We start from the raw sequence: 63,883 nt of genomic DNA, 5'->3' as shown, positions 1-63,883 counted from the left end.
GGGAGCCATGTCATCGGCTGGTGTTGGTCCACTGTGCTTTATTATGTCCAGAGTCAACACAGCCGTCTACCGGGACATTTTAGAGCACTTCATGATTCCTTCAGCAGACAAGCTTTATGGAGATGCTGACTTCATTTTCCAGCAGGACTTGGCACCTGCCCACACTGCCAAAAGTACCAAAACCTGGTTCAATGACCATGGTATTACTGTGCTTGATTGGCCAGCAAAATCGCCTGACCTGAACCCATAGAGTCTATGGTGCCAAGAGAAAGATGAGAGACATGAGACCAAACAATGCAGAAGAGCTGAAGGCCGCTATTGAAGCATCTTGGTCTTCCATAACACCTCAGCAGTGCCACAGGCTGATAGCATCCATGCCACGCCGCATTGAGGCAGTAATTAATGCAAAAGGGCCCAAACCAAGTACTGAGTACATATGCATGATTATACTTTTCAGAGGGCCGACATTTCTGTATTTAAAATCCTTTTTTTTATTGATTTCATGTAATATTCTAATTTTCTGAGATTCTGAATTTGGGGTTTTCATAAGCTGTAAGCCATAATCATCAATATTATATCAAATAAAGGCTTGAAATATCTTACTTTGCTTGTAATGAGTCTATATAATATATTAGTTTCACCTTTTAAGTTGAATTACTGAAATTAATGAACTTTTGCACGATATTCTAATTTTTCGAGTTTCACCTGTATATGATGATGTTGGCATTTACACTCGTTTATATTTACAGGAGAAAACATTATGGTAAAAACGTACTTCTTCAGCATGAAACTGATCTAATGCTGCACTTTCCTGTGTACGCCGCCCGGTGTCAAGTTTCAACATGTACAAAATATATAAAATATTAAAATTAATAAATGTCTATTTTTCCAGCATGTTGTATTAGTATTTATTTATGATCCCATAATTTTGGATACAGTTATTGAATATTGTTATTTACATAAGCTATATCATTAATGAAATCTTGTATCTTTTTGTCCTGACCTTTATGTAAATGTTCAGTAACTTTTTTTTTGTCAAGAATTTAGGTGTGTTTAAAGTCAGAAATTGACTGTCAAATATGAACCTACTCTAAGAAATAGACACTGGAGAAAAAACTCCCTGATCTCACCTATTAAAGTTTTCCAAAGCTTGGTACTCAATAGAACTGAGGTGACTACACTTGTAAACAAAAGGCATAATAAACCACTGTGAATCTCTTAGATTCACATGTTTAGATATGATGTGGCATCAAAAGAATTTGCCAAATAATTTGCATATTAGAGTGAAGACAGATGTGTCATGTGGATTGTGTTCTCCAACAGGAAGCATTTGTAGCATAATTCAACATTGCCCTAAAAAAAGAAAATCCTGATGGAACGGTGTTCAGTCCTTTAACACCTTGTCTGTACTGTTTCGCACCTCACTTGCTGGTGACTAAGATGTGGTCTACGTGCGGTGGGAAATGTATATAAAAGTTCTGCTAGAGCAGCTGTACCTGTGGCTTTCTATAGGGATGAGCCTGAATGTGCGTTACACTTGCACTGCCAGCACTCAAGGTATAACTGCCCTCACCAGCACACATCCTATGGGCACGATTGAGATCCACATTGGGAATCAAGCACATCTCTGATCATGAAGACACACAGTATATTTCATATACAGTAGTTATAGCATATAACACCATGACAGGCAGTAATTATTATAGCAGAGCTTAGAGTCATTAGGTCATTATGTCTAATAGTGGAGCTCAGTTTAGTTTTGTACAGACTGTTTTTATTGTAATGATCATCAACTCCACATTGTTTAGGTTCTCCTTACTCAAAATGACTTTGAGCTCTGTCAGAGAGACAGTGAGAAGATGGCCACGTGGTAGCGTGACTAAGATGTGGTAAGTTAACAGTGCTTTTAACCAGCTAGAATAATTCCATAAATTGATGTCAAGGCTTTAGACAATTAGCTTCTGATAGGAGGTTGTGGCAGGGCGGAGGGCGGGGCCAGGTCGTGATACTACACACCCGGTCTCGTATTAGGCTAATTATGCCTCCATGAGGTTTAAGGGCTGACTGCAGAGGGCCGTGCGGGAGAGAGAGATCGTTAGCGGACATGTCCGTCATGTGTGTTTGTGTCTTCTTTTAAGTTTACCATTAAACCATTATTTATATTGAAAAGCCGGTTCTCGCCTCCTCCTTTCCATTGATCCCTTTACACAGGTGTACTGAATTGGAGGTGTACCAGTGAATGTATTTTAAGGTCTAGCTTCAAACTCAGAGCCTCTTTACTTGACATCATGGGAAAATGAAAAGAAATCTGTCAAGACCTCAGAAATCTGTCAGACCTCATGGGGACAAAGATCTTACTTTTTGGAGAAATGTCCTCTGGTCTGAAGAAACAAAAATGTAACTGTTTGGCTGTAATTACCATCGTTATGTTTGGAGGAAAAAGGGTGAGGCTTGCAAGCCGAAGAACACAATCCCAACCGTGAAGCATGGGGGTGGCAGCATCATGTTGTGGGGATCTTTGCTGCAGGAGGGACTGGTGCACTTCACAAAATAGATGGCATCATGAAGAAGGAATATTATGTGGATATATTGAAGCAACATCTCAAGACATCAGCAAGGAAGTTAAAGCTCAGTCACAAATGGATCTTCCAAATGGACAATGACCCCAAGCATACCCCCAAAGTTGTGGCAAAATGGTTTAAGGATAACAAAGTCAAGGTATTGGAGTGGCCATCACAAAGCCCTGACCTCAAACCGATAGAAAATTTGTGGGCAGAACTGAAAAAGCATGTGAGCAAGGGCCAACAAACCTGACTCCGTTACACCACTGTCTGGAGGAATGGGTCAAAATTCCAGCAACTTATTGTGAGAAGCTTGTGGAAGGCTACCCATAATGTTTGATCCAAGTTAAACAATTTAAATGCAATGGTACCAAATACTAACAAAGTTTATGTAAACTTCTGACCCACTGAGAATGTGATGAAAGAAATAAAAGCTGAAGTAAATAATTCTCTCTACTATTCTACTACTCTGACATTTCACATTCTTAAAATCTTACCTCACATCTCAAGCAACACGGCAGCTGTTGAGGTGTGTGCATGATAAACAACATATAAAATGTCATGACCATCAAGTTCAGCCAAAAGTGAATACCATATTTTATGAATCCAGGTGCTGATTATATTTTTTTAAGTCATAAATCTGTCTCCCTCAACTAAACTGCAGAAACGTCACTCATCAAAAGTCAATATTTATGGATGTCAGCTATTTCCAATTATGAATCTGTTTTCCAGAGAAACACAGTTATTGGAAATCAGTGATAACTTACTGTATAATTATATGCTGCTTTAGTGCTTTTTTATCTTTCCTGTTTGTTGCTCACCATAAACATGTCCTGATTTTCTGCAGAGAAAAGATAATTTTCTTCTGTGTTGACTTTGCATGAGTTATGTCTATCTATCTCTATCTATCCATCCATCCATCCATCCATCCATCCATCCACAACAGATATAAATTACTGTAACTTCACACAGTAATATACGTAAATGTACCAGATCAAGCCAAAATTGCTAATTTTTAAAAGACCAAAGAAAAACAAAGAGAAACACCACATATCCATCATAACAATCTAAAACAAATCACACAGCAACTCAAATAAAAAAGCATCTAAAATGATGTTGCACAGCTAGCACAATTTGTATCCAGACAACATTTCCTTCACAATTCCTGCATTCATTCACTCTAATTGTGATTGCCTGACACGAAAGAGCCCCATACTGCCCTTTTTCAAACAGTATAGCATAAGCACTTTCTCAGTTCTTCTCTTTCGCCATCACATGTTTAGTCTAAACCTAAACCATCTCCCCTTCCCATTAGTGTATGATTTTTATACAGCAGCTCAGGAGGGCCATGGGTCTGCCTCCAAGGTTCACTAGTAGGACAGTAGGGGAAGTTTTCACCTGTATTGACATTTATTTTCCCCTCTCTCATTCTCTCTCTCTATAGATATGTCTCAGTAGTTTTTCTTGTCAGCAGTCAGTCACTATAAAAGCAGAGTGGCAACTCTGAGATGGAAAGAGAAAAATAGAGAGAGAGTGAGAGAGAGAGAGAGAGAGAGAGAGAGAGAGCACAATTATTTTGAGGAGATCTACAGCCAGTGTGCAGGCACTTGTTTGGAGTGTGAACCGTCTGTTTTAGATTTACAGCCTGGGCCTGGAAGCACCACACACAGTGGTAAGTGAGACTCTTTAACTTTATGTGATGGGAGGTGTGCCCTACAACTTCATCTGTGTGAACCATCTTTTCTCTCAATTCAGGACATAGTAGGATACTTTTCTGGCTCAACACTAATATGGTTTCAAACTAAAGGCAAAAACTAAAGTCTAGAAGAACTGTGCACTTTATTTCAAAGAAAGTGTATACAAATGAAATCATCCGTGGGCTTGCATTGCTCTCTATTACACAGCAACAATTGTGCCGTTGTATCCCGGTTGGCACCAATAAATAAGGATCACAACATGTCTCCATGCTCCCTGTCAGGCTTGTCTCCCCCTGAATGAAATCTCTGCTGAAATTCATCTGGAAAAGTCTAGAGAGGGATAGTGCACATGTAAGAATGAGAGAGAAAGGGTAGGGCAAGGCAGGTGTAATCAGCAGGATTGTCTCCCTCTGGGTGTTGAACTTCAGCAAAGAGCCTCTACGGCATATGATTATGGATGTGTCTTATGTAACGTTAAACATTTTTTTCTTATTACTTCTGAGAGAGGGTCCCAGCTGCCAGTGACTTCAGTAAGAAGTGTGTTTATGTGTGTTTGATTGCACACAGATGTGAATGCACGTGTGTATGTGTGCATGTATTGGAAAACCTGTTGCAGCAGGTTTTCCCCTTGGGGCGTGTGGCCTCACAAATTGGCTGAGAGCCAAAGGGACTGAGACCTTAAAAATTCCCATTTATAATCTCGGATCAAAATTCTTTTTATGACGCACGAGTTATTAAATTAATGCAATTCTTTATTTAATGAAATGTTACATTGATGTTATTACAGATATGTCTGTGCCAGGTACAGCAGCCTTGTCATACATAGTTTTATTTGCTAGTACTAGAATGAGTATGAATTGAGACACTGCTGATGATGTAACTTTAACAGCTGAACACTAATCATTTCATATTATCTGATTTCTGAATAACACAGCAGACAAAGAAGTCCTTGATGTTGTCCTTGAGGCTTAAATTTCTGTTAAGTGCGGGATTTGTCAAACATACATTACTATTCGTGCCCATGCTGTTGAGTGTAATGACATTTCTTGATTGCATTTGTTCGACATTTATAATAGACACTAATACCTCGTGAAACAGATTACCAGAAATATTCATAGGTGTTCCTTAAGCCAGTGTTTCACGGCACACTTTATACGACTAAACAATTCTACGGCACACAACCATCCCACATAGTCAAACCATCGTCAATATTTTTCCTTTTCAAGAACTTGTCCATGTTTTCTGTCCTTCTTAGGCCTTGTTCAGACTGCCACTTAAAATCAGATTTTTTGCATATAAACTTGGAATATAATGCACAAATCATATGGACTACTTTTATGATGGTTTCATGTTTCTTGACACGTTTAGTGCTTTGACAGCCCCAGGTCAACTTTCACTTTCATTGTGCAGAAAAAAAACATTGTCAACATCCTGCTAAATTTCTCCTTTTGTGTTCCACAGAAGAACAAAACAGCGTAGAGTTTTTGGATGACATGAAGGTGAGTAAATAATTTTGGGGGAAAAGTAGGAAGTGGTGCGGCTTTACAAATTACATGTTTGTTCCTGGTGAAGTGCAGTGCAGGTGAGGACATATGAGAAGAAATCCTACCGATTACTTGATGGATGACAGTGTAAAGGAAGTTGCACGGTCCATTTGAAATGTCACTCAAGTATGGTGAGAGTGGTTCCAGTGCATGGGGTGTGGCTGTATAGACGTGCAAGATACCAGATCAAAGTGAGATAAATGTGATCATCTTAAGGGGACGGAGTCTTGTGAGAAAGAAAGTAGTGTCTACTTTTAGAAATATAGAATTACACATTTTAGCTTACACAAAATGATCTGAACACATTTGGTCTTGCATTAGACTAGTGGATGAGTCAGCATCAGTAAGGTCAGTCCTTCCTCATTCAGCAATCTGACCTTTCCTTCCGAAAGGATTCATTTGATGTTGATGCAAAACTAAAAATGTTCTGCATTTTTTTCCCTAGATATCTTTTGACAGATTGTAATTATCTTCTTTTTCCCCCTTAAATATCAAACTTAAATGTAACCATTTATATTTTAAATTATTGCCTTGAACACATTTTTAGGTCACCTGAAATTCTTTTTTTACCGTGCGTGGCAGAATATCCTAGTCACTCCCTCCCCCATGCTCTCAATGTGTACTTGTCATATAACTGATGTCTTTCATCAGTTCTTCATTTGCAGGGACAGTGTCCACACCTAACAACTGCCTGGAGCAACTGGTGTTTAAGTGACACCGTGACATTGCAGACTAGCTTTAGTGTTCTCAGTAGTGCATTTCTCACTCCTGAAGTTTCCTCTGCCTGGGTTTAAAACTTCAACCATTGCAAAACCTAATACTCAGTTGCTAAGCCAAAAAATTGTAGCATTGCGTGCAGTGCTCTTAGTTGCAAATATATGTTTACACACAAATGCATGCATTCATGCTTGAATAAGTTATACACACATATTAAAGGGATAGTTCACCTGAAAATTTTAATTATCTCATCATTTACTCACCCGCATGCCATCTCAGATGTGTATGACTTTCTTTCTTTTGTAGAACACAAACACAATTTTTTAGAAGAATCTCAGCTCTTCAGGTCCATACAATGCAAGTTAATGGTAATGAGACATTTGTAGCTCCAAAAATCAAAAAGGAAATGTAGCAGTAATCCATAAGTCTCTAGTGGTTAAATCCATATCTTTATATCAATATAACAGGTGTGGGTGAGACACAGATCACAATCTAAGTACTTCACTTTTACATCTGAATGCAGCAGGTGGTGCCAGTTTAGTTTCACTCTCACATCTGAAATTGAAAGTTAAAGTGGAGATTTAGTGAACAAAAGGACTTAAATATTGTTCGGTGTCTTACCCACACCTATTATTATATTGCTTCAGAAGATATGGATTTAAACAATGGAGTCATATCTATTACTTTTATATTTCCTTTATGTGATTTTTGGAGTTACAAAAGGTCTGATCAACATACACTTGTAATGCATGGACCTACAGAGCTGAGATATTTTTCTAAAAATCTTCGTTTGTGTTGTCCTGATGAAAGAAAGTCATACACATCTGGGATGGCATGAGGGTAAGTAAATAATAAGATAATACATTTTTTTAGGTGAACTACCCCTTTAAGGATCACAAGTCCATCTGAGCAACACGTGGGTTCAGGGGCAAAAATTTCATCAAAATGTTGGGGGGGACAAAAAAATAACAATTCTCAAGAGCAATTTTTGAAGGGGACACCAAGGTTTTTTTTGTTGTTGCCCCATTTGCATTTGTATTATTTTATTTCTTAAACAATTATTTTAAGAATATATCATTATATTATTTACAATACAAATATTTTAATTATCCTCGTGGGGTCCTGACCCCCCACGATTTCTGCCTGTGCGTGGGTTCCTGTTTAGTAATACAGTTGAAGTTACACCTTATATAAATACATTTAAACTCAGTTTTTCACAATTCCTGACATTTATTCATAGAAAACATTACCTGTCTAAGGTCAGTTAGGATCATACTTTATTTTAAGAATGAGAGAATTATATATTTCAGCTTGTATTTCTTTCATCACATTTCCAGTGGGTTTACATACACTTTGTTAGTGTTTGTTAGCTCTGTCTTTAAATTGTTTAAATTGGGTCAAACTTTTTGTGTAGCCTTCCATGAGCTTCTCACAATAAGTTGCTGGAATTTTGGCCCATTCCTCCAGACAGTACTGGTGAAATGGAGTCAGGTTTGTAGGCCTCCTTGCTCGCACATGCTTTTTCAGTTCTGCCCACAAATATTCAGATTGAGGTCAGGGCTTTGTGACGGCCACTCCAATACCTTGACATTGTTGTCCTTAAGCCATTTTGCCACATCTTTGGAGGTATGCTTGGGGTCATTGTCCATCTTCACAAGGTCCTTTGCTGTTGTTCAGGGATTGATTTGCACTTTTTGCACCAAATTACTTCTATCTCTAGGAGGCGGAATGCGTCTCCTTCCACGATGGCTGCATGGTCCCATGGTGTTTATACTTGCATACTATTTGTACAGATAAACCTTCAGGCCTTTGGAAATTGCTCCCAAGGATGATCCAGGTGATCCACAATTTTTTTTTCGGAGGTATTGACTGATTGACTGTCAAGCAAAGAGGCTCCGAACCTACAATTCAGTACACCTATCAAAAGCTAATTGTCTAAAGGCTTGACATCAATTTATGGAATTTTCCAAGCTGCATAAAGGCACAGTTAACTTAGTGTATTTAAACTTCTGACCCACTGGAATTGTGATATAGTCAATTAAAAGTGAAACAATCTGTCTGTAAACAATTGATGGAAAAATTACTTGTATCATGCACAAAGTAAATGTCCTAAACAACTCGCCAAAACTATAGTTTGCAAGTACTAAATCTACCTGCCTAAAATAATTTGTTTTAATGACTTAAACCTAAGTGTATGTAAACATCTGACTTCAACTGTAAATTTTAATACAATTTTCCGTAGTCATATGCTAATTTAAATGCCCACATCATAGACTTTAGCATTACATTTAAAAAGACTGGTTGTCACACTGATTTGCTTGGCCTTTTTTTTTGTTCTCAGCTGTTTTTCCTTTCAGAAGTGGAAATGGTCTGTATCATGACCATATCAGGTCAAACGATCAGTTAAGTCACAGTGATGGACCATAAAGGCCAATTCAACAGTTCAAAGGCCATCTCTAATGCTGAATTACACTATGTTTCAGATGGAGCAAAATCCCCATTTTAATTTCATGTCACCAACACACTTCTGCTGTTGTTAGCTTCTCCTTCATGGTTTGTTGGTGATTTTAATGAGTTTTTGGCTCTAACAGCACGAAGCAACTGTCTGCTGACAGTAAGTGAGAGGGGCCAGAGTTTCCAGGAATACTTGATACTCTTGTGGTGCTGTGTTTTACTTGTTTATGATCAGATTGTAGGGCAGTGAAATACAGCTGATTGGGCCCCTTGCACTGCAACAGGGAGAATGGGCTGTCGCCTTTACATGAAAAATGCTAAGTAGACAGTTGAAAAAGTATTTGGCTACAAGTAGTTACACAATTCTGGCCCTTAAAAATTAAGGTTTGCCTAAAGGCCAGGGGTGGTGCCAGATAATTTTGATTGCTTGTGCTGAATAATTGAAAGGGGGAGCTGAGCTTTGATTATTAAATATGTGCAAAACCTAGCATGGCCTAACGATTTTAATAAGATCAGTTTGCACATGGTGTCAACAGAAGGGAACTCTGCAGCTTCAATAAAACAGGCAACACTTTCAGGGGGGGTTTCAGCTTTTTACAGCACTGTCTGAAGCACAGGTACAGCAAAACAGTGTACCCTTATGAGGCTTTTCCACTGCAAGGTACAACTCCAAGCCGATACTAAATGTGATATCAAAACCCTGCAGATTACTGATTGGTAAGAGAGAATCGTCACTACCAGCATAACTGGATTTTCGATACGGGACCTGCTAGTTATATAAAGTTAGCTACAGCGATAGCAGATATGTGACTTTCAAATTGTAAAAATAAATGGCTGTGTGCAATACCACACTGTGGTCAATAAACGAGGTGCAGATGTTCCTCTCGTTAGTGACGAACGAAACGAACAGCTGAGATACGGCTTCCACCGGACCTACCAACAGTGTAGGCAAAAGTTAAAAAAAAAACTTAAAAGTGGAAGTGGTTTGACCAAATGGACGCTGATTCAACCAGTGGGAGGGAGAGTGCCCTGGACACACGGCTGGAGTCCACGATGGAGGATGGCACTTTAACTCTATACTCTGCTTGAAAGCTTCTCTTTATTTAGTTGATCAGCTATGTAAATCTTGCTTCTAAAACAACCAGGCCAATTTAACTGTTACACTTGTGAAAAAATCACAACTGCTTTATGCAGCACAATGAGCTAGTAGCTAACAGCTAGCGGCCGTGTTATGGTTTTGTGTCATGTTTAAGATGATGTTACGTCAGAAGAGGCAGCGCAACTATGATTATCAGCCTATAATCCCACCCACGTTGAGGTGGCACTAAACAGCAGTGGAAAAGCAAGCTCAGAAAAGTAGTAAAGTAGAGTCGAGTCGAACCATAACATGCAATGGAAAAGTACCATTATTGGGGGTCTGGGGACATACTCCCCTGGGAGAAACTTTTTGCAAAAACTCTAGAAGAGAGAATTACTAATCATTTATTTTGAACAGGTTATAGTAATACATCCAAACAACCCAATTAAAGTAATAAAACAAACTCAAAGCTATCAATGGACCAAGCATAATAATATAAAGTTGCATTCCATTCAAATATTTACCAAACATAAGAAATTCAAATTGCTATTATCAGGTATAATAAAAACTACACACGTTTTCTGTGTGGAATCATCTGACTACAGAGACTCTGATTTCTTTTTCATTACACACAGCAACTGTGTGGGAGATCTGAATACAGATTCCTATATTAAAACTACACATATCAATTGTGTGGGATAATCTGATTACAGACTCTGTGAACAATGTGTCACACTTCCTTAAATACCCAAACCATAAACAAAGGGAATTTTGGAAGCGGTTAGGTTTGGAAGTCATACCTCATTAATCATACCTCATTAACATCCAGGCAAGGAGGGGACAGACATCCAGAATTATACAGCATTTGGCAAAGACCTTATAACTATATTACCATTGGTTTTATCAACATGGGAAATAAACCATTATACCAGTCGCACTGAGACTTTTTGAATTACACCAAACATGTATGACCAGAAAAACCCTTTACATTACAGAACAGGATAAGTCATAACTTTATGTCTTTAAAGGGAGGGGGTGAGAGAGAAAGCAGATGTGAGTGAGTTTTACTAGAACAGGCCTAAATTGGCCTGAGGTGAGATAGAGGTCAGGTGTGAGATTTGTGTTTTATGGTCCTTAATTGGTTCTCAGCAGGAAACCGATGGAGTGCGTACTCCAGGTAGGGAATGAGGTTTTGCCCCAAGTGAAGGAGTTCAAGTACCTCGGGGTCTTGTTCACGAGTGAGGGGACAATGTGAGCGGGAGGTTGGCCGGAGAGTCGGGGCAGCAGGGGCGGTATTGCACTCGCTCTATCGCACCGTTGTCACGAAAAGAGAGCTGAGCCGAAGGCAAAGCTCTCGATCTACCGGTCAATTTTTGTTCCTACCCTCACCTATGGTCATGAAGGTTGGGTCATGACCCGAAAGAACTAGGTCGCGAGTACAAGCGGCCGAAATGGGCTTCCTCAGAAGGGTGGCGGGCTTCTCCCTTAGAGATAGGGTGAGGAGCTCAGTCATCCGTGAGGAGCTTGGAGTAGAGCCGCTGCTCCTTGGCGTTGAAAGGAGTCAGTTGAGGTGGTTTGGGCATCTGGTAAGGATGCCCCTGGCCGCCTCCCTAGGGAGGTGTTTCAGGCACGTCCAGCTGGGAGGAGGCCTCGGGGAAGACCCAGGACTAGGTGGAGAGATTACATCTCCACACTGGCCTGGGAACGCCTCGGGGTCGCCCAGTCAGAGCTAGTTAATGTGGCTCGGGATAGGGAAGTTTGGGGCCCCCTGCTGGAGCAGCTGCCCCCGCGACCCGACTTCGGATAAGCGGTTGAAGATGGATGGATGGATGGATGGATGGATGGATGGTCCTTAATTGGCAGCATGTGTTGTCTCAGGTGGAGATGCTCATCTGTTTAAGAGTTTTATGATTATGTTTCTCGCAGAGAATCTTTGACTTTTACGACATCCTGGTGCCAGCCTTGCAAGCACTAAAGCATTTAATTCTGGTGATTTTCTTTAGGAGCAGCATTTTAATTTTTCACAAGTAGTCTATATATCTTGTGTAGCAATTAATGTAACTACAGGCTACAAAGGATTAACAGACTTAATCACAGCACATCTAGCCCTAGTTAAAGTTTCTTAAAATTAGCTTTCAAAAAGAAAAGAAAAAAAAAGCCTGCCATGGTAAATGTATTTGGGGTTCGATGTATTTTTCTTTTTTCACATAAATTTCATACGTCTATTACACATATGTGCTCTTGTTTCATGAATACAGCAAATACTTTTTTCGCAATCTACCTGGGGCATGTTGTAACAAGACCATATAACAGTTTAAAATCCCCCTCTAACAACTTCCTCTGATCAAATTAAAAAGCCTAGAAGATAAAAAATATTTTCATGTCAATAAAAGTAATATAGCAATCATTTTGACAGCTGACATTAAATTCATGGAATTGCATATAGTTTTTTGTAATTGGGGAACATTATAACGCAGTGTTACAATGTGCCCCGTTGGCGCAACTGGTATTTAAACATGGCTGGTAACTTCTGCTGGCTGTCTGAGAATTAAAAGACTAGCCTATGTAAAATACTTGCTAAAAGATTGGAGATTAAAATGATTCCAAGTTTACCTCATTTTAAATAAACAGTAAAATCAGAGATGAAAATGTACATTCATGTGAATTTTTACTTTTGCTACTTTAAAATGAACTTTTATCTTACAAAGTTTTAAAAATTACTGCATTTTTGAAAATCTACACAGTGTTGATACGGCAACAAGTAAACAAATGACGTTTCGTCATACCAGCGTGTGTGGAAACGTTTAAAGAACTTGTGTTACAACTAGCCCCGGATTAGTGTGTGTCCCACTCTCCCCATACATGTAAAAAAACAAAATCAAACATTAAATGATCCTTTTTGATACCTGTTTGGTTGGAAAAATGGCTTTACCTTGAGTTGTTCAAAAGCTGCACACGCATTATTTATTGCTGTCAAACGAAGTTCAATTTCTGAACTTTTAGATAATTTTAGAGGACTTTATTCCATGCAAAGTGCATGATTAGCATGTGATTAGCAGTATTACAGTAACAAATCAATCTGTAATTTTCAGCAACTTTATTCCAACTGACCTATAAAATGCACCTGTGATCCTTGAAAAAATTTTTTTTAATTAATTGGTAGGGAACTGCAGACCTATATTATTTTATTATTTTCTGGTTTCAAAGAATAATTTGACTGAATTGACTGAAAACAGTTTTTTATGTTTTCTTCAACAACAAAAACCTTCCTTTTTTATTTCCAGTAACATTTGGCATTTCATAAGTATTTTAAAATGACTTTTTTTTAAAAAATCTTGAAATCCCATTTATTGTTTTGTTTTAGGAACAGTGTAAAATACATAGGTTTATAGGTGTAACTTAAAAATACTTCTATAAAACAATTGTATAAAAAGATTTTAGGTTTTTTTATTCCTATTTTTTTAATTTGCATTTGTGTTTGTTAATGTGTTTCTGACAAAGCAATTATTTTTGTTGTTGTTATTATATATGTATTTAACACCAAATTAACCATACAGCAATGTTGCAGGAATAAATAAATCAGAATGACAGATACACAAATTGCTGTTACCAATTGTAATGGCAAAATTCTTTGAGATGTTGTGAAATAAAAAAGGGCTAAAACCTAACATATAATGTGCTATTTTGAAGAGGTAGGTTGCAAGGAGAATGTCCTCTGAGCCCGAGGGCCAGTCTTTCCCATCCACAAGCAACAGTAGCTCACCAGTACATTCTCCAGGACAACTACACTCCTTTGACCATCTAGGGACACCCTGCTTTCAGATGCCAGAATCACAGGTATTTTAAATGTGTTTTTAAGATTTTTTGGTATTAATTGTACAGTTTTTAAGACAACTTGTGTAACAGATAGCTATATAGATATATTCTAACTTGTATACCATCTGTTCAGACTGTTCTGTAGTTGCCGCTTCTTAGAAACTGCCACCCACCAGCTGTTCTCATAACTGTACATTGTCACAATTATTACCATTTGATGAGGACATGAACCTCTGCATAAGGCACCATTCAAGAACATAAGACCCTGGGGCAGAAATAGATGTATTTAAACCGGCCTTTACATCAAACCCTTTTGATTTAATATTTATTAATTATGGCCTCTAGGGAAAGCTGTATATAAATTTAAATGTCTCAATAGATTCTTTAGCAGATCAAAGCTCTTTACATGCTACTGCATTTCCACTTGGAAAACCTGATTTATTTTAGTGCATAAATTAGAAGTAAAAATGCAACCTTTCTTTGCATTGAATATGTTTTTTACAATTCACTTTAAAACAAGGGTCCATTTGTTAACATTAGTTAATGCATTAGGTAACATGAACAAACAATTAACAACATATATGTTACATCATTTATTAATCTTTGTTAATGTTAATAAAAACACAATTGTTCATTGTTAGTTCATAGTGCGTAAACTAATGTTAACACAATCTTTCATTTTAAATATGTATTAATATTTGTTGAAAGTAACATTAACTAAGATTAATAAATACTTAAGTATTGTTCAGGTCAAAATCACAGTGGTCTGCTAATATGTACGGTATATTTATTATTTTTAATTATATTAGTTTTGTTTTTGCAATAAATTATTTTGCTCCACTTTTAGTGTAAACAAAGCAACATTGGGGAGGGATTTGCACCGTACTCCGAAAGCGTCCCCTACAGGCAGAAGAGTGCTATTGCGGAGCGCTTTCGTAGACACAGTGTAAACGGGAGTCCTGTTGGACAGGAACCTGGCCTGGTAGAGAACAGGCACTTTCATCCATACAGCCGCCAGTGCAGTGAAAGGGCCGTCCCAGAAGTTCATGCCTTTAGTTTTCTCAGGGGGGCTGGATTGTCTGGAAAACTGACCACAGGTGATGGATCAGAGGAACAATCCTCTTGGACTTCATTAAGTAACAGTGTGGAGACCACCAGTTTCATGGTAAGACTGAGGAACTGTGAAGGTGTCCTTAGAGGTTTAGACAGAAATTGGAAGTTTGTCACAGTTGCATATGAAAAAAATATGATAAAAGGCCCCAATGATAAAATAGGAATTTGTCCCTATTTGTGCTTTGAAGGGGTGGGTGAGTTTTATCAAATCTCTTAAAATAATTAAATGTCTAAATATTCTAAACATATAATTAGAAGAAGTGAAAAAAAGAGAAGAAGAAAAATACAATTGAAACTGAAAAAGTAAAAATTGATAATGAAAAAATAATGTAATATATTTTTTTAAAGATGTAAAAAATGTAACTAATTAAAATCAAGATAAAATTTACCCCATGAAGACTCTTTAAATTCTTAACAGCAGTCAGGGCCAAAAGACATGGAAACAAGACTTGCCAGGCAGATGTGCCTACAGATGTCTTTATTACACTGTCTAAAGAAGCATAAACTTGTGATATGTCAGAACTAAGTAACTCATGGTCTGCTCTGGGGCAGGGAACTCAACAGCCCTACAATGAGCCACAGATGAGCTCTGAGGAACCTCCCAGTTACACATCGGTTACCCATCAGACATACAGCCCCATCAGCCCTCTACAACATCAGGTGAGATAGACAGAGGGTAAGAGAAAAAGAATGCTTACATTGTTTATTTATTTTTGATGGCACACAATTATGTGTAAAAAGTCAAAATTATGTATTTTATGTGTAAGAACGTCAGTATGACTCATGCATGTTAACCTTGGCATGTGTTAGAAGGTAAAAAAAGAGATCAATAGATGTTTTATTTCCATGTTACAGTATGCTCATTGTCAAAACATTGGCAGGCAATTCTGATACATGATCCCCAGACTGACAAAGAACAAAGCCACACTGTTGTTGAACATGGGCATTTATGACATTATTAAAAAAAATTATAACAAGCAAAAATATTAGGCTTATTGTAAGAAACATTTCACGTTATCTAACAATCAAATTAATGAACATACTCTTTTTAAATTAAAGGCAACTATTTTAATTTGGCTTGGGCTTTAATGTGCATGTGTTTGTGTGTTTTTATGTACCATCTTCAGTTTTCTGGTGTGTGCTCTTCAAGAGGAATATACAGCATCTCTAATTACCTTGACCACAACCTCTCTTCACAAACATCTCAGGACAGTGCACAGCCACTCTACCCTAAACCTGTCTACTCTTATAGGTAAGTGTATGTACTTTCCACTTGTCCTAAGTGAAAAAATATTAATTATGATTATAACTATGAAAAACCCATCCGGTCTACATGTGTTTTGTGGATCTGGAGAAGCGTATGACCGGGTCCCCGGGAGAGACTGTGGGAGGTGCTGCTGGGAGATGCAGGGGTGGGGGGTCCCTTCTTAGGGCGATCCAATCCTGTGCGTCCAAAGCGAGGGCTGTGTCTGGGTCCTCGGCACAAAGTCGAGTTCATTCCATGTGGGGGTTGGTCTCCGCCAAGGATAAGCTTTGTCACCAATCCTGTTTGTGATATTCATGGACAGGATATCGGCGTGGTCGAGGTGGGGAAGGTGTGCTTGATTAGGTGGGCTGGGGATCTCATCACTGCTTTTGCAGATGATGTTGTCTTCATGTCATCATCGGTCCGTGACCTTCAGCTCTCACTGGATAAGCGGCGGTCGAGTGTGAAGCAGCTGGGATGAGGATTAGCACCTCTAAATCTGAGGCCATGGTTCTCAGCAGGAAACCGATGGAGTGCGTACTCCAGGTAGGGAATGAGGTTTTGCCCCAAGTGAAGGAGTTCAAGTACCTCGGGGTCTTGTTCACGAGTGAGGGACAATGGAGGCGGGAGGTTGGCGGAGAGTCGGGGCAGCAGGGGGTATTGCACTCAGCTCTATCGCACCGTTGTCCGCGAAAAGAGAGCTGAGCCGAAGGCAAAGCTCTCGATCTACCGATCAATTTTTGTTCCTACCCTCACCTATGGTCATGAAGGTTGGGTCATGACCCGAAAGAACTAGGTCGCGAGTACAAGCGGCCGAAATGGGCTTCCTCAGAAGGGTGGCGGGCTTCTCCCTTAGAGATAGGGTGAGGAGCTCAGTCATCCGTGAGGAGCTTGGAGTAGAGCAGCTGCTCCTTTGCGTTGAAAGGAGTCAGTTGAGGTGGTTTGGGCATCTGGTAAGGATGCCCCTGGCCGCCTCCCTAGGGAGGTGTTTCAGGCATGTCCAGCTGGGAGGAGGCCTCGGGGAAGACCCAGGACTAGGTGGAGAGATTACATCTCCACACTGGCCTGGGAGCATCTCGAGGTCAGCCCAGTCAGAGCTGGTTAATGTGGCTCGGGATAGGGAAGTTTGGGGCCCCCTGCTGGAGCAGCTGCCCCCGCGACCCGACTTCGGATAAGCGGTTGAAGATGGATGGATGGATGGACTATGAAAAAGCAAATATTAAACAATATTTAATATATACAATATATTTGGGCGGCACGGCGGCTCAGTGAGTAGCACTGGTGCCTCACAGGAAGAAGGTCACTGGTTTGAGTCCGTGCTAATGGGGGTTTCCTCTGGGTGCTCTGGTTTCCCCCACAATCCAAAGACATGCAGGTCAAGTGATTTGGAGACCCTAAATTGTCTGTAAGTGTGAGTGAGAGTGTGAATGTGTTTGTCTGTGTCTATTAATCCTGTGATGGACTGGCCACATGTGTTTCCCTGAGACAGCTAGAATATGGTCCAACCCTACCCACGAGCCTGCATAGGATAAGAGGCTATTGAAAATGGATGGAATATGATATTTATTATTTCATGAATAATAAATACTTAAATGTAAAAAATACAAATAAACAAATTAGAAAATACCACCACGAGGACTTAGAGCACGCACGCACGCGCACACACATCAAACATACATTTTAACCAAAACAAAGTGGAAATTAAACCAAACCACCATAACACAATGTCTTGTTTCATTTGGATGTTGACTGTTTCTTTGTAGTATTCTCATTTTCCTGGCACTGAGGAACAGCAAGACAGGCAGTCTGCCAGTAAGTGAGATCTACAGCTTCGTGACAAAACATTTCCCCTATTTTAAGGTGAGCTTCATTATCACATCTCAGGATAGCTTCTACATCTAATGTACATTGATCTGCAATGAATTTCTAACATCTTGGAGGAGGATCCTGGCAAAGGGCAGCATGTGCATGATTAATGTTACAAATACAGTATACAAAAAGAGTTGTTTTCCAGAGCAGCATTTCAGCAGACATATTGTCACGATCCCCTGTTGTTTGCCCTGTGTTTATCCCTTGTCATCTGTTCTGGACTACACTTCCCATAATTCCCTGCCCTCATCACTGCCAATGCTATTGTTCTCACCTGTGTGTCATTATCCTTTGTGTATTTAAGCCCTGTTGTTTGTTCAGTCTTTGTTGGTTGTTAAATGTTCAGGTAATGTCTGTTCCTGTATGTGTTCCTGCCCGTACCCTTCGTGGATGTTCCTCTTGTTTACATTTTGTTGCTCTTGTTTACATTTTGTTGCTCTTGTTTACATTTTGTTGCTCTTGTTTATATTTTGGTTTCCCATCGTGGATGTTTTGTTTGTTCCTGTGTTTACCAGTCGTTTGTCTTTGTTAATTTTTTCAAATAAACTGCGTGTAGATCCTCACTCCTCGTCTGCCATCGTCTGAGTCATAACAGAACAACCGACCACGCTTATGGATCTAGCAGTTCAACAGGCAAACTACAGACTTCTCTGCCTCAAGCAAGAGGACCGTCCAGTGGAGAATCACATTCGTGAGTTTCTAGAGCTGGAAAATGTAGCGGACTTCCCAGAATATTCCTTGGTGGTGTTCTTCAGGGCAAGTCTCCATAGTTCGCTAAGGGAGCTGTTGCCACCGGCAACTCCTCGCTGGACACTCCTCGACTTTGTGGAAGAGACTCTGCAAGTTTGCGGCTCGCCGTTCACTGTGGGCATAGAAGAAGAGGGCTTTACCTCTCCTCCCACAGTGGTCACCCCCCAGCCTTCCATGGCTCGTCCTTCATGCCTGCCACGCCAGCGAGCCACGCTTGCCACGCCACAGCCATGCCCACTGCCACGCCAGCGAGCGCCTGCCACGGACGACGCGCTGGAAGCCTTGTCAGTCCCAGAGCCAGCGCTGCCAGCCTCGTCCATCCCAGAGCCAGCGTTCACAGCCTCATCCGCCAGGAGGAGGAGGAGGAGGAGAGAGGAAAGGCCTCACGCTATCCAGTCTCCGCCTTCCACGGCTCCGTCCTCCGAACCTTCCAGAGCTGCGCCTTCCACATTCCGCGAACCAGAGCTCACGCATGCCGCGGTCAGCGAGCCAGCGCCTGCAGCCTCGACCATCCCAGAGCCAGCACCTGCAGCCTCGACCGTCCTAGAGCCAGAGCCAGCACCTGTAGCCTCGACTGTCACCAGGACAATGCTCCCTGCTGGCCAAAGAAGAAAGGGAAGGAAGAGGGCACCTTCTTCCCAGTCTCTGCTAGTGCTCAAGTCCTCTGAGGTCATCCTCGAGCCTTCCAGGGCTCCGCTTCTCAAGCCTTCCATGGCTCCACCTCTCGAGCCCCCCCCAGGGCTCCACCTCTCGAGCCTTCCACGGCTCCGCCTCCGTCAAGTTTGTGGCTCACCATTCACTGTGGGCATAGAAGAAGAGGGCTTTACCTCTCCTCCCACAGTGGTCACCCCCCCAGCCTTCCATGGCTCGTCCCTTCATGCCTGCCATGGCCAATGAGCCAACAAGCCCACACCTGCCACGGCCAACGAGCCCACGCCTGCCACGGCCGACGCGCTGGAAGCCTCGTCCGTCCCAGAGCCAGCGTTGCCAGCCTCGTCCGTCCCAGAGCCGGAGGAGGAGGAGGAGAAGAAAGGCCTCCGCTCTCCAGTCTCCGCCTTCCACGGCTCCGTCCTCAGAACCTTCCAGAGCCAGCGCCTTCCACGTTCCGCGAACCAGAGCTCATGCATGCCTGAGCGCCAGAGCCAGCGCCTGAAGCTTCGACCGTGCCAGAGCCAGCACCTGTAGCCTCGACTGTCACCAGGACCACGCTCCCTGCTGGCTAAAGAAGAAAGGGAAGGAAGAGGGCAACTTCTTACCAGTCTCTGCTTGTGCTAGTATTTAAGCCCTGTTGTTTGTTCAGTCTTTGTCGGTTGTTAAATGTTCAGGTAATATCTGTTCCTGCATGTGTTCCTGCCCGTACCCTTCGTGGATGTCCCTCTTGTTTATATTTTGGTTTCCCATCGTGGATGTTTTTTGTTCCTGTGTTTAACAGTCGTTTGTCTTTGTTAATTTTTTCAAAAACTGCGTGTAGATCCTCACTCCTCGTCTGCACTCTTCTGAGTCGTAACACATATAACGTATGATCTCATATGCCTCATGATTTGGATCATCATCCTCCTGCTGGGGCTTTGTTAGTAAAGGGATTTATTATATGACTGTTTTGGCTCATCAGGTAATCATAAAGACCTGTAGTCATCATCATAACTTCTGATGATTTTACTGAAGAAATTGTTGTTAGGAAGCAATTTGTTTTAAGAACAGTATTAGGCTGCTTAATAAAACTGAAGGTGTTTGTGTTAAAGTGATGGAATGGGTCCTGTTTCACTTTATGCATCACGTTTTTTTTTGCTGTTGAATCTGGTTGTAGTGACCAACACTTACAGGTTCTGTTCTAAATTTAAGTTGATTAAAGTTAACCAGTGGATGTTCTTCAGAAGGTACGCTTTGAACACTTAAAGAAATGATTGAATTCAAAATGTAAATACTGTCATTCACTCCACACTCATGATGTTTCACACCATTACCTTTTTTTTTTTTTTTGTGGAACACAAAAAGAGAGGATAAAATATAAGTACTGTAAAAGTAGTCACTACAACGTGTGCACTATATTCTAAGAAATGATTTTACTAAAAATATTTTACTAAAAATATTTTTTGACAGCCATGAACACCAACAGTAGCTTAGACATTATGATAGATAGATAGATAGATGGATGGCTGGATCAAAGGGTGGATGGACTGTTTTGCTTCATGTTATTCTTTGAGCCTCAGATTCCATTTTTGGTTTCTCAGACAGCACCCGATGGCTGGAAGAACTCTGTTCGACACAACCTCTCACTGAACAAATGCTTTGAGAAAGTGGAGAATAAGAAAGGGAACTCCTTTCGAAAGGGCTGTCTGTGGGGCCTGAACCCAGCAAAGGTAGAGAAGATGCAGGAGGATCTATACAAGTGGAGACTTAAAGACCCTCTTACTGTACAAAGGAGCATGGCACGACCAGGTGGGCAGAGGATGCAACTGCCACTTGCCATGAATAAAGCAGCTTGCAAATAATAGTAGTATGAATATGGGTAATTTGGGACACCTAAACCCTGATGTGTACATCCATCACAAACAAGTCTATGTTAAAACACATTTTTTTTATTTTTATTGCATGTTCCTGTTAATGTATTGGAAACTTACAATATATGCTCCGTTGCATTGCTCCAAACTGTTATGTTGGTCTAATTGCATGGAACTAGATTGTATTCATTCAAAGAAATGGTAGAACGTCTGCCTGACTTTAAAAAATATATAATTTTAGAATTATACATTACCCTATTTCAATAAAGAGGAAGGGACAAAACATTATGAAATATTAAATTATGCTTTTTATTTCAGAGGAGTTGGAACGTCTGCTTGGGGAGATACCCGAGAAGCAGAAGACTCTTGGTGCTTACTTCAGTTTATCAAGCAGTCACATACACTCGCAGCCAGAAAGAGTTGGCATGCATACATCCTATAGGCAGCCATCTGTCCATGAGACCATTGTCCTGCATCAGAAGCCTCTCTACAGCCACTTACACTCTCAAACTGTCCCACCACCTCCCCCATACATATCCCCAGACTCTTTAGGTTCCTCATACTACTCTCCTGTCACCCAGCTGCCCAGCATTGGGCATCCCTCCAGAACTGGCAACCTGGACTCTAATTTACCAGCACACACCTCACCAAACTACAGCACTGCCCTGCAGGGCAGTCACAGTGCTGCAGGGGGCATTCATGAACTTCTACTGGAGGGAGAATTCAATGATGTTGATGCATTAAATCCCAGCCTCACAGACCTACAATTACATGGTATGTGTAACTAATTAATTATATTTAAATAAAATGTATTAATGATGATTATTATTATTATTCAATAAAATATTTAATTGCAAAATATAATTTTTGGTGACACTAGTGGCAGAAAAATTACACACTTTAGATTTAAACTCTGTACATTCCATCACATACGCATATTCCTGCCTCAAACTCACACCACAGATTGAGCCATTGTGTTTGTGTGTGTTGCTTTGGATAAAATTGTGGCTCATGCAGTATTTTTCATCTTTGTGTTAAGGATATCTTTGGGAAGAGCTAAGGAATGACAGCCTTGCTCCAGATTCACTGGTAGTCATGGACACATACCCCTCCCTCAGTCCAACTCCAGACAACAGCGTGGGGATCTATGGCCAGTCTGCTGTGGAGGTGGGGACAGTGGGGACTGAAGGTGGGGTTCAGGGCAGTGTTTCTAAGCTATACCTCAATGGGCTCCACACAACTGCTTTCGCAGTCACAGACGGCATGCCAGGCCTCCACTCTTACTCAGGAAACACTCCCATCCCTCTGCTATGAGGATAAGCAAAACATGTATTGGCTTATTAACTTTCAAAAGAAAACCATGAAAAACACAGACTACATTAAATACTGGTTCACTTGAGGAGAAAGTGTCTACGTCAAACCACAATGCGTTTTGTCTGCTGAATTACTGGCTTAATAAATAATTATAATAATAATAATAATACAAGGAAAACCAGTTAAGAACCACTGGAATAATTTCTTTTTTCATATATTTGAAATTTTGAAAAGTGTTACTTTTAAAGTGCTTGGGTAAAACATTTTTACCTAAAATCTATCATCACAATATATTATCACTTTATATAAATTCTTTTTGGAATTTTGGTAATTCCAAAACGTTCTGTAAACATTTACTATTCTCTAAATCACTTCAAAGTGAGTCACTTCAATGTGGACTAAATTGATAATGCACAATGTCTTCATTGGTAACAGTGTTTGCTTTTCTGCAAGTATTATTGTTTAAACCCATGATCTTTCCAATGTTTCAGCTGGTAAGATTTCAATTAGATTCAATTAGTAATTTTGGAATTGCTGTGATGAATGTGTTTCTTTGTCAGTATTGATTTCTGTGTTTGCATTTGCCATCTAAACAATAAATATTGAAAAGCACTATAGCAAGATAAAACAGCACTCCTGATTTTTACTGGGCTCTCTGTAAGCAGATGCCACAATATGTCAATATATCAATGTAATTTCTATCCATGTACATCAAATAATGCTTTAAGTGTGTCAGAATTTTCAACTCCAAAATGGAGCTTGTGCAGAACCAATCCTCAAAAGGGATAGTTAAAAATAAACAATGTATGTAAATATAAATAACAGGATGATAATACACAGTAAATAACACAAATTGACATGATCATAGATTCAAATCTGAAAGTGATAGAAGTGCGTTCTCCTTCCTAAAGGCAAAAGGGAAGTGATTCTGAATGAGTTATTCCTGTGCACAGTTCATTCAGCTCCAGTCTGAACCTTTTAAAAATTCCAACACACTGAACAGTGCCCTGTATCTCCTTCTTACTCTTTTATGCATTTAACTCCTGGGTGTCACACTGGAAAATTATTTGGCTTTGGGTGTTCAAATAAAATACACACACACACACACACACAAAAAAAAGATTTTAGCTTATGTCATGCATAAGAAAGATATGAAATAAGTGGATTATTAAATATTTGTAAGATTATTTTGACTTCAAATAATCAGTGCACAAAATCTGTGCACATAGTACATACCCTTTGTGAGATTAACATTCTCTCTTTAAAACACACACACACCCTTTTTTTTTTTTTTTTTTTTACCAAATGCACCATCACATTAAAGATTAGAGGCCTAGAAGCCACTTTCAGTAGGTGTTACTGCACCAGTCCATTGTAACTCCATACAAGTCCATAAGTCTTCTTACGGTCCACCGTTGTAGGAATATTCTGCCTTATTGTGCTTGTTATCCAGGAAGTAAAAGCTGTCAGACTGAGTCTCATAGGGGTGAAGGATCATTTCAACCACTATGGAGAGAAACACAATATCATATATACTGTAGGTGTATATCAAAACAACGTAATCTCTCATATCCCTGGGATTAGGAAATGTTAGGAATTTTTTTGTTTGTTCCATTAATTATTCAATTGTTTTTAGGAAGAAATCTTTGGAAATAAGAAATGCAATTTTTATTGCATTTACTGTCCTGAGCAATCTGTTACCAAATAAAAGAGCTGTTTTAACAAATGCTATTCTTGCAAAAGGCTTGTTTACACAGACTTTTAAATGACATTTCAAAAAGAGACATAAATGCAATCCAATAATTTGTCCTATTGTTACTTTACAGTATATTAGTCTAAACCAGAGGTGGGGACAAGTCACACATGGTCAAGTCCAAGCAAGTCTCAAGTCTTAACCATCAAGTCTCGAGTCAAGTCTCAAGTCGCAGTTCAGATAAATCAAGCAAGTCAAGTCAAGTCAAGGGTTCACCCTAAGCAAGTCAAGTCAAGTCCTGATAAGTTTCAAGTAAAGTCAAGTCACACTACTATAGAGGTAAATTTTTTCGATACATATTTATTTTTGCACAGAAAAGATGAACTTGTATACATATATTATGTATCTTATTTATTATACATTTGCTACATATTAATCATATGCATATCTGTGCTACATTAATATCTAAAAAATTGTGTTGTTTACACAAAACGTTCAGACATTAACATTACCTGTAAACATTAAAACAAATTTATTTTCGTATGCACAAACATTCTTTACATTTTTAAAAAATAATGTATTTTAAGGAAAATCAATTTGCAAAACCACATTTATCAATGAAATCAAATCAAATCACTTTATTGTCACACTACCATGTACACAAGTGCAACAGTAGGTGAAATTCTTGTGTGCAGTTCCGAGCAACATAGCAGTCATGACAGTGACGAGACATATACCAATTACAATAAACAACATACTTACACAAAACAATTTACAAATCAAATGTACACATACTTACACAACACAATAATTATATACAATGTACAGTAAACAATACACACAATATACAATACACAATATACAATAAGTGGGAGTATATGAATATATATATATATATATATATATATATATATATATATATATATATATATGAAGTAGTATATTGAGGAGAATATGTTGACAGTCCAGTGTGAAATTATAGATGAATAAAGTGCAGTGCTAATTATTGATCGTGATAGATCAAGTGTTCAACAGTCTGACTGCTTGGGGAAAGAAGCTGTCATGTAGTCGGCTGGTGCGGGTCCTTCATGTGACCAAGTGTAAATGGAATCGTTTTGATAAATCAGAATCAGCTATCCGATCTGAGAAAACGCATGAAGTGGCCAGGTGTAACGTTAAACATAGGGTTGCCAACCACAACAGTTTTCTGTAGCCTTGTGCGAACTTATTCAATAGAATTAGACTTCTAGAATGTTCTTTCAAGTGCAAAAAAATATATTTTTTTAATTTAGTAGTTTTTCTTATCATAGCCAACAAATGTCTTCGGAAACTCCTTTTCCTCGATTTACTGAAGCCTATATGTAAAACGCATTTGCAGCTGCACAGCCGTGTATATATCTATGCTGCATATATCTATGCCGTCTGGCTCGCTCATAGGCTGTGCTGCGGCAACTGCACAGCCAATGGCGCGAGCGCGGGTCAGAGCCCGCCAAGGGGGCGCCAAGTCCCCGAATTTTGCATTAAAGCAGGTCTTCGTTCATTCATAGTCTGTCTGACATATATATTAGAATAGAAGCTATGTGTCTGTCATGGATTTGCACTGAATTGATACTCAAAAATACGGAACAAAGTGCGTTCCGTATCAGTTCAATACGGAACAAGACTTTATATTATACTATATATTATAAGTATTATACGGAACGGTTGGCAACCCTAGTTAAACAGCCCCTTAGAAATGTTTAGGCGCGTGCTAGTGATCACATCGGCGCCTCCATGTTAGCCTGTCATGCAGTAACGTTATGTGCAATGCTTTATAGTTTCCACACGCAGTCCACAAACTTGAAAATGCGCACATTTAATACACATTATAACCTAAATGTAATATTGAGCTGCCCGCTCATTTTAAGATGCCAATCAACATTAAAAAACTCAGGCTACGCCACTGTTATAGTCAAATTCCCCAATAAGTTACATCTATTTACGAGACGTAACAGTATGATAATGCCATGGTCACATTTCTAATAAGAAAAAACATAATATGCCATCAAGGCCAAATTATGACAAACTGAAAAGATTAATTCATTACATTAGTAATCGTTATAACGTAGATCTTAGTGAAACTGACTATAAAGAGATTACTTTCTTACCTTTCCTTGTGGTTCTTCTTGATATGTCGAACGAAATTTGACGTTGTGGTTGTCGTGTCGGATATTCGTGCCTTGCATATTTTGCAACTGGCAAATCTTTTTTTATAGGCACGGTCCAGTTCAAAGTCTGTATAGCCAAACGAGGCCATTTGTGGAGCTCGACTACTGTCTGCCATGTTTGGCGCGGTTTGAATTGAGCAGCACAGATGCCAATAGTGATGCTGACGTCACAATATATATATTTTTTAATTAATTGTATTGCTGTTTGTTTATTATAAGTTCAAGTCATTGTCGAGTCTTCCACTTCAAGTCAAGTCAAGTCTCAAGTAACTTGTTCTCAAGTCAAAGTCAAGTCAAGTCATTTTCGTACTTTAATCAAGCAAGTCACAAGTCCTGAAAATTGTGACTGGAGTCAGACTCGAGTCAAGTCATGTGACTCGAGTCCCCCACCTCTGGTCTAAACAAACAAAAAAATGTGCTAACATATTTAATTCAGTCATTCTTTATTTATGTATATTTATTTATTAATAAAATTTCACTGACAATTTCAATCAAAAAAAAAAGGGAGGGGAGCACCGGGCGATCCCACCAAGTCACGGCATTTTCTGGACACAGGTGGATCGCAGCCGATCTGTCCACCTGGCGGACCTCCGAGTACCCGTGGGCCGCCCCGCCGTTGAGGGTAGTGACAGCGGACGAGCGAGGAAGTCTGTTGCAGGCAGTGAAAGGTGCCCTCCATGACCTCGTCAGCTCACGAAAAAAGAAGTCAAAGTGAAAAGAAGATCGCAGTGTATGTAATTGTAACAATATCAGATATTATTAATAAAAAACAGGAACGCCTCCATATTTTGAAATTCGGGGATATTTTTGTTCATTTCTGTGGCATTTTTGCCCCGAGTCCCCATTAAATTACGACACTATTGGCATTGTATCTTTCTAAGGTATTTAAAAAATTGTTTTAGACATATATTACACAGCACGTTTTAGGTTATAAACAGATTTAGCTCTTATAACTTTCTTCTTCCCAAAAATTCTGAAATATTTTGTGTAATTTGTAATTGTACAAAATTGTAGCTAAGTTGAATACTTCATTTTTAATCAACTCAAGTAAAAGTACAATTATTTATTCATATTTTTAAAAGTTGAAAAATTTACTCAAGTACTGTAATGAGAGTAGTCGTAATTCCTTACTTTCCACCTCTGGTTTTTAAAACGCAGAAGCGAAATGAAAAAGTTAATTTTGTAATAAAATACTCAAGCTGCCTCCTGACTCCTCCATTTGCCCATAAAATATGAATTCTGTTACACTGGTGCCGAAACACGAGATTTGGAGATTAACGTCATCATGGACCCTTCACCACTGGGTGAAGTAATCAAGTCCCTCACCAGCATCCACTGAACCACCATCAGGCCCTCATGGATTTAGGCCTGGAGCAGGAACAGCATTTACAACTCCTGCTCCAGGCCCAAGTGGAGGCTCGGCAGGCATTCCAGAAACTGATTGCCAGAGAGGGGGCTGCAGCTGCGACCCCGGAGCCCACAACACTGTTATCTTCATCAAGATGGGGCCGAGTGATGATTGGGGCCCAATGTTCTCGCCGGTCAACTTAAAGTTGCGATGCTTTTGGGAAATGCAGCCCAGACTGGTTCAAGCTGAAAGAAGGACTACAATAACTCAGATAACCCCTCTGTGCAATTGTACTGAGCAGAAATGCATCTCAGACTGCACAGCACATTGAACTGTTGTGTGTGAAAATCCCCTGAGATCAGCAGTTACAGAAACACTCAAACTAGCCCATCTGGCACCAACAATCATGCCATGATCTAAGTAGGTGTACAGGTGTACCTAATAAAGTGGTCGGTAAGTGTAAATAAGGGGCAATTATGAGAAATGTATGTTCAACTATGGAACATTCAGTACACTGTGCCCTCAATCACAGTGCAAGCAGTCACAAGCAGCCCAGTGATAGATAACTATGTAATAATCAGTCAAGCATGGAAATGTCCGCTGTGATAATTTACACATTGAAGTGACAACATTGAGGCATATTCACACTAGGCCTGGTTGCCTTGTACCATGCCCAAGCATGATTGTCCCCCCTCCCCACTCCCCTGCTGGCCTGCTCTTACACGCCACTTAACGTTCGGGGCCTGAGCACGCTTATGTCATTACGAAGCAACTTTTTGTTTTGAAGAAAACAGGAAGAAATGCTATTAAGAAATTAACAAATCGTTAATTTGTGGCTTATTTGGAGTCGTTTGGGGCACGATGACACACAGCCCTTTCACATGCCTAATTGTCAACAGCATCGTACCACTAGAATGTATCCTTTTCGTTCGATGAGCTGCCAGATTTACTTTCAGATTTTCAGACTCAATGGTTCTTTGATATCCACAAGCACGAAGATAGTCGCAAAGTTCTTGTGTGTTGTATCCAGTTGTTCCCATATGCCTGAATTTCCAAGACCGAAGTGATCCTTTTGCCTCCACGTTTGTTAAATGGAAAATGTTGCATCATTGATGTCATGTTTCGGGTTCCATGCTCGGACACAGTTAGGATCACATGTGTGCCTCAGCCAACTGAACCGTGCCCGAGCCCACCTCTTCAAGCAGGTCAAGCCACGATTCAGCGTACCCTTTCTTCGCTTTCATCTCTTCTTCTTCTTCTTCTGTTGTTTTATGGCGGTTGGCAATCCAACTTAAATGGTGCATTCCCGCCACCTACAGGATTGGAGTGTGGAGCGCTAAATGGTTGTAAAGTTGGAGGGAGGAAAAAAAAAAACTATCTTATATTCTATTGATAAATCTTGTATCTTTTAAGAAATGAAATAATTCTTGATAAAGTCTTGATTGCTTTGGGCCATTTTTCTAACAAAACCTGAAGTGACACCTCATTTACTCCCAGAGATCTTAAAGCTCGAGTTAGATGGAATCTTGCTCTTTCATATGCATCATATTTTATAATTACATGTTCTACTGATTCTTCTGGACCACATTTATCACATTTACCATGTCATGTTTCCCTATTCTGTACAAACACTTATTTAATGCCTCCTTGTTTCCTTTAACACCCACATGTGATGGTACCCACAAAAAGTTTACAATAAGTCCAGATTGTTTTATTCTAAATAGACTCTGCATCACTTAATATATCAAATATTGTCTTGCTACCGATATTGCACTTGACAAGCTATTGATAGCTGAAAGTGAATCTGTGCATATCATTGATCATGTAGGTTATATTTTTCTAGCCATGGAAATGCTAGGAATATTGCTATTAATTCTGAAGTAAATACACAAATATGATCAGAGATTCTCTTTGAAATTTTAACTTTAAAAAGAGGTTTGTAAGCTGCTGCTGCTGTAAATCCAGAATGTTGTTCCTTTGATCCATCTGTATAAATTTGCACTGCGTTATAATATTTTCGATCAATATATTGTTGAACTGCTAAACTTTCCAACACATTTCTTTCCTTGTTATGCTTATCTTCATACAACTGTTCGTCCACTTGAGGCATAGGGAAAAGCCAAGGAGACATTGCTGACATAGCCACCGAAGGGGCAATGTTGATATCACTTATTCCTATGTTTTGTGCCTCCTTATTGGCTGTCCATCCAAAGCGTGTTGATTTTTTATACTCGTATTCACAGCAATCATTCAAGACTTTCTTAACTGGATGACTGTCCGAATTAACTTTTATATTAGTCCAATATCTCATCTTTAATTTGAGCCTTCTAATTTCTAGAGGCATTTCGTCCATCTACTGCTGTTACTGGAGATGACCTTATTGCTCCACAACATATTCTCAATGCTTGTGATTGCAATGCCTCAACTTTTAAAAGTAGTGTTTTAGATGCAGAACTGTACACCATACATCCATAATCAATAGCAGCCCTTATTAATGCACAATATATACTTTTAAGAGACTGACGACATGCTCCCCATTCAGTTCCTGCCAAGCACCTCATTATATTTATTGCTTTTTTTCATTTGTCTATTATTTTCTGAATATGCACTTTAAAATTCAATTTTGAATCCATCCACATTCCCAGGAATCTAACTACGGATGTTTGCTCCAATTGTTGTTCATACATATTAATATTTATTGTTGGGTTAATTTTTCTTTTTGTAAAACAGATCACCTGAGTTTTTGCCACTGAAATATGAAAACCCCATTCAAAAGTCCAATTCTCTACCTTTCTTACAGCAGTTTGAATACACCTCTCCCCATGCCCAACATTGCGTCCTCTCTTCCACAGTGTCCCGTCATCTGCATATAAAGACCTCCCTATCCCCCGAATCTATCTGTGAAAAAACGTCATTGATCATTATGTTTAACAGAATTGGACTGCTAACACTTCGCTGTTCCGTTCTCTACTTGATATACCTGAGAAAAAGCAGAACCCACTCTCACTTGTATTGTTCATTTAAACAAAAAAATCATAATCCAGTTATACATTCTACCTTTTAATTCCATTCTATCCAGTTTTATTATAAGTCCCTCTTTCCACATCATATTGTAAGCTTTTTCAACGTCAAAACTCCTACTAACACTTCCTTGTTTACTTGGGCCTTTCTAATTTCAGCTTCCAGGCATAAAACAGAGTCCATTGTGTTTCTCCCTTTTCTGAAAGCACTTTGGAATGCAGAGAAAAGGTTTTCCTTTTCAATAACATATATCAATATGTTCATGACCATACGCTCCATTAGTTTGCATAAATTCAACGTAATGCTTTGGGCCTGTAGTTAGTGGGCTGCGAATGTGCCTTCCCTGGCTTCGCCTCCAGTCATCTGGTAATTTCCCTGATTCCCACACCTTATTAAAAAGACTCAAAATAATATTTAGAGATGTTTCTGATAGGTGTTTTACCATCTCATAACAGATGTCATCTCTACCTTGAGAAGTTTGTTTTACCCCATCAAGCGCTTTCTTCAGTTCAATCAGGGTAAACTCTAAATCTAATGTACATCCTGATGGCCCTTTTTCCTCCAGAATTTGTTCTTACTCAAGCTCAGATCCCTATATCTCCTCATTTATTCTGTTATATTTGAATTACTATGTACATTAGCAAATGTTTCTGCCAACACCTCTGCTTTTTCACTGTCTAATATTACTGATCTATTGTTATATACTAAGACAGGAATGTTACTGTTTCTTTGTTTCCCACCCATCTTTCCATCTTTCTTCTCCAATATTATTACAAAATTCCCTCCAAAATGTTTTCTTAGATGTCCATATTACTCTTCTCACTATAGCCTGTGCTCTTTTATAATTAATAAAATCATTATAATTGAATGATCTTCTTACTCTCTTAAGTGCTTTATTTCTTTTTTTTAATTGCCTCATTGCATTCCTCATTCCACCATGGGACAGCTTTCTCCTGCTTCCTGTCCTCTTCTTACCAATTACTTCTTCAGCTGTACTCCGAAGAATTTCACTTACCTTATAATTAAAAACTTCTACATCCTCTATAGAACTACTAATTTCTGCCATTTTGTTTTGACATAATTTCTTATATTTATCCCAGTCGACTGTTTTAAATTTCCACCTTGGTAATCTTTCCACTACTGCTTGAGCTATGTCCACACCGATTTTACCATTGATAGGAAAATGATCACTACCTATTGTACTTTGATTTAAAACTTTCCAATCACATTTTCCTGCTAAAATTTTAGAAACAAGTGTCAAGTCTAACAGTGAATATTTTCCCTGTGCCATATCAATTCTTGTATAGCTTCCATCATTAATGAATACTATCCCGCTCCATTCTAGCATGTCTTCTATTATCTGTCCGTTATGATGTTTTATTCTACTACCCCATAATGTACTGTGTGCATTAAAGTCACCACACCACACCACACTACTTTATAATTTCCATTCCCTCCAATATTTTCTAATGTATCCTTACTTAACCTGTCACATGGATTATAAAAATTAATTATTCTAACACTCCGTGATCCTTCCCAAATTTCCACCACCACTGTACCTCTTGTTCCCCATTTACCTCAACTATTCTACACCCAATACCTTGTTTAATAAATGTTGCTACCCCACCACCATTTCCTTTATGTCTATCTCTTCTAATTGTATTGAATCCATGCTTTAAAAAATGTAATTGTGGTTTTAGCCATGTTTCTTGCACACAAATAAAGTCAGGATCATTTTCTTGGTTTGTTATGAATTTCTTGAATTCTTGTCCATTAGCAATTCAACTTCTTGCGTTCCATTGCAAGATAATCTAATCACCATTATGAACAACCACATGCTGTCTAACTATTTACTGTCTGACTGTTTGCTGTTTGCATCTTAAGCCTTTCGTTTATCATATTTACATTAACATCTTCTAATTCCAAGTACTTTTCAGCAGCTCTGATAATGATTTTAATTCTTTCTGTCCTACTTTCAGTTTGGGCAGAACAATTCACCACTTCTGCTATGAATGCTATGAATGACACTTTATCTACAATCACTTCTTTCTCTTTACTTTGTTCTTGCAGCTTAACTTTTTGTTGTGGAATTGTTGCCTTAGCATTTATAACTTTGGTTGTCCGTTTTACCTTCTTGAGAGCTTCAGCGTATGATATTCCTTCTTCCACTCTGACATTTTTAACTTTCACTGCATTTTTCCTCACTAAACAACCTCCATATCCTGCACTATGATCACCTCCGCAATTACAGCACTTAGGGTTTAACCATTTTTACTAAGGGGTTGGACGTAGAATGCGTTTGCAACCAGTAGTAAGAATGTTCACACATATTATAGTATTATGCTTGCAATGTTTTCATCACAATAGACAGTTTATGTTCTGATTATCTCAGCTGATGATCTCCTTATGGTGAGAGATGATTTTACATTCCATTGAGTTTCCACCCTGCTGTGTCCACCTGTCTGTGTTGTGTCATCGCCTATGCCATAATCTCAAAGCAGCCTCTGTGATGCGTCTGCATGTCCCTCACTCTACGCACAGACTGGATCTGGGGGTGGTTGGCACCCCATTCGTTCCAGTGCTTATATGGTCCACACTCAAACAGGTACTGGTATCCACGATAGCCAGGGTACTGATATCCAACCCACCTGGATTTGGAAGTAACATACATTAAAATTTTAGAGAAAATTAAATGGCTAGATGTAGATTATCATCTTCAAAATGGACACTTTGTGGTGATGTGTAATAAAAGGAATGCTGAATCGCTTACGTTCCACCATTAACTTGGATGCTGGCGACTCTGTCCTGAAAGCCATGACACCACAAACTTGGAATGTCCTCATCGCAAACCTCCATCTTACGGCCATCAAAGTTTATGCACTCATACAGACAGATCGTATGGTCCTGAGGATCCTACAAGGCGAAAGCACATAGAATTACTGTCTTTCATGGTTTCCATGGACCTCCTTTAAAGCATTAATCAAAGTCCTTGATGTGACTTGTCATAATTAGTGGTAAAATGTTAACCCACCATTTGAACTGGCCGTACAGACATGAGACGATCACAACGATAGCTGTTGGACCAAGTGTCCCAACGAGGGTATTCACCTCTCTCCAGCACGAACATCTCACCACTCATGTTTTGTTGCTCATAACCAACCCATCTGCAAGGTAGATAAAAAATACACAATGGCCTGTTTATTTTTTTTATTAACTGCATGTACTTTATTATTAAGCAACAGACATAGAAGAAAATGTATATTTTAAACTTTTCACTTTTTATGATTAACATAAACAACTTGAAACTACTCATATTGCCACAAATGACATGATAAGAGTTAGTCCTCTACTTTAGTTACACTTACATGGCCGGGTCTAAGAGGGGGCTAGGTTTACCTTGTGCCCCCCTCTCACATCCCCCCTTCCTCAGTCAGATGTGGAAACAACCAAGGGGGACCCACCCAGTCAGACCCCACCCCCAAATTGTTTTGGTTGGTCTGCTACACTAAAATATATTTTTTGGGATATTTAGGATTTTAAATGAACTACTACTTCAGATGTCCCTCTCACCTCTACATTTTAAAATTAAATGACTTAACATAATTTCACCATTTTTTGTCTTATCTTAGTTATAAATATTACTATTGCTTGTGATTTGTTAAATCATTCCATACTTACGGCCCACACACCACTCTGATAGAGCCCACACGATTCAGCCCCTTCTCACAGACGTTACGACACTTTCCACTTAGCTCCATCATTCGCCCTTGGAAATTCTCGTACTCAAACAGATATATCTAATCATACAGAGATAACATTATGGTCAGGATTTACACATGAAGACATTTAATCAAACAAGTGCGTCAAGAGAATGATGGAATAGAGTTGCCTTACTTTGTGTGAACTCTTTCCCGTGGCAAAGCAACTCCCCATGCTTCCCTGTACAGCAGTATGTGACATGGCTAAAGCTGTTACCAAACAGACAGGTGTAGAAAGAGAACTGAAGTTTCAAAAAAAGATTCAATCAAGATTCAATAAAGTTCTGAGTAAAAACAAATTAAACAAAACCTTGGAAAAGCTATACCTTTCACATGGAACATATATTCAGTGAACAACTAAACATTTAGTACCTGACAATGTTACAGTTCGGAAAGACCTCAATAGCATTCTAAATAACCCCTCGCTACACATTTCATGGAACACATTTCTAGAGAAACCATTATTTACGATTATTTTAACATCTGTGTCAGTAATAGACTTTTCATTCATAAAAAAAAATCTACTTTACTCAAATCAGCAAAGTCATAAGCAGACTCAATCGATGTATACTCCAATCATTTAAAATCTATTAAAAAAATCTATGTCTACTCTATATCTACATTATATACACTCCAAACAATCAAACAACCAGCATGTTTAAAGAATTGGACTACTTAATAAGGGCCATCCTTTATGCTCCATTTTAATTTGATCGCTTGCCAACCTAGAAACCCCTTTCCCCAAGCAGAGCTCACCAAAACTTTGCAGTCAGACACAAAACAATGGAATGTAAGAGGAGTGCTGGCAGAGGAGAGGATGCCAAGGCCTGAATGTACTAGGGTTCGGGCTTTGGATGGGTTATATATACATATATATCCCCATCTGTACTTCTAGGGCAGAATGAGGCCATGCTATTGGATAAAAGTGATGGGCATTTGGAGGGGTTTGGAGTGCAGGCTTATCTATGTGACCATGCTGACGTTGCTCATTGCTTTGTTGCAAGCTTTGGATGGATGTCTGATGTCAACCTCCATCAGCAGATAGCATGGAACTTTACGGCCTCTATCTCTTTAACTCTCTCCCTGTCTCTCATACTCATTCACACACTGTAGCACAGCTAGTATGCTGACCTCAGTATACTTGCCATAGATCTCTCTATTGAGAGAAGGAGGGAGACTTATTGTATTTGCTCTGTATAAAAAAGCCTCCAATTTGAGTTTAATTGCTGCCTGGAATTTGTAAGTAAAATCAACATGGTGGCAAAGTTGCAACCTGTAATGATGATTTCATTGCACTCTTTCGACCAATTTCGATGAATTTCTGATGGAGACAACTCATAAAATCAAGTCGAAATTAGAGAAAGGAAACAAAGATGTTTTTATAATGATTACATTTCTTTACAGTGTGCTTTTCTGTTACACTTATATCATGTCAAGTGCTCACTTAAACTGGAATCAAATTTAGAGCAACTTTCCTAGAGCAATATTTAACATGGCCTAACCGTAAGTACTACAGCTAAAAAGAATACAGACGAAACAAACATAACACTTAAAGTGATTCATTTAAGAATTCACACAGTCCTAAACAAATGCCATGTTGTCACTTAACTGAGCTCAATTCAAACCCGTGGCCCAACTAGTTGCTTTCAGCTTGCTTACTGGGTTTATTAATACAATTATTATTTAATTACTTATTTTTAAACACGATAAACAATAGTATTTTATCTAATTACACAATGATGATTCATCGACATTATAGACATTACAGTTTTATTGTTTGTTAATGCCTGATCTTATGTAAAGCTGCTTTGTAACGATGTGTGCTGTGAAAGGTGCTATACAAATACAATTGACTTGACTTGACTCTCTCAGACTGAGGATGTTGATTATTTACTTATTTATTACTGATTATACAATTTACATTATCATTTCACTTAGTCATGCTCTTCCTATAGCTACAAAGGGCCCCAGCCATGTAGCCTGCTTTGCATAAAGTCAAAGGAGTGGGCAGGACATTGATGTTGAATGGATGTGCTTGTAAAGTGTTGCGTGTGAATGGATACATGCAGGACAGCATCTGTATGTGAGTATGAAAAGGCAGGTAGAAATGGGTGGTTGAAACGCTTTGTGCCTGGCACTACAGTGAGAGCTGAAGAGTCTCAGCGCAACCATGGATTTTTAACTAAAGATGTTTGTCGGAGTGGACTTATTAAAAACTATAGTGTACTTGGGGATACATTTTAAGATGTTTTAGTAGTTGCAATAAGCTGTTATCAAACATTATAGAGTAGAAATGTTGAGCTAAGTATTGCACTTGAGGAAGTCAAGGCTTATGGAATGATCTCATTTTGAAACAACTCTCTTGTGTCTGTTCAAGCATGTGTGTTTTGTAGTAAATTCTAATCTTATGTAAAAGCATGCATGGAATCAATGTGCCAGGCATCTACTCTGGTAGCAATTGCCAGTAGGCACAATGCCTCCCTGGCTAGGGCAGATGGCATTGAGTGTTGGGGTAAAGCCAAAGGCTCAGTCCAAAACAATGAGGCCTGGGGCAAAATGCTGACTCCTGCCTGCCCTGTGGCCAGTCATCCCATTCTGCCATACTACATAAATAGAGCCCTTAGTCAGAGGTCTGGAGACCGTTGTGTGGAGCCCCTGAGCGCCTAAAGCTATTTGTTGGGTTGGTCAGGTAAGCCCTCAATGTTAGTCCTTTCATTCACCATAGACATTTTCATTTTAGTGTGCTTTGCTGATCTGTAAAACTCTAGGGGAGAGGCACACGATCACATGAACATCACTGAAAACAAAACAAAACAAAACAAAACAAAACAAAACAAAACAAAACTAACATAGCAAACATATGTGTAGTCATTGACATTTCAGGACACTAAATATTCAACCAAATAACACACATATTACACTCATTAGAATGCTTTGGATAACAATTGACATCAGTTCCCTTTAATGCTTTGAACAAGAGTTCTGTATAATGTTACCAATACTTCTGGGCTAAATCTGATATTTTATGCAGCTGCTGATATAATTTGATTTGAAAGTTTTCATCGTTGCAATGTGTAAATCTTTTAGATCCATTGTGTTTTAGCCATAAATCAGTTTTTTTTTCTTTCTACAACTAAGTAGGTGTTTTTCTGTTTGACTTTACTCTGTAATGTTTGGATGATGTACTCTGAATCATCAGGAGAATCAGTGTGATTTTTTTATTTTTTTATTAATGCCATGACATTTGGCAGGACATTTTGCAACTACTTTGCTCCTCAGCTGCAGGCTGTTTATGCAGTATTCATAAATGACAGAGAACTCTTTTTCATTTGCATATTTGCGTTCTTCAGGTCTAACAGAATTGAGATATCTTCAAGGATGTCTCTGACTAATCCCATACCAATGGGGCCATGGAAGGCAAGTACAAACTTGATGGCTAGTGATAATGTCAACTGCTATAGAAAGTGTTGAATTATTCTTGCATGAATAAGAATGCTTTCAAGTACCTCAAAGCCAACTGTTGTCTCTGTGAACATGTAGCTCACAGTCTACGACCAAGAGAACTTTCAAGGTAAGCGCATGGAGTTCACCGCAGCCTGTCAGAACATCATGGAATGTGGCATGAACAATGTCCGCTCTGTGAAGGTGGAGTGTGGCGCGTAAGTTACAGAAATAAACATATAAACATATAGACGTACAGATTCCTACAACTCACATAATCTTAAAGGCCACCCATGTCTAAAATTCTAAAAGTCTAAAATTTAGTTTTGTGGCTTTTAATCTATGTCTGTCAGCTTTGAAGTCATGCACATGGTAGTGCACTCCTAAAAGTTAAATAAAATATCCTTAACAGATATATAGTACACTTGTCTCTTTTCCAGGAAAAAAAACTAAAATGATCAATGACTCATCTTGCACTACACCAATTTTTGTCTGATCAAATGCTCTCTAAAATGAGAGTCCATCTCCCTTATACCACCTGCAATGGACTAGCAAGTAGCACTTGATTTATGGCTGAGTAAACTAAATGTACACTTAAGCATATTGGGCTCTAAAAAAAAGAAAGAAAGAAAGAAAAAAGGTGGAGCTGTTTGATATGTCCCACCCGAACTTCTGGTTTCAATTACAAAAACTGTGCTTGTCAAGCAATTTCATGGGGTCTGTAAAGGGACACTTTACCCAAAACTGAAAATTCTGTTGTTATTTACTCATGTAAATGAACGCATTTACCATCAGTTCATTCCAAACCCACATAACCTTTTTCTGTGAAACACAGAAGAAGATCTCATGCAAAATGACACCATTCTCTTTCACTGTATACAAAACAATTCAATGAAAGTGAATGGTGACTGAGGCTGTGAGTCCCTAACTTTCTGCTTAAGATCTCCAAGAGTTCCATGGATTAAAAAAAAAAGTCATACAAGTCATCCATTTGAACAGCTGGGTGGGCTACGAACACTCCAGCTTCTGTGGGCAGCAATTCATCTTGGAGAGAGGAGACTACCCTCGCTGGGAGTCTTGGAGTGGCAGCAATGCCTACCACATCGAGAGGCTAATGTCCTTCCGCCCAATCTGCTCTGCTGTGAGTATAAAAAGGTGTCAATTTACAACAGTGTGGCAACTGTTTAACATTCTATCCAAATTAATATTGTCTCTCCAAATGTTATGATCTGTGCAGAACCAAAAGGAGTCAAAGTTGACTGTTTTTGAGCGGGAGAACTTTATCGGACACCAGTGGGAGATCACTGATGACTACCCCTCTCTGCAGTCCATGGGTTGGCTCTCCAATGAGATTGGATCAATGCAGGTGCAAAGTGGGGCGTGAGTACCATACTTGTCTCTCTCTTTACACCATAGCTTCTGGTGCTACAGCAATTCAGTGGTACTTGTATGTGAGTTAGAGGATACTGGAAAAATTAATTTGGGAATCCATTTGTTTCTTAGTTTCCATTTGTCATGTTTTTTTCTCACTGCCTGTAGCTGGGTTTGTTACCAGTACCCCGGCTACCATGGTTACCAGTACATCCTGGAGTGTGACCACCATGGTGGCAAGTACAAACACTACAGGGAGTGGGGCTCCCACGCTCAGACCTTCCAGGTGCAGTCCCTCCGCCGGGTTGAGCAGTGAGGGCAGCCTGCCTAAACCACTTCCTCCTTCCCCCACATCCTCCTCCTCTTCCTCCATCTCCTCCTCACCTCCACCCCATCACTCTGACACCGTCAAGTCCAGCTAGACCTGACGGACCACAGGCAGAACGCCTGGTGCATTCGGCAAATATTCACTGCACTTTCTTCTTTCTCAATACCATCAATTGAAAGAAAAGAGTGAGAGGAAGAATGCAAGCAGGCTGATTCTGTGGGTGGCAGAGTGATGTGACTTAAGTTTTGCTCCTCATCGCTGTCATGATGCAGTCTGTGCAAAAGAGATCAATAAAGGGCTCAAGTATGAAAACAACCCACTGTGAGAGTTTGCTTGATATTGTAGCTGTGAACCAAATGTAATGTCACAAAATAGTACTTAGATGTAGAAAACTTAAAAATGTTTACCATGATTCCACAGCTATTGTTAACACTGTAACATTCTAATAAATTAATATGGGATCTTCTTCAAACAGTGTAAGAAGCTTTTGGGATTTTTGTCATTTTTTTGTTTTGTTTTAATAACAACGTTGGCAAATACTAAGCTAGTTTTGCAGCAGTGTGTTTTATTATAATCTACCATAGTTCTGTACACTCCAAAAAATATTTAGCCTATTTTAAGATTTAAGAATTTCAATTTCATAAAAAAATTCTACCAGGTTCAATTGTGCAACTTAATATATATATATTTTTTTTATTTTGTTTTGTTTATGATTACTCAATTTGATTCAATTTGAGGGCTGTCAGTCAATTTAAATTTGTAATCAAATTGTCGATTATTTGCTGAGACCCATTAATAAAGATAATTCATTAAAAAAAATATTTTTTGAAATATAATATGTATGGCCTATAATAAACATATCATATGGATTGGAATTCAGTTTGAAATAAATTGCATTATTGTGGCAAATCAATAAGCCCCATTCACAATGTCAGTGATTTTGTCACAGCATGCAACAGTAGACCTTTCTTTCTTTCTTTCTTTCTTTCTTTCTTTCTTTCTTTCTTTCTTTCTTTCTTTCTTTCTTTCTTTCTTTCTTTCTTTCTTTCTTTCTTTCTTTCTTTCTTTCTTTCTTTCTTTCTTTCTTTCTTTCTTTCTACACAAAAGGACGTGTATGTACACGAGCTCACCTTGGAAACAGTTACATTATTAGAGTAACTGCGCCATCTAGTGCTTTGCTGCAGTACACAATGTAAGCCCGGAAGTTGCTGCTGGCAGTTACGAAAACGTAAACAAGTTGTCATATGGTACTAAGGAACAGTCCACATGTGCTCTCTTAAATTTTAAAAAGTTCTAATATCACCTGTAGATACATAGAGGAGAAATATTCTATGTTTGTTAAGATATATACAGATGCATCAAAAACAGAAGATAATAGAGTAGGAGCTGCGTTCATTATACCAGAAGTGAATGTTATGTTAAATAAGAGAGTAAATGATAAAATGTCAGTGTATACAGGAGAAATGCTGGCCATTCTCTTAGCCCTTGAGTGGGTTGAAAATAGTAGGTCAAGGGAAGTGTTAATAGGGTCAGATTCAAGTAGTGCGTTAACCAGTATTAAGAACACGGAATCAGAAGCAAGACAGGATATTTTGTTGGAAATAGCCCAAGCTGTTTATAGAATCAATAGAGTAGGAGTAGTAGTAAAATTAATCTGGATTCCAGCCCATATAGGAGTAGAAGGAAATTAAATGGCAGATAAATATGCCAATAATGCAACAAAAAAAAAAAAAAAAACAGAGATAGATATGGTAATAAGTTATAGTAAGGCGGAAGTTAAAAGCATAATCAAAGAAGAAATGAGAAAGAAGTGGCAAGTGGAGTGGGATATAGAAACAAAAGCAAGAATGTACTACAGTATCCAGAAGAGGGTAGGAGGTATGAGAGAAAATAGTAGGAATAAAAGGGAAGAGGACATTATTTCAAGAATGAGATTTGGGCATACTGGATTGAATAGTACGCTTAAATTAATAGGGAAGCATGAAAATGGGATGTGTGAGGTCTGTAATATTAACGAAACAGTAGAACATGTAATTATTAATTGTCATAAGTATAAGGAGGAAAGGATGAGGCTGAAAGACTGGTTTAGAAAAGAAAAAAATAGATTTTAAATGAAGGAACTATTACAAATGAATTCAGGGCATGTAGGGTATATAGAGCGATATTTGTGTTTTTGAGTAATAGGCCTACGGGGCTTAGTAGAAGGATATGAGTTTAGTTTCCTTAGAAAATTGTATTTATTAATAATGAAAATGTATGAATATTAATAATGTTATTAGATATTTATGAAGTTATTTATTGGTTTTATTATGGATGTATGTAGGTATTTATATATTTATTTTAAGGGTAGTGAGGAAAGGCTATTGTGATCCACACTCCATATCAGAAGGTGGCGGTAATGCGCACTTAAAAGATGTTTGCCGACCGCCATTAAAGAGAGAAGAAGAAGAAGAAGAAGAAGAAGAAGAAGAATATCACCTGTTTGACTCTTTCAAGCGAGATGTCTCTGCTGTTGTCAGTGCTGGCCGCTGGGCTCGCTGCTTATTTACTTATTTATTACTGTTTGTTCAAAGGAGCCCGATTTAAGAGCAACACGACGTTGAAGGGGAAGACAGCAATTGTTACAGGTTTGATTATATTATATAATACTTTAGTATGCTTGCTTTTATGCAAATAAGAACTCAACTGTTAATTAGATCACGATATGCTCGTTCTCTATTGTTAAGTGATGGATGAATGTGAAAACAGTAGCTACCAGTCAAAAGTTTGGGAACACCTGACTCACTGAATGCTTATGCTAAATTCTTGAAATTAGTTTTGTTGACAAAAATGCATCTTACCTTTTGTATGAATTTATTTACTAAACTTTAAAGCTAAAATATTTATTCTAGTCTAGTTTAATATTTAGCCCTTTCAGATGGAAAACATTTATACATGTAAATGATGTGATACAAAGTGCATTTGAACAGCGGTGAAACACTTTCTTATGATGTGTTACATTCATACGAGCAGACAGAGAAGTAAATCTGAAGTAAGAAGTAAACCTTGTGTAAATTGTGAAAATTCACGTTATATAATATTTTTTTTTATATTAGTGCAAAAATCATATTCTTGATAATAATTTTTGTGTTGTTGTCCTGTAAAAATATCTAAAAATCCTTAAAACAAGATCAAATTTATTAATCTTGTTTTAGAAAAAACACAGCATAAGATATTTAGGTTTTTCAGAGAATGTATTTTAACACGTGTTAAGTTTTTATAGTAAAACAAGTGAAAAAAATCTACCAGTGATGAAGTAATCCAAAGTATTTAGAATGTTACTGATCTTGAGTAATTTAACAGATTACGTTACAAATTACATTTTACAGCATGTATTCTGTAATCTGTAGTGACCCTCCCAACCCTGTGTGTGTATATATGTGTATATGTGTATATATATATATATATATATATATATATATATATATATATACACACACACACACTCACCTAAAGGATTATTAGGAACACCTGTTCAATTTCTCATTAATGCAATTATCTAATCAACCAATCACATGGCAGTTGCTTCAATGCATTTAGGGGTGTGGTCCTGGTCAAGACAATCTCCTGAACTCCAAACTGAATGTCAGAATGGGAAAGAAAGGTGATTTAAGCAATTTTGAGCGTGGCATGGTTGTTGGTGCCAGACGGGCCGGTCTGAGTATTTCACAATCTGCTCAGTTACTGGGATTTTCACGCACAACCATTTCTAGGGTTTACAAAGAATGGTGTGAAAAGGGAAAAACATCTAGTATTTGGCAGTCCTGTGGGCGAAAATGCCTTGTTGATGCTAGAGGTCAGAGGAGAATGGGCCGACTGATTCAAGCTGATAGAAGAGCAACTTTGCCTGAAATAACCACTCGTTACATCCGAGGTATGCAGCAAAGCATTTGTGAAGCCACAACACGCACAACCTTGAGGCGGATGGGCTACAACAGCCGAAGACCCCACCGGGTACCACTCATCTCCACTACAAATAGGAAAAAGAGGCTACAATTTGCAAGAGCTCACCAAAATTGGACAGTTGAAGACTGGAAAAATGTTGCCTGGTCTGATGAGTCTCGATTTCTGTTGAGACATTCAGATGGTAGAGTCAGAATTTGGCGTAAACAGAATGAGAACATGGATCCATCATGCCTTGTTACCACTGTGCAGGCTGGTGGTGGTGGTGTAATGGTGTGGGGATGTTTTCTTGGCACACTTTAGGCCCCTTAGTGCCAATTGGGCATCGTTTAAATGCCACGGCCTACCTGAGCATTGTTTCTGACCATGTCCATCCCTTTATGGCCACCATGTACCCATCCTCTGATGGCTACTTCCAGCAGGATAATGCACCATGTCACAAAGCTCGAATCATTTCAAATTGGTTTCTTGAACATGACAATGAGTTCACTGTACTAAAATGGCCCCCACAGTCACCAGATCTCAACCCAATAGAGCATCTTTGGGATGTGGTGGAACGGGAGCTTCGTGCCCTGGATGTGCATCCCACAAATCTCCATCAACTGCAAGATGCTATCCTATCAATATGGGCCAACATTTCCAAAGAATGCTTTCAGCACCTTGTTGAATCAATGCCACGTAGAATTAAGGCAGTTCTGAAGGCGAAAGGGGGTCAAACACATTATTAATATGGTGTTCCTAATAATCCTTTAGGTGAGTGTGTGTATATATATATATATATATATATATATAATTGGGCTGTCAATCGATTACAAATGTTAATTCGCATATACAAATATTTGCTGAGAAAGCCTATCATATAACAATAATTCAGTATATAATGATTATGCATATTTATATCAATATATAATTCTACATAGTTATCTTTAAATATTATGAAATTATATATATATTACACGTTACATATATATAAAATAAAAAATATTCAGATTATTATAATACATTACATTCCTGTAGCAGAAGAGTTAATCATTGATAAGACAATACAAAAAGCGGCTTTAGAATACAATGTATTGTTTACTACCATATTATTTAACATAAGTCAATCATTGGCACACAGTTCACAGCAATCCATTTCACAAGTGAATTTGTCATTCAGTTTGAGATTTATTATGCGGGCAATTTAGAGTCAATATACATCTACGTCAGACATGCTTGTGTAGCGTCTCGGGTGCGTTGTGTTATAAACGTAAAATGTTTAGGTCACTGTGTCAAGTTAAATATAGTTTAATACTCAATTTTAAACACATCTTGAGATCCCTTAGTTTGGATTTGCGCTGCAAGTGTTTTGAAACCAAGAACGTAATGCATGTTTGTATAAACTGTGCGTTGCTCATACAGCTGAAATTTCACTCGCTGCCCTCTGGAGTAAACAGGTGATACTACAAGCTTGCATTTCTCAGGAATCTTCCTTATTATGGTCCGGTGATTAATTGCGTACATTTTTTTAACAGGTTATTTTTTGTAAATTTGATCGCACTGAATTAACGTGTTAAATAGACAGCCCTAATATACACACACATATATATATATATATATCCTATAAATATCATAGTTATCATTTATTTTATATTTTGATTTGTAATATATTTATATACACACACACACACACAGACACAGACACTTTACCCATTAACATTATGTTGGTGTTGGTCAGTTATACAGGTTCAGTAAATCTCTGTTATATGTAATGAATGCAGGAAGTAACACTGGCATTGGCAAAACCACAGCTATGGATCTGGCTAAAAGAGGGGCGAGAGTAATCCTCGCCTGTCGAAACCACCAAAAAGCTGAAGCTGCAGTGTATGACATTCGAAGGGTAAATTCATGCATTGACCTCACTTCCTTTAATTCCTCTCATATAATTGACATCCAATAGAAGTCTAATAGAAGATCTACTCTGCCCTGATTCTCACAGGAGAGTGGAAACTCAGAGGTGCTGTACATGCATTTGGATTTGGCCAGTTTTAAGTCTGTGCGCAATTTTGCAGAGACTTTTCTGAAGAGTGAACCAAGGCTTGACTTGCTGATCAACAATGCTGGTAACTGTATCTTTAAAATAGTAGACATGTACAAGGGCGTAGATTAGGGCCAAAGGAGCGCAAAAGGAGATGTTAGGCAGAATGTTTTCCTCAGTCATCATTTAAACCCTTTAAGGAAATGTATTGTATGGGGCCAAGAAAATGTAAGTGATATTGACTGTTTTATTACTAGGTCTTATCACATCAGGCAGAACAGAGGATGGTTTTGGTATGGCATTTGGTGTGAACCACCTGGGTCACTTTTTGCTGACGCTGTTGTTGTTGGATCGTCTAAAGGAGGCAGAGCACGGCCGTGTAGTCAACGTGTCTGCCCTGCTTTATCGGCTGGGGTCTATAGATTTTAACCTCCTCAACAAGAATAAGGACCTGGTCACGGGCCAAACATACTGGCACGCGCTCAGAGCCTACTGCAACAGCAAACTGTGTAATGTGCTCTTTACCCGAGAACTTGCAAACCGCTTGGATGGGACCAATGTGACCTGCTATTGCCTGCATCCAGGTCAGCAATCCCTTAGTTGTTGTGTGAGCCTTTAATTTAGTCATAAGTATTAGTATTCCTATATAGTAAAGGAATAGTTCACCCAAATATGAATATTCTATAATCATTTACTTCCGTTCATGTTGTTCCAAACACAGACTTTCTCTCTTCTTTAGAACACATAGACTGGCTTTTTTTTTTCCTCCAGATAATTACATTTAATGGGGACTGGGACTGTTGAGCACAAAAATGACAAGACTATCAATACTATATAAGTGGTCATTTATGTCTGATGCACTATATTGTTTAATTCTTCTATAATATATAAGTCTTCTTGGCTTATTCAATAGATTTGTGTGATGGACAGACAAACTTTTCATTTTCACCTAAAGTCTATGCTGTGGCTGTCAAAATAAAATATAGCACTATTGGATTCAATCGACACTTGGTTATGAGACAAGCAAGAGCCAATGGCGACGATGTGCAATTTTTTGTATATCATACAACTGTTCCTCCCAGTGTTATCGCATGGCATCAGATGACTTGGAATATTATGCAGGAGTCGTTTGGACCGCTTTTATTATTCTTTTAAGGTGCTTTTGGTCATTTTGGAGCTTGACTGCCCCAGTCCTCATTTACTTTATGTTCTACATTATGTGGAGAAGAGCAGCCTGGATATAATTATCCTGCTTTTGTATTTCACAGAAGAGAAAAGGAGGTTTTGAACTGCATAAAAAGTGAAAAATTATCAATAAGAAATGTTGTGTGTACTATCCCTTTTACAAAGTCACATGTAGTGATGTGTTTCTCACATAGACTTTCATTATTGTCTTGTCCATAGGTGTAATAGCAACTGAGATCGGACGGAACATGGGCTTATTGCAGAAGCTGCTTTTCGTGCCAATGTCTAAGCTGTTTTTTATGGATGCTGAGGGAGGTGCACAAACCACACTCTACTGTGCTTTGCAAGAGGGCATTGAGACTCTGAGTGGACGCTACTTCTCCTCCTGTGCTCTGCAGAGTGTTAGTGATCTAGGACGGGATGATGCCCTGGCCAGAAAGCTTTGGGAAGTGAGTGAGAGGCTTTGTGAACTGGTGTAAAGGAGCTCACACAAGTTTGTGGAACAATAGAACTCTAACTGGGGATAAGGGAAACAATCAACAGCCAATCAAGTGTCAGCTACTGAACTCTTTGGGGTTCTTCAGGTAATTAAATTTTGGTGGGACAGTCTAGCTTAGGGGGCTCTTATGAAATTTTGTTGCCTTATATGAACATGTGTTTGGGGAACACTTAACCACAGGATTCTTTAATGTTTTTATGATATAGTATGTTAATTGACATAATTAAGTCCTTACTAATAATAAAAGACTTAATAATTACTCAAGAATCCCTTTATTTCATTTTTTTTTGTAAATACTTGGAGGTGAAGCAGAGTTGCAATTTATATGTACCGACTGAGAAGAAACATTAGTAGTGGTGATAGGCCGATATATTAACAGTTGAACAATAAATTGGCCAATATTTCATCATTTTTAGATTTTCTTTATCTGCTGATAACCATGCTCGGCTGTCTGATTAATAGAAGTGTTAGTTTCCCCTTGTGCCAGTAATAAAATCTAACAACAGGCTTTTTAATAGTTTTCTATTTTCAGATATTTTTAGCAAATTTTATAGTAACTATGTATGTCTCATTTGCCATCATTAAATTGAACTATGTATATAATATATTTGATTATATCGGCCATTCTGTGCTCTAGATATCAGCATCGGCCACTGAAAAACATCAGCAGTCAAACTCTAGTTAAAAGAAATGAATCAAAATTCATTTAAAAATAAAAAGTTTTTATATGGTAAATGTATTATTTATCAGTTTATCATTTCTATTATATGAAATATATAAAAATGTAGATACTGTTCATATACTTGTGAAGCTGTGGAACATTTCATTATCATATTGTAGAATGTAAACCAAAATCAAATTCATTGCAATTTAAAATATATCATGAATCTTCAAATTTATTGCAAAGTACATGAGGAAAATCATCAGTTGCTGTCATGCATCTGAAGCTTTTTTGCCATGTCAAGCAGAATGTAGTATTTTTGTGGTTCACTTGATGGCAGTAGCGTGCCATACTTTGTATTCTTCAACTGCGGGGCGACACAACCTGAAGAGTCCACAGAGACCTCTGCCAAGATGACAATCATTAGAATAAAGTAGGTTAGATTACACTGAGAATTGCAAAAGTAATTTCATGTAAAATTAGAGTTTTCTTTTCCACTGAATTAAAGTTGGCATCAGGGGCTACAGCCATTCGGTGTGGCTGGATAACCGCTACGAGGGCTTGTTATAGAATCTTACCCATATCTTCACACCTTCAGACCTCATTGCTAAAATATCCTTTACTTGACAATGAGATTTGATTGTAACATTTTAACGTTACTGTGTGTGTAAAGACCTCATCATGTCATGGATGTCCAGATTTGTTAATTCTCCGACTTAGAAGTTGGTGTGAAAGTGTATACTGTCCAGATGAACATGGCCTTAAAGTAATAGTAAATAAAATGAAAATCCAGCCATTATCTACTCACCCTCATGTTGTTCCCTGTATGACTTTCTTTCTTCCGACACTTGCAGTACAGTATGTTCGTCTCAGTCACCATTCACTTTCATTGCATTCATCTTTATATGGTACAATGAAAGTGTATGGTGACTACGGCTTACATTCTGCCTAAAATCTCCTTTTGTGCTCTATAGAGGAAAGTGGGTCATTTGGTTTTGGACTAACATGAGGGTGAATTAATAAATTTACAATTTTGGGTGAACTACCCCTTTAAGGCTACAAAGTGGTGAGGGAAACAACTGACTTCATCCAGTGCAATTCTTCCCAGTCTCTTTTTGTTTTGCCATTATTGTGCTCTAATTCTGTTGTATCCTCATGGTATCACAGATCTTTGGCTACAATGGTGTGATTAATACCATATACAAAAGTGCATTCCTATGAGCATGTTACAAATCATTGTTCGCTAGAGGATTGAGACAGTACTGTATGTATAGTGTTGAGGAAGAACAGGCAGAAGGCCCATGCAGGGTGGTGAAGTTTCATGATAAAGTTCTTCATCTTTGGTCCACCTTTCACTGAAGGATGTGCAGTCTCCTCCATATCTTGGTTCATGCATGGTGTGGTGAGTCTGTAAGTGCACCGTCCCGTTCGATTCGTTTTGTAGAAGCAAAACACATTGATGAGTGACGACAGGTGTTTACTTTGGACGCACTCCCGAGCTCTTTGGCATAGTACTTAACGACTGGATTAGTGCATCAATTAGCAATCACTACATGGGAGGAGCCTGATTGATCGAGAGACTGCTTCTTCTAGGCTGGGTGAGGGGCATGCTGGGGCATGTGAGGAAGCAGCTGTGTGTATGACTGTTTAGTGGCCAGTTGCTTGTGAATTAGTTCAAAGGACTAATTTCACTGCATGATGGCGGAATTAAACCATATGCCCATTGTTGACCTTGTAAAAATATAATATGTATACCTGGAGTCACATGAGTTCGGTGCTGGCCGCTGATTGTTAAAACTGAGTGTAAAGATCTCCTCCAAGGGATGACACTTGACGCAGTGGCTCAAAGGTGAGGGTCTTTATTACTAACAATAACAATCACAATAACAACGTGCAAGGAGCACTCTTTAAACAGCCAGCTTAATGACACAGCATAGTAACTCTCATGTTACTCCTCTCTCCCATGGAGGCCCTCTGGCTGACTTTTATGCCGCTGCAAGACGAACGGCTTCCTCCAGCGACGCCGGGCGGTGGCACTGGACCCACTCCGCCGTTTTCCGGGGCAGCCGTTGACCAAATTGCTCCAGTACCACTTGATCGATAACACCCTCGATGTCGCGGTCCCCCCCCAAGCAGCCACCTCCGAAAGGCGTCCCGGAGCCGTTGGGCAAATGTGAACGGGCAATCGGACTTTTCCAACTTCATGCCCCGGAAGAGCTGACGATTCTCTTCCGGGCTCCGACCGACCCGTTGCAAAATGGCTCTTTTTAGGTCTGTATAGGCCAGGAGGTTAGTTGCCGGCAGTTGTTGAGCCGCGAGTTGAGCTTCCCCGGACAGGAGAGGAACTAGGCGGGCTGCCCATTGTTCATGCGGCCAGCCCCAGATTTCTGCCGTTCGCTCAAACAAATCAAGAAAGGCCTCAGGGTCATCTGCTACCCCCATCTTCTGTAACCTGGGCGGGGGCAGCGTGGAGCGGGTGTCCGGGGTCGCGGCTGTGGCCGGCGCGGCCTCCTGGCTGAGGAGGCTCCGGATGGCGTGCCGGTCCTCTGCCTGAGCCCGCATGATCTCAAAAAACCGGCGATCCTGGTCCTGCCGGAGCTCAAGCAGGGATTGTTGGTGGCTCTGGTGTAGTGTCGCGAGGGACTGGAGGACCTCCGTCAGCTGGGAGGACTCTACGGGGCGACCCATCTCCATACTTGAATGAACAAATCCCGGGTTTCGGCACCAGTGTAATGATCTCCTCCAAGGGATGACACTTGACGCAGTGGCTCAAAGGTGAGGGTCTTTATTACTAACAATAACAATAACAACGTGCAAGGAGCACTCTTTAAACAGCCAGCTTAATGACACAGCATAGTAACTCTCATGTCACTCCTCTCTCCCATGGAGGCCCTCTGGCTGACTTTTATGCCGCTCTCCCCGTGCTCACTGAAATTAGAGACAGGTGTTAGACATAATTTAGCTCAGGTGCAAGCGCCCTTACCGCTTTTCTCTCCCGGACGGGCGCTTGACCACGCCCCCGCTGCCACACTGAGCATTGTAAAAAAAGAAATTAAGTGCTAAGACAACTATAAGTGAGATATTTGTAAGTTGATTTTCTCCCAGATTGAAAACACTGCGACTCTTTGGTGCCTTCAATATTGCTCTGTTTGTTTGAGTAGGCCAACATAGCAACATTGGCTCTACTAATGATGTATGTTTTGGGCATTCTACCTGTTTGGCCAAACAATGGTACTCTAGGAGAGTGTTCGGAAAACCTGTTTAAAAAAACAGATAATCGTAATTTGAGTAGTTTAAGTAGAATATTTTTTTTTTTTTTTTTTTAAAGCTACACTATGTAACTTTTGGCCCTCTAATGGTTAAAAAATAAAACTGCATGTGTCTTGTGGAAGAACATTGTTTTAGTTGTGCTTCGGCTCTGCGCGGATGAATGTGGTTCGAGGCACCGCTGTACACATGAATACAGGACATTTTATCAGAGCGAATGGACAAATAAATAATAAAAGAAAGGAAAAGACGGATATCTGAAAACATGTCATCTGAGCAGGTAAGTGCTGTTGATTTGACTTATTGGAAACACTGATGTTTTTAAATAAAATACGTTACAAAAGTTAAGCAACGTTCGATAACATTATACTTAACGATTGCTAGTCTGATAAGGTCAAACGTTGTAAAACTGTTGGATATTCTGGCCAAACAGACCATGATAGTAACTAATTTATAGATTGTCATTGTAACCAACTAGTGGTCAACATTTCAAGACTCACATGACCTTGACAAGTCTAGGACGAATGGATACATTTATATAAATTATTGCCGTTATATAAAAAATACACATGTGCGCTAGCAAGTAAAAAGTTCTGCACCGATTACAGTGTATTTATTGTATTTCATTTCAATACAATTATACATAAACCATATCAATAAAATATCTTACCTGTTGAGTAAGAAAAAACCATCTCTGGGTCAATTTTAAATCCTTTCAGACCTCAGAGTTGTTGCCACCTCTGAAAAGCCAAGTCGATGTTGATTCTGGTTTTATTACAGACTCTGTCGCTTTCCCTGTTTGCTTGTAGACTCTGCTCTGTTGGGTGTTTCTTTGTTTTTACAACCAGTGATTCCCCAGAGGTTTGCTGTTTTGAATGATCTATGGTAAATTTCTTTCTCGTTCGTTGTGACGGCAAACTTTCAGCTTCAGCTACTCCCACACCATACACATGCTACAGTAGCCAGAGTTTATTTTCTCTGTGTACAGATATGACGTCAACACACATGGGCAAATGATAAGCAATTTCCCATGAAATCCATCCTGACAGCTCTAAAATATAAATCATTATTATAGGTTTATCAAAGTGATTTTTGTAAAGTATATACATGGTTTGGAACATTAATTTTTGTTGCACTCTCTCATTAATGGCATTTTTATTTTAACAAAAAAAGTTACTTAGTGTAGCTTTAAATATATTGTCCTGTCCTAGCTAAATATGCAACAATTTCTATAAGTATGCCATTAACAGTTTGTTTTGGTGCTTTCAAACATTTCTCTGTTTGTTTGTGTGTCATGACATGCCCGACATGGCAGCAATGAGAATATATATATATATATATATATATATATATATATATATATATATATATATATATATATATATATATATATATATATATGCAGCAATACTCTAAGTATAACAAATTGGCTTATTAAAAAAATACAATGAAAAACACGACAACATAAGAAACCTGCATCTACATGAGATTTGAAATCATTGGATTCTCTGCTTTTGATGTCAAAATGTAAAACACCTGTGCACATTGGATGAGGCTGCATTCGTTGTTTTGTCGGAATTACCGGTACTTAATTATGAGACGGCAGCCTAGAAATTCTATTTGGAGCTGATCACAAGTTATTTGCTTGCGTAGGAACATACAGTAATGCCAAAACGGCTGTTTTAGATAATGGAAAAATATTTATCATGACATTATTTCATCTCTATATGTTCTTACATAATGTTTAAGAGCAAAGAAAGTGCTCAAGTATTAGCTGCATAAAAAATGGCATATCAAACGAGAAATGAGTTAATCTCTTTTAACTGTTGAGGCCACTGCCATTTTTGGTTCTTTTTACATCACGATTGCCAAGATGAAGATTTCATAGAATTTCAAATTGACAAAAAAGTACTTCTGAAATAAAAATAAAAGGTAAAGAGTGTAATTTATGCTCCACCAAACAGAATTTCAAAAATGACTCAATATTTTTAAACAGGATTCCCAAAATCGCATTTACATGCACAATCTGTTTGTAAATGCCATAAAGGGATAGTTTACCCAAAACTTTAAATTCTCTCATCATATACTCACCCTCATCCCAGATGTGTATGACTTTCTTTCTACTGCAAAACACAAATTAAGATTTCAGAAGAATATTTCAGCTCTGTATGACAATGCAAATTCAAAGTTCCAAAAAGCACAAAGGAATCATAAAACGTTATCCATATGACTCCAGTGATTAAATCCATATCTTCAGAAATTATTTGATAGGTGTGGGTGAGAAACAGGTCAATATAGAAGTCCAGTTTGGCTAGAAAGTCTTCTCCCTGCCCAGTAGGCATGAAGAATGTAAATCACTAATATCACAATAAGGAGAATGTGAAAGTTAAAGTGACTATTGACTGAGCAGGGAGAAGAATATATAGGAAAAAAATGACTTAAATATTTAACTTTTTCTCACCCACACCTATCATATTGCTTCTGAAGGTATGGATTTAGCCATTGGAGTCATATGTTTTACTTTTCTGCTGACTAATGTCATTTTTGAAGCTTTCAAATTTTGGCACCCTTTCACTTGCATTGTGAGAACCAACAGAGTTGAGATATTCTTCTAAAAATCTTCATTTGAGTTCAGCAGATGAAAGAAAATCATACACATCTGGGATGGAATAAGGGTGAGTAAATGATGAGAAAATTGTAATCTTTGGGTGAACTATTACTTTAAACAGTGTCCCTATATTTGGGTATGTTCAAAAACGAAAGTTCTTATAGGTTTTTGCACATTTGTATGATTTACTGGCGTTCTTCACTTCATGACGGAATTACCATAAATATGAGAATCTGACTGTAAAAAGTGCAAACCTCTTTATTGAACTGATTTATGACCTTACCCCAAATGGAACACTGTTTAAGGTGTCCACTTACAAATTAACCGCTTAAGCATTATCGTTGTTTAAGGCATTTACACACAGATTGTGCATGTAAACATGTTTTTGGGAAACCTGTCTGAAAACAGTCTTTTTTGCAATTCTTTTTTGCAAAAATTTGCACACAAGTTTTAATGACTAAAAAAGTTATTTATTCAGTAGCTAATCTCTAAAGTACTGCTGTCACCAATTATTTCAGTATCAGTATACAGACATATGAAACTGTGTGTGCCTGGTTTTCAGTGCAGTGGGGGTAGCAGGTGGTCAGGGGAGCAGTGATCTGCAGGCTCTGTCTTAGGGGAGCAAGAGAAGCAATGTGATGCTGGGTCTCACTTTAGATTGACACATGAGGTGCAAGATGGGAGGTGTAGTTTTTGATCGTTAGTGTGGGTGACAACATTTTGGAGAATCATTCAAATACAGGCTGCTTGTATCATAAGCAAAGCCTTCCTGTTTTTTCATCTCACTCTCCCTGTGCGGAAATGCCATCTGATGGCGGTAAATAGAAGCATCCTCTGGGTCATGTTATTTCCACAGGTGCAATTAACACCCCCATCTGCTAATCTGTGATTAACGATGTTTACAAATATGCTGTGCATGCCAGAGAGTGTCAGAATATCAGCTCACACCTTCCTCTTAGTCCTGCTCTCTCCCGTCTGTCTTCCTCCCTGCTGTTGTGTTGCTGGATTTGTTATTGGGGTTTTTTGGTGGAAGATGGCAAAATGAAACCAGACCCTTAAGAACACAGAAGATGTGTGTATATGATCAAATATAATATATATAGAAATAGGAAATATATATGTAAATTGTAAAAAAAAGGGGTGTGGAATGAGACCAAGCCACAAATTAGGGAGACATGTAATTTCTCTATTTAAAAATGTCATAATTTACTCTTACATATGAGTTGTGAATGAATTTTCTAAATGTGTACATAGTATGCTTTACATGATTGTTTTTTTTTTAAGCAATACTACTGTATAAAAGAGAATTAAGCACTGTTTTGTTAATTCTTAAATATTATTTTTTTAGCAGTAATCAAAGGGATAGTTGCACATTGAAATTATGACATGAAAATTATCTTGCCATTTACTCCCCTTCATAGCTTGACTTTTGTCTTTCATGGGACACAAAACTAATTGTTGGGCAGAATGTTTTGAACTTTTAGCCCCAGTCACCATTCACTTTTATTGAATGGAAAAATATGCAATAAAAGTGAATGGTGACTGAGCCTTCAATTCTCTGTTAACATTTAACATCTCCTTTTGTGTTCAACAGAAGAAAGGAAGTCACACAGGTTTGTAACAAAATGAGGATGAGTATATTTGTGTGAACCATCCTTTTAATGATCAAGTCTCATATCAAATATGTACAGTGCAGACTTCATTCCAACTCTGTTTGTAGATTATTTAAGTCTCTGCAGTCTGTTTTGTACGAACAATGCTGTTTAAAAATTAAAGTTTGAAAGTCTTCCTTTAACAAACATTATTAGAATGTTCACCATTAGAAATCTAATCAAAATGTCATTATAATATTTGGATGTCTAAAACCTACACTTACCTAAATCTTTAAAACTATTCTTTTTCTACTTTGCAAGTTCTGTGTTTCCTTCTGGAAATGCAAATGTCATTTTGAATGCGTACTCCCTGTGCAGGATTTTTGTGCATTTTATTGCAATTCGTAATGCAATAGAATGAGTTTGACCTTGTAGTTTGTTTTAGATTAAATGTGTGTAGGGATGCAGGGAATAACTGTCATATACTGTTAAAAACTTTGCCAGTGGTGTGTTTGGTCTTAATTACCCTGTTGGTCTTTGTCTGTACCTGGAATCAGGAGCGCATTAAAAACAGACAAGCCAGTTATTGCTAGTTTCATAAAAGCTTCATAAACATACATTCATTTACACCTTTTAGGTAAATGAGCCCATTTACTCGTTTTAGCAATTTGCTGTAATCTAATGAAGAAATGTAGCTTGCTGTGCACAGCTCTGCATGCATGCTGATGGGTAAGCCAGCTTTGTAAACGCTATCAATTAGGCTGATGCTACAATGCTCCACAATTGTTTTACTAATTGCCAATTAGCTACCTTGGATTAAAGCACTTTTTTTTTTTATTATTATTTTTGAGATTTACAGGGCGATGACTCATTTTCAAATATGTTCAGGATATTTGCAAAAACATTAACTCTGTCCCAAAGGAGTAATGTGATATCTTGTGGCGTTTTCAACAGAGGAAACAAAACTGCATCAATCCTTCTCTCTTTGTGCGCATATCAGTTTGTATGGAGACTGGAATTGGGGTACAGAATCACTGTTAATCACAATTTACTTAGTTAACATACACTTGGCTGAAGTATTTATGTGCAACATTTACTCTCATCTGTCATACTCCTGAAAATATACTGTACATGATGTATTACGAAACGGTATTAGTCAGGAGGTCTTAAAGGAATATTTCTGTTATTTCTATTATTTGCTCTCTTGTGTCATTCCAACCTGTATAACTATATTTATTCTGTGGAACAAAAATAAAATAATTTGACCACTGTTTTTAAAGCCAATAGTACATATAATGACAGACATAGACACCGAGTGAACAGCTAACAGAAAGGGAAGATTATCAGTGAATAATGACAAACATTTTGGTCTGTGCCTGATATAAATCTGTGGTATGGCTTCAGAACATGGCACACATGTCGAAGTAACTACTTTTTATGGTGCTTAAGAGACATGGCCATTATGGACTATTCTCCATTTGTGTTCTACAGGCAAAATAACAGCATAGGGGTTTGGAACGACATGAGGGTATACTAAGTAAATAATGATAGAACTGCATTTTTGGGTGTACTATTTCTTTCAAAATTAACATGCTTTGGATGGATAAAGAAAAAGCACTACTCGTAAATTGTGGGTTTCTTTAAGATGCGACTATAAAAAGCACAGCTGGCTCAACAGTCATGCTTTTGTGTTTTTGGATATGTGCTTCAGTGTGGAGAGGTAAGACTCTGAATAGATGGGGGCTTCTCGAAAAGCTGATGTATCACACAACAACTGTTACATTTTCTTTTCAAATGCCCAGTCAAGTGCGGATCGGACGGTTACTCATGACAATGAAAGAATTCCAATTAAGCACACACAACTTTGACTGGAGAGCTTTGTGTAAACATTAATGTTTGTGTGAGGGTAAACAAGCAGCTCTTATTGATAGTTCAAGGCTCACTCTTTGTCTGAAATCTGCTGAAAATTGATAGAGATATTCTGAGTAAGCACGATCATTGATTGGATACTAATTGCACGCCTAGTGGGTAAGATGAAGAAAAACAGGTTCCTTTTGCAAGCTGGACTGGATCAAACGTTCCTATCAGCTTTATTATTAGCTCTCCATTCACTGTGTGAAGAATAAGAAATGTTTATGACTTATGACTAAGTGTTTAAAATGATGTACTTTGGTCCCACTTTAAATTAGGTTTCTTTATCAATTATGTACTTGCATTATAATACAATACAATGTATTTATTGTGTAACTACATGCTGTTCTTCAAAGCTCTCATGTGCTAAAACTGAGGTTGAGGAAGGAGGTTTTAGAAGTAGGGTTAGGGACAGGCCTAGTCAACTGGTGGCCCACGGGCCAGATACGGCCCACTGCCAATCATGTTTATCTTGCCATCTGATTTATTTTTGATAAAATTGCCTCGCATTGGAAATAGCAGAGTGCGCTCTGCACAAAACTCAGCATTATTATTCGTGAGTAACAGCATTCAGCAGTGAGTTTAACAACGCTTAACGGTGCATGCAACAGCATTCAGCCGTCATGAGTTGTCCGGACCGGAGCGCACATTTAACCTTTTCTGGTGATAATTTAGTTACACTGCTTTGTCAAACATGGATCACACCGTTTAGGTGAGCATTTGATTGTGTCTTATTCAAATGTATTTACATAAATTGCTTAGTTTTGTTGAGTGCAGTCAAATCTACAGATGTTCAAATTGATCAACGCAGATGTTACAGAAAAGTTGTCAGTGCATATGCACATCTTAGGCTGCAAAAAATTAATCTGATGAAAGCTGAACATTCAAAAAATTGGGCAGGAAAATTGGCTTTTATTCACCATTCTTGAAGTGTTAAATGGTCTATGGTGCTTGTAAAAAGTTATAACGTGAAACTGAAATGCAAATATCCTGATTGTAGGCCTATTTGGTTTTATATACAGCTGTGAATCAGCCCTCTCAATCACAAATAGCATCAATTCATTTTGTTCTTTGCCAATGATTATCTGCACAAATATCTGGCTCCTGCACTGGCTATTGTGTGCAAATTCACAATATTTGCAGGACTCATTTTTCCACTCACTCAATAGGATGAGACTGTATAATAGAGAAAAGAGAATAATAGCCATTTTCTCTCTTTTCTTCCTAAAAAACAATTACATTTAAATGTATTCTTAAGTAAACATGACAGTTAAAAATGGCCATTGTTTTCATTTGTGGGATGAAATTTGGAGAGAAGGCTAGCAGATCTAAATGTTCCTCAGTTTTCATAATTTTTTAAAAATAGCCCTAAATGCTAAAATTATATATTTTTTTCTCATAGTAAAGTTTATCAAAACTTATTTGTTAGTTAAGAGTTTGTCATGTTTGTTCTTTTGTCCAGATCTTCTGAAGGAATTTATGACCAGACCTTAAAAATGATAATTCAATATACGGTGCCCTGTGACAATTTTTATAATTTATAATTTAATTTGTTTTTAATAAAACACAATAGTAAGGGTTTTTTCAAATGTAACATGTTATTTGGGATAAAAGTGCTAGCTAAGATATACATGTAAAAAGAAAGTAGTTGAAGAGCCCTGGTTTAGGTTAAGGATTGGGACAGGGTTAGGTTTAGGGGTAAGGTTAACAGTGTTATTACAATTGTAATTAAATGCAGGTAATTTTAAATATAAGTAAATAGTAGTTAAAGACACGTAATATAAAGTGGGTCCTGTGATTTGTTTGAAGAGAGTGTTGTTTTGTTTGTGTGCTATTCCAGCATTCAAGAATGTTTAAATGAACATGGTTGTCAATGTGTCCATTGACTTTAGTTTTATGTTTGAGATTTTAAGTTAAAATGTACGTTTATATAAGTTGCTATAACTGATCACAATTTCTTTAAAGGTTTTCTCCATATTAGTCACCTTTTTTTCTTTTTTTTTTTTTAAATGCTTCTTCGGAATGACAAATGCATTTTTAAATGTAGAAATATGCCAGGTCTCTCAATTAAAGGGATAGTTCAACCAAAAATGAAAACATCGTCATCATTTACTTACCCTCTTATTGTTCCAAACAGTTATGACTTTCTATTTTCCATTGGACACAAAGGAGAAATGGGGCGATATGTTTATCTCAGTCACCATTCGCTTTTAGATCAAGAGGATGAACTTTCCTAGAGTATTTCACACGCACTACCCATGGACAGATATCATGACGACTGGAAACAAGTGGATTGGTGTTTTGACAGCGGTGCCTTCGAGCCATTTTCTCAGGGGGGCTAAATCTGTTAATTAATGAGCATGGTGAACTAACTCCTCTTGGCTCTTACAATGGCAGGAGCATGCCAAAGCAACAAACACAAACAGATGTGCAAGGCAATGGGACGGAAAACTAAATCCACATCCACATCTCCTCAGAGCGACGTGCTGCAAGTTGTGTCACGTATACTTAGCGTGCCTCTCTGCGTCGTCTTTTTAATTTTCTGTTAATGAGTTCTAATTGCTGCAGCTGCTGTGGTCTCACTGTCTGGGTCAGTGTGTCTTGCCAGGCCCGCGTGGCCACAAGAGCCTTTTATTTATGGTTTGAATTTGAATTGGGAGGACCACTTTTAATCATTTGCAATTTATCTAATACGGTGGAAAATCCTTAGCCACATGTGACCAAGGGTTTGGGGTGTGCGGCACAGTCAGCACCAGATGGGAAACCCTTAAGATACTTTAATAAAAATAAAAATAATAAACTATATTTAAAAGGGTAGTTCACCCAAAAAAGGTTTTTTTTTTAAACTCACCCTCTTTTTTTCCAGCCTGATCTCATTATTTTACATGGCTATTTGTACATTATTAATTGTAACATTTGAATGTATATTTGTTTACACTTTAGAATTTTTACAATACGGACATTTTGAATGCATCTAAAACGTAATTTTTGTATTTAATTTTTATACATATTTACAGCTTTATGGAGAAGAAGATTGTTGAATAAAAGGCTTGCATTTGGGTTTATTCCTCACACAAAGCTACCTGAAGATTTGGATTACAGCGAACAAATATGCCGGGTCTCTCAATTAAAGGACAGTTCAATCAAAAATGATTTTTTTTTCATAATTTACTCAACCTCTTGTTGTTCCAAACACTTATGACTTTCTATTTTCCATTGGACACGAAGGAGAAATTGGGTGACATGTTTATCTCAGTCACCATTCACTTTTAGATCAAGAGGATGAACTTTCCAAGAGTATTTCACACGCACTACCCATGGACCGATATCACGATGACTGGAAGCAAGGGGATTGGTGTTTTGACAGCGGTGTCTTTTGATCCATTTTCTCAGGGGGGCTAAATCTGTTAATTAATGAGCATGGTGAACTAACTCTTCTTGGCTCTGACAATGACGGGAGCATGCCAAAGCAACAAACAAATGTGCAAGGCAATGGGACGGAAAACAAAGTCTGCATCCACATCTCCTTCTCGGAATGATGTGCTGCAAGTTGTGTTGCGTATACTTAGCGTGCCTCTCTGCATCTTCTTTTTAATTTCCTTTAATGAGTTCTAATTGGTGCAGCTGCTGTGGTCTCACTGTCTGGGTCAGTGTGTCTTGCCAGGCTCGCGTGGCCACAAGAACCTTTTATTTATGGTTCGAATGCGAATTGGGAGGACCACTTTTAATCGTTTGCAATTTATCTAATACGGTGGAAAATCCTTAGCCACATGTGACCAAGGGTTTGGGGCATTCGGCTGCAGAGGGGGCGGCATAGCTGTGCCACATGGGGAATGTGCTCCCTGCTCTGAACCAAGAGTGCTGCTCAGGTAGGGTTTTAATTAAGGTTCCCTACTTCCCTAGACTCTTCAAACAAACAGGGGCTTGTAGCTGATGGAAACTGATGGGCCTTCACAGCTGGGACTCTTCCATTCTTTAAACCACTACCTGATGAACCATAGAGGCGCTCTTATGTAGACAAGTGAAACCTTGTTCTATTACAACAGAATCTCAAGCACAATGGCGATCAGGTGGGGGGTGCTGATTTGGATTTAGGGTTCACATCGATCTCTTGTTTATGCATATGTGCTCCTTTTGCGCTCTTTGTTTGGGAGGGCATTGGCGTTGCAGACACATACGCTTATTTAGACATCACTTCCAACAATGGTAGACAGTGATCAACAAGTGCAAGGGAACAGTGGACTGCTACTCTCTTGGCAAGCTTCTGTGGAGCAGGCAGCAGACAGGACAGAGTCATCAATATCGGCCGCTGGCCATTGATTGGCTGTATTGATCAGGATGGGCAGTGGGGCCAGGGGAAGGAAGGGCCCGCTGGATCTCATCGGAGCAATTGTTTAGGGTCACTGACAAATTAAATTGCCTAACAGTGAGCGATCATGGAAACAAACGGCTGCAGTTGATGTAAGGGCTGTACCCCGTGGTAGCTGTCACTCAGCATTACTCCCGGTTTGGGAGAGCATCAGGGGTTGTTTGCGCACATACATATGTTTGAGGTTAGTGGGGCAATGGAGGGTAAACTCTTGCCCCCGGACTGCCCACCGTATCTTATGTCCTACAACTCTCAAACTCTCTGCACAATTGCTGTCCTATTCACAGCCTAAATTAAAGATGTATTATTAAAGAACAGCTCCCCAAAACCATAAACTTTGCCTTTTTGTGACATTTGCCGAATGTGTTCAAGTTGGTTACCACTTATGACAGCTAATGTCATTCATAGATTGCCCACAATGGCAGACAATTAAGATGATTTTTTTGATGAGATTAAAACCATTAAAATGATGAGATCATAATTTTTTCCCTTCATATTTGTGACAAACAGTGCATTTCATTGTGTCACTTGAGGCATCATATATTCGAGATGTGCCAGTTTCTTGGTAAAACTGCACCTGTCCCAAAAAAAATTATTTTGTTATTCATATTTTCATTTTGTTGGATTAATGCGTGGAAAATTACATATTTGTGTTGCCACCAGTTTTATGTAAATTACACTAAAATAGTAATCAACATCAATTTACTAATTTACTAATCTCAAAACATTTTTGGCTTGGTGCTTGGGGAGTTGGAAATAAAAATATTCCCTTTCATATTCAGCGCTGAAACATTTTAAGAACTGAAAGAAAGTCAGTTCTCTGCTCTGTTTGCCCCATAACTGGAGTAGAGATTCAGCATAGTCATGTGACCAACTTTTAAGGCTGACTGCTTCCTGTGACTGTTTAGGGTGTCAGACAAAACTCCTAAATTGTTTGCAGGGCCTTCAGTTGAAAGAGTGGCTCGGGGCTCTTTGTTAACTAATTACGGAAAACAGACGCACCCTCCTTCCTCTCTCTCTCCACAGAAAGTTTTTTTTTTTTTTTTTTTTTTGAAGGGGGTGTTTTTGATAAGGTTTGCACTCTTGTCAACAAGCTCATATTTAATTAGTGTTGATTGTTGTTCGCATGTTCAATAGTTATTAATTAGAGCTGGGAGGTGCCCGCCATTTGATTGCATGCCCGGAGCGGTGACATCTTGTGCTGTTTCACACTCACTCATGACATGGTGTAGAAATGAGGGCGAATAAACAGAGTCGTCGTGGAGGATGAGAGGACAGAAGGGTTCTTTCCAAGAAAGTAGAAATAGATAGACAAAAATGTTAAGTCAAATACTTGAAATGGGTGCATTTGACAATGGCCACTTCAGTAATGTCAATAGTCACCAGATGGAAAACACCTTTAAGATAATTTACTTTAATAATTATCAAAATTAATAAACTTTATATAAAGGAGTAGTTACCCAAAAATTATTATTTTTTAAGTCACATTTTTTTTCCAGCCTGATTGTCATTATTATACAAAGCTATTTGTACATTATTCATTTTAACATTTGAACGTACATTTGTTTACATTTTTAGATGGATGCTAAAATGTATATATATATTACAGCTGCTAATCCAACCCTACTCCAAACAATAACTATTTCTAAAGCATATAAAAAACATATTCTTCTGATTTAGTCCTTGGGACTAAGGCACTGTCTGTTTCATTCAAAACATGATGGAACGGACATGTCGCAATCAGTCACGAGACATGTGAGAGCCAATGCTGTCATAAAACCTGTGTCGTAATAATTTTTTTAATTATGAAGACGAAACCAATGCAGGTTGACATTATGGTGGATGGAGATAAAGATTGTTGAATAAAAGGCTGTCATTTGGGTTTATTCCTCACACAAAGCTACCTGAAGATTTGAGCACAGAGAACAAATATAATGGATTAATTTTATGATTGTTTTATGGAGCTTTTGTGCTTTTATTTTGTAGTTTTTTTTGGCCTATTCTG

At 38.5% G+C, this 63,883-nt stretch overlaps 4 protein-coding genes across 5 annotated transcripts; 3 read left to right on the top strand and 1 right to left on the bottom strand.

Annotated features, from left to right (window-relative positions):
- The first annotated feature begins 13,759 nt into the window (after positions 1-13,759).
- LOC127631374 (forkhead box protein N1-like) lies at positions 13,760-22,660 on the top strand. Its single transcript, XM_052109473.1, has 8 exons — positions 13,760-13,888; positions 14,715-15,032; positions 15,533-15,640; positions 16,108-16,232; positions 17,990-18,086; positions 21,077-21,284; positions 21,665-22,120; positions 22,386-22,660. Exons 1-8 carry the CDS (start codon positions 13,760-13,762, stop codon positions 22,658-22,660), a joined length of 1,716 nt encoding a protein of 571 aa, XP_051965433.1.
- Positions 22,661-30,409: 7,749 nt separating this feature from the next.
- LOC127631864 (beta-crystallin B1-like) lies at positions 30,410-35,515 on the bottom strand. 2 transcript variants are annotated; one of them, XM_052110244.1, is made up of 6 exons: positions 35,444-35,515; positions 34,824-34,897; positions 34,608-34,726; positions 33,961-34,093; positions 33,700-33,842; positions 30,410-33,577 (listed from the first exon to the last, which is right to left on the bottom strand). In XM_052110244.1, the coding sequence occupies exons 2-6, from the start codon at positions 34,887-34,889 to the stop codon at positions 33,409-33,411; spliced, it is 630 nt and encodes a 209-aa protein (XP_051966204.1). In that variant the 5' UTR covers positions 34,890-34,897; positions 35,444-35,515; the 3' UTR covers positions 30,410-33,408. The 2 variants fall into 2 exon arrangements, with proteins under 2 accessions (XP_051966204.1, XP_051966203.1); XM_052110243.1 differs by having other exon boundaries at positions 34,824-34,929; positions 35,444-35,509.
- A 1,760-nt stretch (positions 35,516-37,275) lies between these two features.
- On the top strand, positions 37,276-40,142 carry LOC127631803 (beta-crystallin A1-like). Its single transcript, XM_052110155.1, has 6 exons — positions 37,276-37,376; positions 38,038-38,104; positions 38,228-38,346; positions 39,128-39,269; positions 39,366-39,508; positions 39,668-40,142. The coding sequence occupies exons 2-6, from the start codon at positions 38,066-38,068 to the stop codon at positions 39,813-39,815; spliced, it is 591 nt and encodes a 196-aa protein (XP_051966115.1). The 5' UTR covers positions 37,276-37,376; positions 38,038-38,065; the 3' UTR covers positions 39,816-40,142.
- A 2,140-nt stretch (positions 40,143-42,282) lies between these two features.
- Positions 42,283-47,752, top strand: LOC127631943 (dehydrogenase/reductase SDR family member 13-like). Its single transcript, XM_052110363.1, has 5 exons — positions 42,283-42,454; positions 45,530-45,648; positions 45,748-45,871; positions 46,044-46,370; positions 47,191-47,752. The coding sequence occupies exons 1-5, from the start codon at positions 42,328-42,330 to the stop codon at positions 47,448-47,450; spliced, it is 957 nt and encodes a 318-aa protein (XP_051966323.1). The 5' UTR covers positions 42,283-42,327; the 3' UTR covers positions 47,451-47,752.
- The last annotated feature ends 16,131 nt before the right edge of the window (positions 47,753-63,883 follow it).

This window comes from Xyrauchen texanus, chromosome 38 (assembly GCF_025860055.1).
Source record: "Xyrauchen texanus isolate HMW12.3.18 chromosome 38, RBS_HiC_50CHRs, whole genome shotgun sequence".
In the NCBI taxonomy this organism is placed as follows: Eukaryota; Metazoa; Chordata; class Actinopteri; order Cypriniformes; family Catostomidae; genus Xyrauchen; species Xyrauchen texanus.
Note: the sequence above shows the minus strand (reverse complement) of the source record. Positions and strands in the feature narration are given on the sequence as shown.

What these genes read in the sequence shown, in the direction of transcription:
- LOC127631943 (XM_052110363.1), top strand. Translation starts at nt 42,328, where the DNA reads ATGTCTCTGCTGTTGTCAGTGCTGGCCGCTGGGCTCGCTGCTTATTTA. An exon ending in GAAGACAGCAATTGTTACAG is followed by an intron (nt 42,455 to 45,529) that starts GTTTGATTATAT and finishes TAATGAATGCAG; the next exon opens with GAAGTAACACTGGCATTGGC. An exon ending in CAGTGTATGACATTCGAAGG is followed by an intron (nt 45,649 to 45,747) that starts GTAAATTCATGC and finishes TGATTCTCACAG; the next exon opens with GAGAGTGGAAACTCAGAGGT.
- LOC127631803 (XM_052110155.1), top strand. Translation starts at nt 38,066, where the DNA reads ATGTCTCTGACTAATCCCATACCAATGGGGCCATGGAAG. An exon ending in GTGAAGGTGGAGTGTGGCGC is followed by an intron (nt 38,347 to 39,127) that starts GTAAGTTACAGA and finishes CCATTTGAACAG; the next exon opens with CTGGGTGGGCTACGAACACT. An exon ending in TCCGCCCAATCTGCTCTGCT is followed by an intron (nt 39,270 to 39,365) that starts GTGAGTATAAAA and finishes TGATCTGTGCAG; the next exon opens with AACCAAAAGGAGTCAAAGTT.
- LOC127631374 (XM_052109473.1), top strand. Translation starts at nt 13,760, where the DNA reads ATGTCCTCTGAGCCCGAGGGCCAGTCTTTCCCATCCACAAGCAACAGT. An exon ending in AAACCTGTCTACTCTTATAG is followed by an intron (nt 16,233 to 17,989) that starts GTAAGTGTATGT and finishes GTTTCTTTGTAG; the next exon opens with TATTCTCATTTTCCTGGCAC. An exon ending in CACAGACCTACAATTACATG is followed by an intron (nt 22,121 to 22,385) that starts GTATGTGTAACT and finishes CTTTGTGTTAAG; the next exon opens with GATATCTTTGGGAAGAGCTA.
- LOC127631864 (XM_052110244.1), bottom strand. Translation starts at nt 34,889, where the DNA reads ATGTCACATACTGCTGTACAGGGAAGCATGGGGAGTTGCTTTGCCACG. An exon ending in CGGGAAAGAGTTCACACAAA is followed by an intron (nt 34,727 to 34,823) that starts GTAAGGCAACTC and finishes CTGTATGATTAG; the next exon opens with ATATATCTGTTTGAGTACGA. An exon ending in ATCAGAGTGGTGTGTGGGCC is followed by an intron (nt 34,094 to 34,607) that starts GTAAGTATGGAA and finishes TCTACCTTGCAG; the next exon opens with ATGGGTTGGTTATGAGCAAC.